The sequence below is a fragment of the Mesoplodon densirostris genome, chromosome 2, assembly GCF_025265405.1.
Source record: "Mesoplodon densirostris isolate mMesDen1 chromosome 2, mMesDen1 primary haplotype, whole genome shotgun sequence".
In the NCBI taxonomy this organism is placed as follows: domain Eukaryota; kingdom Metazoa; phylum Chordata; class Mammalia; order Artiodactyla; family Ziphiidae; genus Mesoplodon; species Mesoplodon densirostris.
In genome coordinates, this window is record NC_082662.1 from 122,044,767 (window position 1) to 122,116,855 (window position 72,089).

At 38.3% G+C, this 72,089-nt stretch overlaps 1 protein-coding gene across 1 annotated transcript; it reads left to right on the top strand.

The window, feature by feature from the left end:
* Window positions 1-27,549: 27,549 nt before the first annotated feature.
* On the top strand, window positions 27,550-34,672 carry RGS4 (regulator of G protein signaling 4). The gene is made up of 5 exons (XM_060090852.1): window positions 27,550-27,699; window positions 30,836-30,940; window positions 31,250-31,311; window positions 31,849-32,015; window positions 32,433-34,672. The coding sequence occupies exons 1-5, from the start codon at window positions 27,656-27,658 to the stop codon at window positions 32,670-32,672; spliced, it is 618 nt and encodes a 205-aa protein (XP_059946835.1). The 5' UTR covers window positions 27,550-27,655; the 3' UTR covers window positions 32,673-34,672.
* Window positions 34,673-72,089: the final 37,417 nt, after the last annotated feature.

The window sequence follows — 72,089 nt, forward strand, 5'->3', positions numbered from 1 at the left end:
CTTTTTATGGCTGAGTAATATTCCATTGTATATATGTGCCACATCTTCTTTACCCATTCATCCGATGATGGACACTTAGGTTGTTTCCATCTCCGGGCTATTGTAAATAGGGCTGCTATGAACATTTTGGTACATGTCTCTTTTTGAATTACGGTTTTCTCAGGGTATATGCCCAGTAGTGGGATTGCTGGGTCATATGGTAGTTCTATTTGTAGTTTTTTAAGGAACCTCCATACCGTTCTCCATAGTGGCTGTACCAATTCACATTCCCACCAGCAGTGCAAGAGTGTTCCCTTTTTTCCACACCCTCTCCAGCATTTATTGTTTCTAGATTTTTTGATGATAGCCATTCTGACTGGTGTGAGATGATATCTCATTGTAGTTTTGATTTGCATTTCTCTAATGAGTAAAGATGTTGAGCATCCTTTCATGTGTTTGTTGGCAGTCTGTATATCTTCTGTGGAGAAATGTCTATTTAGGTCTTCTGCCCATTTTTGGATTGGGTTGTTTGTTTTTTTGCTATTGAGCTGCATGAGCTGCTTATAAATTTTGGAGATTAATCCTTTGTCAGTTGCTTCATTTGCAAATATTTTCTCCCATTCTGAGGGTTGTCTTTTCGTCTTGTTTATGGTTTCCTTTGCTGTGCAAAAGCTTTGAAGTTTCATTAGGTCCCATGTGTTTATTTTTGTCTTTATTTCCATTTCTCTAGGAGGTGGGTCAAAAAAGATCTTGCTATGATTTATGTCATAGAGTGTTCTGCCTATGTTTTCCTCTAGGAGTTTGATAGTGTCTGGCCTTACATTTAGGTCTTTAATCCATTTTGAGCTTATTTTTGTGTATGGTGTTAGGGAGTGATCTAATCTCATACTTTTACATGTCCCTGTCCAGTTTTCCCAGCACCACTTATTGAAGAGACTGTCCTTTCTCCACTGTACATTCCTGCCTCCTTTATCAAAGATAAGGTGACCATATGTCCGTGGGTTTATCTCTGAGCTTTCTATCCTGTTCCATTGATCTATATTTCTGTTTTTGTGCCAGTACCATACTGTCTTGATTACTGTAGCTTTGTAGTATAGTCTGAAGTCAGGGAGCCTGATTCCTCCAGCTCCGTTTTTCATTTTCAAGATTGCTTTGGCTATTCGGGGTCTTTTGTGTTTCCATACAAATTGTGAAATTTTTTGTTCCAGTTCTGTGAAAAATGCCATTGGTAGTTTGATAGGGATTGCATTGAATCTGTAGATTGCTTTGGGTAGTAGAGTCATTTTCACAATGTTGATTCTTCCAATCCAAGAACATGGTACATCTCTCCATCTATTTGTATCATCTTTAATTTCTTTCATCAGTGTCTTATAATTTTCTGCATACAGGTCTTTTGTCTCCTTAGGTAGGTTTATTCCTAGATATTTTATTCTTTTTGTTGCAATGGTAAATGGGAGTGTTTCCTTGATTTCACTTTCAGATTTTTCATCATTAGTATATAGGAATGCCAGAGATTTCTGTGCATTAATTTTGTATCCTGCAACTTTACCAAATTCATTGATTAGCTCTAGTAGTTTTCTGGTAGCATCTTTAGGATTCTCTATGTATAGTATCATGTCATCTGCAAACAGTGACAGCTTTACTTCTTCTTTTCCCATTTGGATTCCTTTTATTTCCTTTTCTTCTCTGATTGCTGTGGCTAAAACTTCCAAAACTATGTTGAATAAGAGTGGTGAGAGTGGGCAACCTTGTCTTGTTCCTGATCTTAGTGGAAATGGTTTCAGTTTTTCACCATTGAGGACGATGCTGGCTGTGGGTTTGTCATATATGGCCTTTATTATGTTGAGGAAAGTTCCCTCTATGCCTACTTTCTGCAGGGTTTTTATCATAAATGGGTGTTGAATTTTGTCAAAAGCTTTCTCTGCATCTATTGAGATGATCATATGGTTTTTCTCCTTCAGTTTGTTAATATGGTGTATCACGTTGATTGATTTGCGTATATTGAAGAATCCTTGCATTCCTGGAATAAACCCCACTTGATCATGGTGTATGATCCTTTTAATGTGCTGTTGGATTCTGTTTGCTAGTATTTTGTTGAGGATTTTTGCATCTATGTTCATCAGTGATATTGGCCTGTAGTTTTCTTTCTTTGTGACATCCTTGTCTGGTTTTGGTATCAAGGTGATGGTGGCCTCGTAGAATGAGTTTGGGAGTGTTCCTCCCTCTGCTATATTTTGGAAGAGTTTCAGAAGGATAGGTGTTAGCTCTTCTCTAAATGCTTGATAGAATTCGCCTGTGAAGCCATCTGGTCCTGGGCTTTTGTTTGTTGGAAGATTTTTTATCACAGTTTCAATTTCAGTGCTTGTGATTGGTCTATTCATATTTTCTATTTCTTCCTGATTCAGTCTTGGCAGGTTGTGCATTTCTAAGAATTTGTCCATTTCTTCCAGGTTGTCCATTTTATTGGCATAGAGTTGCTTATAGTAATCTCTCATGATCTTTTGTATTTCTGCAGTGTCAGTTGTTACTTCTCCTTTTTCATTTCTAATTCTATTGATTTGAGTCTTCTCCCTTTTTTTCTTGATGAGTCTGGTTAATGGTTTATCAATTTTGTTTATCTTCTCAAAGAACCAGCTTTTAGTTTTATTGATCTTTGCTATCGCTTCCTTCATTTCTTTTTCATTTATTTCTGATCTGATTTTTATGATTTCTTTCCTTCTGCTAACTTTGGGATGTTTTTGTTCTTCTTTCTCTAATTGCTTTAGGTGCAAAGTTAGGTTGTTTATTCGAGATGTTTCCTGTTTCTTAAGGTGGGATTGTATTGCCATAAACTTCCCTCTTAGAACTGCTTTTGCCGCATCCCATAGGTTTTGGGTCGTCGTGTCTCCATTGTTTCTAGGTATTTTTTAATTTCCTCTTTGATTTCTTCAGTGATCACTTCGTTATTAAGTAGTGTATTGTTTAGCCCCCATGTGTTTGTATGTTTTACAGCTCTTTTCCTGTAATTGATATCTAGTCTCATAGCATTGTGGTCGGAAAAGATACTTGATACAATTTCAATTTTCTTAAATTTACCAAGGCTTGATTTGTGACCCAAGATATGATCTATCCTGGAGAATGTTCCATGAGCACTTGAGAAAAATGTGTATTCTGTTGTTTTTGGATGGAATGTCCTATAAATATCAATTAAGTCCATCTTGTTTAATGTATCATTTAAAGCTTGTGTTTCCTTATTTATTTTCATTTTGGATGACCTGTCCATTGGTGAAAGTGGGGTGTTAAAGTCCCCTACTATGATTGTGTTACTGTCGATTTCTCCTTTTATGGCTGTTAATACTTCCCTTATGTATTGGGGTGCTCCTATGTTTGGTGCATAAATATTTACAATTGTTATATCTTCTTCTTGGATTGATCCCTTGATCATTATGTAGTGTCCTTCTTTGTCTCTTCTAGTAGTCTTTATTTTAAAGTGTATTTTGTCTGATATGAGAATTGCTACTCCAGCTTTCTTTTGGTTTCCATTTGCATGGAATATCTTTTTCCATCCCCTTACTTTCAGTCTGTATGTGTCTCTAGGTCTGAAGTGGGTCTCTTGTAGACAGCATATATATGGGTCTTGTTTTTGTATCCATTCAGCCAGTCTGTGTCTTTTGGTGGGAGCATTTAGTCCATTTACATTTAAGGTAATTATTGATATGTATGTTCCTATTCCCATTTTCTTAATTGTTTTGGGTTCGTTATTGTAGTTCTTTTCCTTCTGTTGTGTTTCTTGCCTAGAGAAGTTCCTTTAGCATTTGTTGTAAAACTGGTTTGGTGGTGCTGAACTCTCTCAGCTTTTGCTTGTCTGTAAAGGTTTTAATTTCTCCATCAAATCTGAATGAGATCCTTGCTGGGTAGAGTAATCTTGGTTGCAGGTTTTTCTCCTTCATCACTTTAATTATGTCCTGCCACTCCCTTCTGGCTTGTAGAGTTTCTGCTGAGAGATCAGCTGTTATCCTGATGGGGATTCCCTTGTGTGTTATTTGTTGTTTTTGCCTTGCTGCTTTTAATATGATTTCTTTGTGTTTAATTTTTGACAGTTTGATTAATATGTGTCTTGGTGTATTTCTCCTTGGATTTATTCTGTATGGGACTCTCTGTGCCTCCTGGACTTGATTAACTATTTCCTTTCCCATATTAGGGAAGTTTTCAACTATAATCTCTTCAAATATTTTCTCAGTCCCTTTCTTTTTCTCTTCTTCTTCTGGAACCCCTATAATTCGAATGTTGGTGCGTTTCATGTTGTCCCAGAGGTCTCTGAGACTGTCCTCTGTTCTTTTCATTCTTTTTTCTTTATTTTGCTCTGCAGCAGTTATTTCCACTATTTTATCTTCCACCTCACTTATCCGTTCTTCTGCCTCAGTTATTCTGCTATTGATCCCATCTAGAGTATTTTTTATTTCATTTATTGTGTTTTTAATCGATGCTTGATTCATCTTTAGTTCTTCTAGGTCCTTGTTAACTGTTTCTTGCATTTTGTCTATTCTATTTCCAAGATTTTGGATCATCTTTACCATCATTATTCTGAATTCTTTTTCAGGTAGACTGCCTATTACCTCTTCATTTGTTAGGTCTGGTGGGTTTTTATCTTGCTCCTTCTCCTGCTGTGTGTTTTTCTGTCTTCTCATTTTGCTTATGTTACTGTGTTTGGGGTCTCCTTTTTGCAGGCTGCAGGTTCGTAGTTCCCGTTGTTTTTGGTGTCTGTCCCCAATGGCTAAGGTTGGTTTAGTGGGTTGTGTAGGCTTCTTGGTGGAGGGGACTACTGCCTGTGTTCTGGTGGATGAAGCTGGATCTTGTCTTTCTGGTGGGCAGGTCCACGTCTGGTGGTGTGTTTTGGGGTGTCTGCGGACTTTTTATGATTTTAGGCCACCTCTCTGCTAATGGGTGGTGTTGTGTTCCTGTCTTGCTAGTTGTTTGGCATAGGGTGTCCAGCACTGTAGCTTGCTGGTCGTTGAGTGAAGCTGGGTGCTGGTGTTGAGATGGAGATCTCTGGAGGATTTTCGCCGTTTGATATTATGTGGAGCTGGGAGGTCTCTTGTGGACCAGTGTCCTGAAGTTGGCTCTCCCACCTCAGAGGCACAGCACTGACTCCTGGCTCCTCAATTTGGGATGATTTGTTGTCTGTTCATGTATTCCACAGATGCAGGGTACATCAAGTTGATTGTGGAGCTTTAATCCGCTGCTTCTGAGGCTGCTGGGAGAGGTTTCCCTTTCTCTTCTGTGTTCTCACAGCTCCTGGGTCTCAGCTTTGGATTTGGCCCCGCCTCTGCATGTAGGTCGCCGGAGGGCGTCTGTTCTTCGCTCAGACAGGACAGGGTTAAAGGAGCAGCCTCTTCGGGGGCTGTGGCTCACTCAGGCCGGGCGGGAGGGAGGGGCACGGAGTGCGGGGCGAGCCTGCAGCGGCAGAGGTCGGCGTGACGTTGCACCAGCCCGAGGCGCGCCGTGCGTTCTCTCAGGGAAGCTGCCCCTGGATCCCGGGACCCCGGCAGTGGCAGGCTGTACAGGCTCCCGGAAGGGCGGTGTGGACAGTGACCTGCGCTCGCACACAGGCTTCTTGGCGGCGGCAGCAGCAGCCCCAGCGTCCCACGCCCGTCTCTGGGCTCGGCGCTTTCAGCCGCGACTCGCGCCCGTCTCTGGAGCTCCTTTACGCGGCGCTCTTAATCCCCTCTCCTCGCGCACCAGGAAACCAAGAGGGAAGAAAAAGTCTCCTGCCTCTTCGGCAGCTCCAGAGTTTTCCCGGACTCCCTCCCGGCTAGCTGTGGCACATTAGCCCCCTTCAGGTTGAGTTCTCGCCGCCAGCCCCAGTCCTCTCGCTGCGCTCTGACCGAAGCCCGAGCCTCAGCTCCAGCGCCGCCCTCCACGGCGGGGGAGCAGACAAGCCTCTCGGGCTGGTGAGTGCCGCTCGGCACCGCTCCTCTGTGCGGGAATCTCTCCGCTTTGCCCTACCCGGTATGTGGGGAGTTTCTTGCCTTTTGGGAGGTCTGGGGTCTTCTGCCAGCGTTCAGTAGATGTTCTGTAGGAGTTGTTCCACGTGTAGCTGTATTTCTGGTGTATCTGTGGGGAGGAAGGTGATCTCCGCGTCTTACTCTTCCGCCATCTTACCCGGAAGTCCTCTCGCTTCCCTTCTATCTCATCATTTGTATGAATCTATTTTGATACCGGAAGCCCTGTCTTCTTTGTCTTTGCATCAGCCATGATAGTTAGCACTACTCTTTTCAATGAGAATTAGGTCCAAAATGTAGTTAATAATCATCATGTCCTCATTTCCCAATTATCTGAAATTTAAGAGGAAAAACATCTCAGATTCAAGACTTATTACTAAAAATCTTTCTAAAGTGCACGAATCCATTTTCTGCCTTAAGGGAGAATGTGTGAGGAGCATAAATGAATCTCTGGTGACTCAGTGGCTTGTAGGAACACGAGCATGACCATTAATTCTTATTTATCAATGCAATAGGATCCTCGGGAGGGAGAGGAGGGGCCCAGAGAAAGAGCTTGGGCCAACTGTATGCTGGTTTTAGATCCTACTCTGGAAGCTTTTGAAAATAGATTTTTAATGTAAATATTTCCCCCTGTAACCTGACTTTTCCTCCTAAAAGTTGAATGCAGCTTCAACAGTACAACAGAGCATTAAGGTGTGTGGAATTCAGCAAATCGATTTTACCTGCCTTCCTTCCTTTTCCAATTCAGTGAGTACAGTCACTCCTCTTGCATCTAAATAATGCAGTCCTTACATCTCACACTATAGCACCTACTGGGACCATGGAAGACAAATCTACACAGTATATCCTGAGACATACTGCCAGTCTTTCTCTGTTCATACTATACCCACTGAGCTTCCAATTAATTTTCCTAGAACACAGGCCTCCATGCTGTTCACTCTATTTTCTCAGAACAAGGATGACACTTTTTTTTTAAACATCATTATTGAGGTATAATTGCTTTACATTGTTGTGTTAGTTGCTGCTATATAACAAAGTGAATTAGCTATACCTATACCTATATCTCCATATACTCTCCCTCTTGCGTCTCCCCCCCAAACACATGAGAGGATGCTCAATATCACTAATCATTAGAAAAATGCAAATCAAAACTCCAATGAGGTATCATCTCACATCGGTCAGAATGGCCATCGTCAAAAAATCTAGAAACAATACATGCTGGAGAGGGTGTGGAGAAAAGGGAACCCTCTTGCACTGTTGGTGGGAATGTAAAAGGATGACACTTTTTAACAGGTGAGCTATCCCATCTTTCCCTCCTCCAAAGTCAACCCTTGAAAAAGAGTTCTGTCCCAGCTACTGTAGTTCTCAGGCTTTCATGAGGCAAAACCAGATACCAAGTGTGTCAACTGCCAAAGTAGGTGGAAAAGGAGGGAAGGAGAGACCAAGTCTCCCGAGACAGCTGAATTTCTGGGAGAGGGTGTAAGTGGAATAGAGGAAGAATCCAAAGCTGCTGAAGATGTCAGATAATAGAGTAGGAGAGGAAGGAGGAATTTAATAAGTGCAGCTCTTGGTTATGAATTGATAATATTTAAGATTAGAATTAATTTTCAATAAGTTTTGCTTGATTTTCTGTGGATGTTTGAATGTGGCACTAAGAGAGACCCTGGGATTAATTCAAGTTATGCTATATTTCTTGAAATCCTAGTTATACTTCAAGGCCTACTTCAAATGACACATCTTCAATGAAATCCTTCCTGTTTTTCCTAAATTAATATGATCTTAATCTCTCTCTCTCTTCCTCCTGTGAATCCCGTTGGCATTTTGTACCTCTCTCATGCCAGTCATCTGACACTATTTTGCATTATGTTATGTTTATGTTTAATTTCTTCCTGTTATAAGACTGTAAAGTGCCTTAGAGGAGAGATTGTAATTTTCTCATCTGTACAGGCTGCACTTTAAAACTATTGAATGGAACTTAGTTAAAAAGACCAAAGGTAAATTCTGATGCAAACAGGCTATAGGATGTGGTTTGTAGACCCCTGCTCTACTCAGCCACCCAACCCCTCACGAAGACCACTGCATAACCTTCTATGTGGTGTCCCCAGCTTTACATTAGTCTGCAATTCATGTTCCAGAATAATGTTTTTTTTTTTTTTTTTTTTTCTTTTTGCGGTATGTGGGCCTCTCACTGCCGCGGCCTTTCCCGTTGCGGAGCACAGGCTCCGGATGCGCAGGCCCAGCGGCCATGGCTCACGGGCCCAGCCGCTCCGCGGCATATGGGATCCTCCCAGATCGGGGCACGAACCCGTATCCCCTGCATCGGCAGGTGGACTCTCAACCACTGCGCCACCAGGGAGGCCCCAGAATAATGTTTTAAAGAACGCAAATCTGACCCCTTTCCTCCTTGCTTAAAGTCTTATGATGGCTTTTTTACTCTTTTAGGGAAAGTTGAAAATCTGTAGCATGGCCAACCAGGCTGTTCAGAACTGCCTTCTTCCTCCATCTCTGTCAACATTAATCATCACTTGCCCCTTCCTTGACTCAGACATTCTCCCTCTTGCTTCCTGGCCTTTGAATGTGATATTTCGTTCACCTGGAACATTCTTATCCCTTTGCCTGTTGACTTTACTATTATTTTAAACCTCAATGTACTGTCATATTATTAGTTAGGTTCTCTTTATTGCATGCTCCCACTGAGCCCTTGTCTTACACTGAATTCCCAGGAAGCAGATCCTGGATGAGGGTCCATGTACAAGTGCTCACAGGAGAAACCATAAAGAAATTGGGGGATGAAGGAAAGTATAGGGGAACACAGCATGTTTGTTCAGATGCTCCGAGAAACAGATTTCAAGATGGGATTAACCATTTGACGGTTTTATTGGGGAAACACCTAGATGAGGAAATGGGCAGGGGGGAGTCAGGACAGGATGGGAGAGACACAAGGCTGTGATGCAGATCTGACCCCACGTCAAGGAGAAAGGTAAGGAAGGTTGGCAGGAGAGTCCTAGATAATTTCCAGTCTAAGGAAAAACTGTCACTCCTTGACCAAAATCATCTGTCAGAGGAGTCCCATGTCTCTCACTCTTGTGTCCCACTCACAGTCACAGGCTGGGAGCAGCCTGCGGGGAGTGTTGCCTTGGCAGAAACTCAGTCATGGACTTCAGAGGCAGCAGCTGGGTCCATTGGTCAGTTATGCTCTTTACAGTCATAGGACTGTGAGGTGCATTCTCATGGCCACGACATCCAGCAAGCATACAATTTCATCAAGGGCCCAGCCTCAGCCCAATCAGGGGAACTCTGTATTGGGAATGATGCCTCTGACTCCTGGAAGGCAAGAGAGCTCGGCTTTCAGACTCTCCTACCAGCCATTGGGTAAGGGCCCTTAAACTCCTAGGAAACTCTCACTTTCTTTCTTTCTTTCCTTTTTTTTTTAACATCTTTATTGGAGTATAATTGCTTCACATTGTTGTATTAATCTCTGCTGTATAAAAAGGTGAATCAGCTATATGTATACATATATCCCCATATCCCCTCCCTCTTGCATCTCCCTCCCTCCCAACCTCCCTACCCCACCCCTCTAGGTGGTCACACAACACCAAGCTGATCTCCCTGTGCTATGCAGCTGCTTCCCACTACCTATCTATTTTATATTCAGTAGTGTATATATGTCAGTGCCACTCTCCCACTTCGTCCCAGATTACCCTTCCCCCTCCCTGTGTCCTCAAGTCCATTCTCTATGTCAGTGTCTTTATTCCTGTTCTGCTCCTAGGTTTATCAGAACCATTTTTTTTTTTTAGATTCCATATATATGTGTTAGAATATGGTATTTGTTTTTCTCTTTCTGACTTACTTCACTCTGTATGACAGACTCTATGTCCGTCCACCTCATTACAAATAACTCAATTTTGTTTCTTTTTATGGCTGAGTAATATTCCATTGTATATATGTGCCACATCTTCTTTATCCATTCATCTGTCAATGGACACTTAGGTTGCTTCCATGTCTCAGCTATTGTAAATAGAGCTGCAATGAACATTCTGGTACATGACGCTTTTTGAATTATGGTTTTCTCAGGGTATATGCCCAGTAGTGGGATTGCTGGGTCATATGGTAGTTCTATTTTTAGTTTTTTAAGGAACCTCCATACTGTTCTCCATAATGGCTGTATCAATTTACATTCCCACCAACAGTGCAAGAGGGTTCCCTTTTCTCCACACCCTCTCCAGCATTTATTGTTTCTAGATTTTTTGGTGATGGCCATTCTGACTAGTGTGAGGTGAAACCTCATTGTAGGTTTGATTTGCATTTCTTTAATGATTAGTGATGTTGAGCATCCTTTCATCTGTTTGTTGGCAATCTGTATATCTTCTTTGGAGAAATGTCTATTTAGATCTTCTGCCCACTTTTGGATTGTGTTGTTTGTTATTTTGATATTGAGCTGCATGAGCTACTTGTAAATTTTGGGGATTAAACCTTTGTCAGTTGCTTCATTTGCAAATATTTTCTCCCATTCTGAGGGTTGTCTTTTTGTCTTGTTTATGGTTTCCTTTGCTGTGCAAAAGATTTTAAGTTTCATTTGGTCACATTTGTTTATTTTTGTTTCTATTTCCATTTCTCTAGGAGGTGGGTCAAAAAGTATCTTGCTATAATTTATGTCATAGAGTGTTCTGCCTATGTTTTCCTCTAAGGGTTTTATAATGTCTGGCCTTACATTTAGGTCTTTGATCCATTTTGAGTTTATTTTTGTGCATGCTGTTAGGGAGTGTTCTAATTTCATTCTTTTACATGTAGCCCTCCACTTTTCCCAGCACAACTTATTGAAGAGGCTGTCTTTTCTCCATTGTATATTCTTGCCTCCTTTATCAAACATAAGTTGACCATAGGTGTGAGGGTTTATCTCTGTGTTCTCTATCCTGTTCCATTAAACTATATTTCTGTTTTTGTGCCAGTACCAGATTGTTTTGATTACTGTAGCTTTGTAGTATAGTCTGAAGTCAGGGAGCCTTATTCCTCCAGCTCTGTTTTTCTTTCTCAAGATTGCTATGGCTATTCAGGGTCTTTTGTGTTTCCACACAAACTGTGAATTTTTTTGTTCTAGTTCTGTGAAAAATGCCATTGGTAATTTGATAAGGAGTGCATTGAATCTGTAGATTGCTTTGGGTAGTATAGTCATCTTCACAATATTGATTCTTCCAACCCAAGAACATGGTACATCTCTCCATCTCTTTCTATCATCTTTAATTTCTTTCATCAGTGTCTTATAGTTTTCTGCATACAGGTCTTTTGTCTCCTTAGGTAGGTTTATACCTAGGTATTTTATTCTTTTTGTTGCAATGGTAAATGGGAGTGTTTCCTTAATTTCCCTTTCACAGTTTTCATCATTAGTGTATAGGAATGCAAGAGATTTCTGTGCACTAATTTTGTATCCTGCAAATTTACCAAATTCATTGATTAGCTGTAGTAGTTTTCTGGTAGCATCTTTAGGATTCTCTCTATATAATATCATGCCATCTGCAAATAGTGACAGTTTTACTTCTTTTCTGATTTGGATTCCTTTTATTTCTTGTTTGTCTCTGATTGTTGTGGCTAAAACTTCCAAAACTGTGTTGAATAATAGTGGTGAGAATGAACAATCTTGTCTTGTTCCTGATCTTAATGGAAATGATTTCAGTTTTTCACTACTGAGAACGATGTTGGCTGTGGGTTTATCATATATGGCCTTTATTATGTTGAAGTAAGTTCCCTCTATGCCTACTTTCTGGAAAATTTTTATCATAATAAATAGGTGTTGAATTTTTTTGAAAGCTTCTTCTGCATCTATTGAGATTATCACATCATTTCTATCCTTCAATTTGTTAATATGGTGTATCACATTGATTAATTTGCATATATTGAAGAATCCTTATATTCCTGGGATAAACCCCACTTGATCATGGTGTGTGATCCTTTTAATGTGCTGCTGGATTCTGTTTGCTAGTATTTTGTTGAGGATTTTTGCATCTATGTTCATCAGTGATATTGGCCTATAGTCTTCTTTTTTTGTGACATCTTTGTCTGGTTTTGGTATCCGGGTGTTTGTGGCCTCGTAGAATGAGTTTGGGAGTGTTCCTCCCTCTGCTATATTTTGGAAGCGTTTGAGAAGGATAGGTATTAGCTCTTCTCTAAATGTTTTTTAGAATTCACCTGTGATTCCTTCTGGTCCTGGGCTTTTGTTTGTTGAAAGATTTTTAATCACAGTCTCAATTTCAGTGCTTGTGATAGGTCTGTTTACATTTTCTCTTTCTTCCTGGTTCAGTCTTGGAAGGTTGTGCTTTTCTAAGAATGTGTCCATTTCTTCCAAGTTGTCCCTTTTCTTGGAATATAGTTGCATGTAGTAATCTCTAATGATCCTTTGTATTTATGCAGTGTCAGTTGTTGCTCCTCGTTTTTCATTTCTAATTCTGCTGATATGAATCTTCTCCCTTTTTTTCTTGATGAGTCAGGCTAATGGTTTATCAATTTTGTTTATCTTCTCGAACAACCTTTTAATTTTACTGAGCTCTGCTATTGTTTCCTTCATTTCTTTTTCATTTATTTCTGATCTGATCTTTATGATTTCTTTCCTTCTGCTAACTTTGGGTGTTTTTTTGTTCTTGTTTCTGTAATTGCTTTAGGTGTAAGGTTAGGTTGTTTATTTGAGATTTTTCTTGTTTCTTGAGGTAGGATTGTACTGCTATAAAACTCCCTCTTAAGGCTTCCCTGGTGGTGTGGTGGTTGAGAGTCCGCCTGCCGATGCAGGGGACAGGGGCTCGTGCCCCGGTCCGGGAAGATTCCACATGCCACGGAGCAGCTGGGCCCGTGAGCCATGGCTGCTGAGCCTGCACGTCTGGAGCCTGTGCTCCACAACAGGAGAGGCCACAACAGTGAGAGGCCCACGTACCACAAAAAAAAGAAAAAAAAGTCCCTCTTAGAACTGCTTTTGCTGTATCCCACTGGTTTTGGGCCATTGTGTTTTCATTGTCATTTGTTTCTAGGTATTTTTTGATTTCCTTTTTGGTTTCTTCAGTGATCTCTTGGTTATTTAGTAGCATATTGTTTAACCTTCATGTGTTTGTATTTTTTACAGTTTTTTTTCCTGTAATAGATATCTAGTCTCATAGCGTTGTGGTCAGAAAAAATTCTTGATACAATTTCAATTTTCTTAAATTTACCAAGGCTTGGTTTGTGACCCAAGATAAGATCTATCCTGGAGAATGTTCCATGAGCACTTGAGAAGAAAGTGCATTCTGTGTTTTTGGATGGAATGTCCTATAAATATCAATTAAGTCCATCTTTTTAAATGTGTCATTTAAAGCTTGTGTTTCCTTATTTATTTTAATTTTGGTTGATCCATTGGTGAAAGTGGGGTGTTAAAGTCCCCTACTATTATTCTGTTACTGTCAATTTCCCCTTTTATGGCTGTTAGCATTTGGCTTATGTATTGAGGCGTTCCTATGCATAAATATTTACAATTGTATCTTCTTCTTGGATTGATCCCTTGATCATTATGTAGTGTCCTTCTTTGTCTCTTATAATAGTCTTTATTTTAAAGTCTATTTTGTCTGATATGAGAATTGCTACTCCAGCTTTCTTTTGATTTCCATTTGCATGGAATATCTTTTTCCATTCCCTCATTTCAGTCTGTATGTTTGCCTAGGTCTGAAGTGGGTCTCTTGTAGACAATGTATATATGGGTCTTGTTTTTTGTATCCATTCAGCCAGTCTATGTCTTTTGGTTGGAGCATTTAGTCTGTTTACAGGTAAGGTAATTATTGACATGTATGTTCTTATTACCATTTTCTTAATTGTTTTGGGTTTGTTATTGTAAGTCTTTTCCTTCTCTTGTGTTTCCTGCCTAGAGAAGTTCCTTTAGCATTTGTTGTAAAGCTCATTTGATGGTGCTGAATTCTTTTAGCTTTTACTTGTCTATAAAGGAAACTCTCACTTTCTGTACTTGCTGCCAAAGCTGCTCCAGTATTCTGAAAGCAGTCCCCAAAGAAGAGGGTCAGGTTCAGGCAGTTAGAAGTGAATGCTCTCAGAATCTTGGGGGAGAAACTCAAAGGAACAGTGAAAGGGACTTGGGAGAATCCTGTCTGGACACCAATAGTGTCTACTACAGCCCTGGTCTTCCCCTTTTTTCCTCAACACTCCTGTAATGATGTGTTACATAATGTATGCATTTTGTACTAGATTATAATCTCCATGAAACCAGGAACTATATCTATCTTGTTCCCTTGTCCTAGCATCGTGCCTGGAACATAGTAGAAGCCAATAAACTGTTTGTTGAATTCTCCATAGAAATGAACAGAAATTTGCTCTGCTTATATAAACCAAATTTAAATAATTGGAAGACAAATTTAAAGAGACATCAATGAGCAAAGTCACCCTGATCCTTATAAATGTCCCTCTAACACTTGTGCTGTCAGGTTTCCCCTGGTCTTTTCATTCTTGAGTGCTGGTAATGGTATTTAAAGTGCAGGTAATGCAGTTGAAGATTTTTCCATTTACTGCATTCTCATTGTTTCCAGCATCCTCTTAAGGCAATCAACAATAATAGAAGCTGTCACTTCCTGTATTTCCATCTATGGCCACTACTGATTCTCCAATAGTGATATGCTAAAAGAACTAACTTAAAGACATGACTGATCTCATTTGTTCTCTGCCCCTTCAAAGGTTCTTAGCTGGTGGGTCAGTTCAAGTGGTTAAAACATAGTTGCTTCTATAGGCACTGCTTTATTCCCTCTGATTATTTGCTTTATGACAAAATGAAAAGGAAGACTGCATTTATAAATGAAATGACTTCCTTTCAAGTGCTTATTCTGTCACTTGCTAGTTGTGTCATTTGGGACAAATCATTCAACCTCCTTGTGGTAGACTTTGTTATTGTTCAAAAAATATTTGCTGCCCCTCCTAGGGGGAAGATTATCCTGACCTGCCCCTTTGACATCAAGCTTAGCTAAATGATTTGCTTGAGCCAATGAAATATAAACAGAATTAATCTGTATCCTTTCTAAGCAAAAGCTTTCAAAAATAGTGTATACTTTGCTATGTTTTCTCCTTTCTCTCCACCATGAATACCAGCAATATTCCAGACAGAGGCTGTTCCAAGGCAAGACAACAGCCTATAGTCCTGGAGTGAAGACAATAGTGAACACAGCCACACTTGATGTAAAAGGACATGTACGAGCAAGAAATAGGGTCCTGTTCTTTCAAATGCATTTGGATTTGATGGGGGGGTGGGGGCTGTATGTTACTGTCGCATACTCTAATTTATCCTGATTGACACATATCTTATGTCTTAGTTTACTCATATGTAAAATGTATGTTACAATAGTTTTTACTCCACAGGATTACAGGTTTATTCATTCAGCAACTCTTTAGCTTAAGCTTGTTAAATGCAAGATACATGTTAGGTACCAATAGGTTCTGCAATCAGAAAATATAGTCAGCCTCTTATCATCAATGACTTTATGAGATAATAAAGAACACACACACACACACACACATATATCTTGACTCACAATGGGTTTATGTTCCAATAAACCCATCATAAGTTGAAAATATCGTTGTCAAAATGCATGTAATACACCTAAACTACCAAAAATCGTAACTTATCTTGCCTGCTTTAAATGTGCTCAGAACACTTATTAGCCTTTAGTTGGGCAAAATCATCTAACACAAAGCCTATTTTACAATAAAGCGTGGAATATCTCATGTAATTTATTGAATATTGCACTGAAAGTGAAAACGAATGGTTGTAAGTGTACTGGTTGTTTACACTCATGATTGTGTGGCTGGCTGGGAGCTGTGGCTGCTGCTGCCCAGTATCATGAGAGAGGATCATACCACATACCGCTAGCCCAGGAAAAGACCAAAAGTCAAAGTATCGTTTCTACTGAATGTAGTATCACTTTCGTATCATTGTAAAGTCGAAAAACAGTAAGTCAAATCATCGTAAGCCAGGGACTGTCTGTGATTAGAATTTATGACAGAAATTGCTCAGTGCCATACTAGGTAGTGATAAAAGTACTTTGGGAAATTGAAAGGAGGTCCCTTTTTTTTTTCATGATTATGATCATTTATTAAGTGGAAGTGAAGGGAAGAGGTTTTTTTTTAAAAAAGGAGATGTATTTTTTAAAATCTACTTGGTGATTTTAACGTGCAGCCAGGGTTAGAACTAATCTAAATAGAAGTGACTAATCTTCTTTAATTTTCTTTTTTTTTAAATGAAGGATGTTATGGGGGTGGTCAAGATTTTCTCCTGGCCTTTGGAAGAATGCACAGGCCTTGTCTGTAGTGAGGTCTGTTTCCCATGCTGTGACCTGAATATGCATTTTCCCTTTCTCAGCCTCAGGTTTCCCATCTTTCACGTCCAGGGTTCTTTATTGCCTTCTCATTATCCTTAAGTGACAATAAAATGAGACCCTACATATTATCATCTTCACTCCAGCCTCATTAAAGGACGTCCCTTTTAACTGTGAGCTCAAAAGACTCTTCCTTCTCTGGTAGGTCTGTGTCTTTATTCCTGTCTTACCCCTAGGTTCTTCATGACTTTTTTTTCTTAAATTCCATATATATGTGTTAGCATACAGTATTTGTCTTTCCCTTTCTGACTTACTTCACTTTGTATGAATGGACTTGAGGATATGGGGAGGGGGAAGGGTAAGCTGTGACAAAGCGAGAGAGTGGCATGGACATATATACACTACCAAACGTAAAATAGATAGCTAGTGGGAAGCAGCCACATAGCGCAGGGAGATCAGCTCAGTGCTTTGTGACCACCTGAGGGGTGGGATAGGGAGGGTGGGAGGGAGGGAGACGCAAGAGGGAAGAGATATGGGAACATATGTATATGTATAATTGATTCACTTTGTTATAAAGCAGAAACTAACACACCATTGTAAAGCAATTATACTCCAATAAAGATGTAAAAAAAAAAAAAGAAGACTCTTCCTGAGGGAGTACTGAGTTTGAAGATTGGGTAGCTAAAAGCAAGGAGTCTTCTTCCAGATAAAAATGACTTGGGTGTAAGAAAGCATGGACCACTTAGAGATGAAAACATATTTCAGAGTGTTTATGAAGGGATTAATTAACGTGAAGGGAAATTAGTGTAGGAAAGGTACTTGGAAGTACTGTTTCGAGAAGTCTTGGTTAAGAAATTTGAACTTTATTTTGTAGAAAATTAGTAGTATTAAGTTTTTGAGGCAAGTATGACAGTTTATTAGATGAATTAGAGAGAGAAGAGTTAATATGGAAGTCCATTTAGCATATTATTGCTCTAGTGTAAGCTAGCACTCAACATATTTTTAAAAAATATTTTTCTGTACAGGCCAGATAGTAAATATTTTAGTCTTCGTGAGCCATATAGTCTGTATTGCAGCTACTCAACTGAGCCGCTGTAGCATGAATGCAGACATAGGCAGCAAAACAAATGGATGGACATGGCTATGTTCCAATAAGACCTTAGGGCTTTCAGGGGATATTCCAAACAGGTGGAAATCTCTTCTTCATTCCTTCACCAGCTGCTGCATGTCACTCTGCTCTATATACTAATGTTCTGCCTAAAGACTTTGAAACAGGAGCACTCCTACTTGTAAAAAAAATGAAGACGTCTGTTCCAGAGGACAGGCAAGGAGGGTCTGAACTAGGGCAATGAGACATGGAGAGGAAGAGCAGAGTGAAAAACAGTGTAGGAGTGGATTGACGGGAATAAAGAACACTGAAGGCAGTGTAGCTTTGAGAGGGGAAATTATTTCAATTTTAGATATGTTGAGTTTGATGTGAAAGGCAAATGAGATAATGTAGGAAAGAGTGCTTCACAAACTGTGAAGTGTTATAGAAATGGAAGGGTTATTTTAAGAGGAAATGGCTGAGACCATTTTATGACTCAACATAAACCCATCAACACTCTTGCAAAAACAATGAACTGTATATTGTGGGACACCCTATCCTGTTTCTAGGTCAACAACTCAGCATTATGAGACCTTTTCAATCATTGTGATTTCCTTTGAAATGGAGGGCAGCTGTTCCTATAGTTTGATATAGGTGAATATGATATTTAACTGGGTGACGCTGAGCTCAGAAGCAAGGGGCAGAACCTGATAGGTACTCCTCAGATAGGTCTTCTTTTTAGGATTTTGTTGCAGTGTTTCTTCAAAACCTGACCTTTCTAGAAACAGATACAATTACTGAGTCATACCTTAATTGTCAAGTCAAATGATTAATTATAAGTTAAAAAACATGTAGCTTTAAAATTAAGTTTTACACTCAGAGGAATTCATCCTGGAAGGAACTACCACATGAATTTACAAGATTTCTAGAATTGTTCTTTCCTTCTTATCTTGCCTTCACTTAGATTCTGTAATTGTATCAGTGCCAGTTGAAGAGTGAAGATTGAAGTCATTAAATTCAAAGTGGACATGGACTTCCCTGGAGGTCCAGTAGTTAACACTCCGCACTTCCAATGAAGGGAACACGGGTTCAATCCCTGGTTGGGGAGCTAAGATCCCACATGCTGTGTAGTGCTGCCAAAATATTTAAAAAAAAAAGGTGGACATGGGAAGATTAATTCACTGACATGATCCACATTGACTCTATCATTCTGGTTCCCTGAAAGAAAGGAAGCAATGCACACATGCTAAATATCATTAGAACAAGCAAGCACATGACATAAAGAACTCGTGGTAGCTTTTTATGGCCAGCAGAGAAGCACGACCCACAGGAAGAGCAGTGTTGCATAGGGATTATGAGCATGGCCTCTGGAGCCAAGGGTCCTGAGCTTCAGTCTTGTTCAATTATTTCCTAACTGGGTAACTGTTGAACAACTTACTTGGCTTCTTTGTGCCTCAGATCCCTCAATTGTAAAATAAGAGAATAATGATATCTATCCTTTCAGGTAGTTATGAAGGTAATATTTTAATACATGTGAAGAGCTCCATTAGGATTAGCTGTTACTATGAGTTACTGAGAGCAACAGAGCAGTATAAACCTAGAGCCCAAGATTGAAATGAAAGAGCATGGCCAAGACCCCCAAACTTGTTTTTTGTGGCAGGGACAGGGTGGAAGACATGTCCAGATTAAGACATTGCAGTAAGTGTGAGGAACACTGAAATCAGAGCCAGGAAAATGCAAAACCCAGAGTTGATGACAAAAGGAAGGAGACACCTTAAGGAAGATACAAAGTATAGAGTGGGTCCAGAGTACAGAACTGTTCAAGCCAGTACTTTTCTGAAGGCCCAGCTCCCTTCTCTCTTAGAGATCCCTCATCTCTCATGGAGTCAGATTTTTAAGGTCAGCTTCTGAAATCATCTTGGTTTTCTTCTGTTAGCTGGATTTTAGTGCGCTATCTATGCATAAAGAAGAAGTAAAACAAGACTTTGAGGAGGAAAAGAACTTAGATATTCAACCTAACTTTTTTTTTTTTTTTTGCCAGCCAAAGATAGACAGAACCCAGATCTCCTGTCAGGTGTCATCATTTCTCATTGTAATGGATTTTGTTGTTGTCATTTTTCATCAGAAGTTTCCAAAACTCTTCTTGTATAATGAAAATATAATTCACAAGCATCATAAAACTTATGGGGTCTGACAAATTAAAAAAATTAAACGGTTTTATAACAGAGATTGTAGAGGCAGCTGCATGTAAAAAGGGTGACACACCTCAAATTAGCTACCAAGGGAGGTTGCAGGCCCACTTAAGTGATGCCACCACTGTTACAAATTCCCCAAGCCAATTAATATTGAGAACCTACTAGGAGCTCAACATTGTGCAAAAGCAGCAGGAAGCACTTAAAGAATTCACAGGTTTGTTCAAATGATGCAACTGGAAAACATAAATCAAAGTGGTATATTGTCTAAATTGGCAGAGATTACAATTGCAGGAAGGAAAAGTTGACTTTTAACTGGAATGTTCAGGGTAGGCTTATGGAAAGAGAAGGTCTTAAGCTGGGCTTTAATGAATCTGTCAGTGCTTTGGAAGTTGGTGGGTTGGGTGGGGAGCACCAAAGTTCAGGTATGTGTGACTTGCTCAAGTCTCCATTCTGTTTCCATGCCCTCTTTTCAGTGTCCTATCTTGTTATTCCATCATCTACTTCCCAGGATCCAAATCAATATGCTGCTTCCTGGCTATCTCACCTACTTCTCTATCCCAGTGTGGAATCATCCCTGGGCAGTTCCTATGCTTGGGAGCCATCATCAAAATTTTCCTGGTGTTTGGATCCTTGCTTTACTCTTAAGATGCAGATGATGAGGGACCAACACCAGGGCAGTGTAGAGGTTATTGTAGTGGGAGTGAGGGTCTCATAACACACAACATCTGCTACACCAGACTCAGCATATTTCCAAGACTCACTTCACATTTGTGAGGATCTCCTGCTATTTTCTCCCTCCTGCTCTCCTAGCATCCATTATCTCTATTTTTTTTTTTTTTTTTTTTTTTTTTGCGGTATGCGGGCCTCTCACTGTTGTGGCCTCCCCCGTTGCGGAGCACAGGCTCCGGACGCGCAGGCTCCGGACGCGCAGGCTCGGCGGCCATGGCTCACGGGCCCAGCCGCTCCACGGCATATGGGATCCTCCCAGACCGGGGCACGAACCCGTATCCCCTGCATCGGCAGGCGGACTCTCAACCACTTGCGCCACCAGGGAGGCCCCATTATCTCTATTTTTGAGTGTTTGACATTTTGCTGAAATTAATGGTTTAATGACTATCTCCACTACCAGAACACAAGCTCTTCAGTCTTAGGGATGGGATCTTATTCATCTCTTTGGTGTGAGCCTCCACCATTCCTTATCTAGACAATTTCCATAGTTTCCTACATAACCTCTTGACTCCCTAAAGTCTATTTCTCATAAAACAGCTAGAGAACCTTGAAATGTAAGTCACAAAACAGACATGCCATGCCCTCTGATTATAGGTGAAATAAACTTCAGCCCCCTTACCAGGGTTCCTATTAAATTCCTTAACCTTATGCTATTCCTGCTTCTACTCACTACGTTCTAGCCATTGTGGTTTTTCTATGCATCAAATGTTTTCTACACAACATTGTAAATCAACTATACTTCAATTAAAAAAAAAATTCTGGCCTCGGGACATGTGCACAGGCTTCCTTCTCCCTGGGAGGCCCCATTATTTGCATAGCTAGCACCTTTTCCAACTTTTAAGTCTTAGCTTAAATCTTACCTCCTTAGAGAAGCTTGACTTCTTCATCTAATATAAAGTAAGACTACTTACACTGTTATTTCTTAAGTTATCCCTGTTTTTTTTTTCTTAAAAGCACGTATTACAATTTATAATTGTTTTATTGATGTGCTTATATTCTTGATTTTTGTCGTCCATCTGCCTACCAGAATGTAAGATCAAAGAACACAGGGTCTGGTTCTATCCCTAGTGCCTAGCAGAGTACCTACCACACAGAGTGTGTCAGTATGTATTTGTTAGATTAATTTCTCCAGAGTGAGCACCTTTTCAGACATATAGAAGATGCTCAACATAAATGTTTACATAAACCTTACTAGCAAAGGTAACACAGTCAGGTTTAAGGAGGAGTTAAATAGAGGTCAGGTTCAAGCACTCTACTGGGAGAGTACAAAAGAGGTAGTGATTGATTAACATTGGGGGCAGAATTTGATAGGCAGGGAATTGTGAGGGCATTCCAGGTTGATGGCATAGCATCAGCCTTGGCACAGAGTGGGGAAACTACACAGGTATATGGGGGAATACTCAGTAGTCTGGGAGGACTGCAGGGTAGATTATGATAAAGAATAAAGTAGAAGTCAAAGTATGAATATACTGGGGTGTCATGATAAGGAGTTTAAATTTTCATTTGAGGGCAAATGGGAGTCCAAGGTTGATTTTTAAAGAGATAAATAATGATCATGATGCTAATCAATATAAAATTGTGTAATATATTCCATATAATAAAAGTTATAAGTTTTGAGTTTCCCAAGTGTTCCTGATAACTTTGGCATACACTGTGTCATATAATCTTAACAACATTCATTCAACAAATACTACTGAGCACCTGCCATTAGATAATTTACTATTATCCCATTTTTCACATTAAGAAGCTGGAAGTCACAAAGATTATCCCAACTTTCAGGCCCACTCCAGTATATGGAGTAGCTAGAATTAAAATCCAAGTCTGCCTGACTATAAAGTTCAAGCACCTGCCATGACATCATGTCATCTCTTTCTACTGGCATGAGGTAAGTGAACTCTTATGAAACTACAGTTTCTATCTTGGGCTAAGTTCTGTTAAGAAAGATTTAATCTTTGAGACAGAGATATTTTTGTTCTTCACTTACTTCTGGGGAAACAAAGATTTTCCCCTCCAGTTAATTAAATGTCAAGTGTCAGGGTGAGAGGCGCTGATTTACCGCATGTGCTCACAAAGCTGGATGTAGAGAGCAGGACACATTTCCCAAACATAAGACAAACTGGGAAAGTCCCTGTTCATCTTCCTGGTATACAGCATCCTCCAGCTGGGTATGTTTGCTTTTTAGCTTGAAAAATCAATAACTGTGAACTCTCAATGATATCCAGGCCATTGTAGTATACAATACGGGGGAAGGAGGCTTCTAACAGCTGAGAGGAAATTGTAGATGGTGTGAATGCCACCTAAGGCTGAGCCCAGGCCCACATCTGCCCTAGTGGAGAGAGGTGCCCCTTTCTAAAACCTGGTGGAAGCAAATAATCGGAAGCCTGCCACAACAGCTTATTTCCTTGTATTAGATTCCCTCAGAACTTGAGCAATGCTTTCCTTTGTTCTCCCTGAGCTAAAGGTGAGGAAATTAGAAACTTACCTAGAAATTAGAAACTTACCAGCTTATATTCTACTGTGGCTTACTCTCCCCCAGTAAGAAACAGCACTTCTTTATCCTTTTTGTCAACAATACCTTCCAGATGTTCAGCATTTTACAGTTTAAGGAACACTTTTATATGTATTACCTCATGTGATTCTTGCAACTATCTTGTGCAGTATTATTTTTTATGATTATCATCTTTCACTTGGACTATTGCAATAGTCTTCAAACTTTTTGCCAGTTTCTCTCATGTCCAATCTATTTCCCTGCAGTGCTGCCCAAGTGCTACTTCTAGAACATTAATATTATCTGCTTATATACATTGGCTAGCCCCCAACCACTACAGGGTAAAATCTAGTCTTCAAGGTGACCAGAAACACCCTTTGGTCTCAGAGTACTCATCTATCTTCATTGCACTCTCCCTCTCCCACAAAGCTATAATCACACTAGACATCTCTATGGTCTCCAAAAAATATGCTTTCTTTCAACCTTTATGGTCATGGCAACATAGAGGTCAATGGTATAGGGGTTAATAATAGAACCATCAATGTTATAGGGGTTAATAATAGAGCTGAACACCTCTCACCACCACTTAAATATGTAACCTCAGGTAAGTTACTTAAACTCTCTATGTCTCATCTGTAAGATGGGGTTCATTGCAGGACCTTATTTCAGGATGAATTATGAGAAATAACTGAGTTATTAACATAAAGTGCTGAAAATGCTGTGCTGCACTATTAGTGCCCAATAAAATAAGCTGTTATTATTTGCCCTCTATTGTAATGCTCTTCTCTTCTTTATACACCTGCTAAGTCTCTATTCATCCTTTAACAGACTCTTTTGTGAAAACCACTCCAAATTTCAGAGCTTGCGTTTATTCTGCATCTTCTGTTCTTTCCTCAAACTTTATGTAAACAAGTTTATAATAATGGCACTCAACATAGCATTTTCCAGTTATTTAAAGATCCTTCCCATGAGAGTGTGAGTTCCTAAAAGGTACAGACCATTTCCGATTTATGTTCAGGTCACTAAGACCTAGCAGAATGTCTAGCACAAAGATTCTAGAAAATATTTGTGAAGTAAATATCCATTTTGCAATGTAGAAACTCATGAGCTAGGATCCAAACTGCTAATTCTGCTAACTGGTCAACCTGCTTCCATGCTCCTGCTCAATCCATACTTCCAGATAGCCAGAATGATCATATCATGCCCATCACCTGCTTCAATCCCTTCAGTAGATTTCCATGGCATGTTGATAAGGTCCAGCCTCCAGACCATGGCCTACAAATCTGTGCAAGACCTGGCCTCTACTTTCCCATCTCTACTTCATGCTATTCTCTCCTTGTTCTCAATTCTCTATCCATGCTGGCCCCTTTTTGCCCTTTCCCAATTATATAAAGAACATTTCATTTGCTCTTACCTGTAATTGGTATATATTTTCTAGGCTTCTCTCATCTCTCATTCTTTCTGATCCATCAAATCTCATTTCAGATATCATCTGTTCAAGAAGGCCTTTCCTGGCCACCTTGGCTAAATGAGCCCTTTGCTATCCAGTTTCTTTCATATCACTTGCCTATTTTTTCATGACATGGGTGAATCTAGAATTACTTATTTATTTCCTGACTCTTTCTACTGGGATGAAAACTCCATTAGGGTGTGGACCCTGTTTTCTTATTCACCATAGTAACAGCAATTCTTCAAACAGTACCTGTCACAGAGTAGGAGCTCAAAAGATATGTCTTAAATAAATGAGTAAATAAAAATTAAATCATTTTAGAATAAAGCTCTTCCACATCATCAGAATCATCCAGAAATGACAGTCATAGAATAATAGAATTTAATGCTTTGTGTATGTCGGAGAAAGAGGGCGGAAAATTGTCAAGGTATCATGATGTACCAGTCCTCGCCTCCCAAATGAAAAATAAGTTAATTTATGAAAAGCTTTTCCAAACACTCTTTAAAATATTAAAACTCCTAAGAAAGCGAGAAATCATAAAGAAGTGAATAAATACAAAATGCTCTCACAGATTAATGGACTAGTCATAAATTTAAAAAGACCTAGTTTTAATGGAAAACCAGAGCCATGAGGTTTGCAGCAACTTCTGCAGTTATGGAGCAAGAGAAAATTGGGCAGGGTGAGTTTTCCTTGAATGAAGTGTATAAAATTAATATTACATTTTGTTATCTACTGTGTATAATGTAAATTAAAAAATATTTGCGTAGCACTTTACAATTTAGAAATACCTCTGTTTACATAGTTTATCTCATTAGATAAGACAATTGAGTGATAGGTTAGCAGTAGAAAAGCCACATAATCTAGCGTCAAGAAACCAGCTCTATTAGTAAGAAGGCAAGTCACTTTCCCTCTCTGTTTCCTTTTTGATAAAATTAAGGTGTTAGTCTAGATTGTCTTAAATCCCATTCAGCTCATCTGTTGAAGCTATTTATATTTAACTCATGACAAACCAGGCTTCTCTTTGATCTAGGTCCAAGATATCAAGTTCCCATCAGGTCTTCATTCATGTTCCCAAAATCAGGTTATTTAAGTGATCACTATCTTGGATGCCCAGGTAAGCAAAGAAGGCCCTGGTCCATCTTTGGGTGACCATCTCTCTCTTTTAATTAGTCCCTCCTCTTTGATGCCATTTCTGACTAGTTTATCTCCCTGGGTCTACCTTCCTTGGCCTCTTGCATTTTGCATTAGGTGGTAGTCCCTTCCACAACACCACTGAGGATGGCTGCCAACTTCCCAAAGAAATTCATTTGTTCTATGTTATACCTCAAAGAAAAGTTGCCTAGTAGCTAATCTAATACATTTTTTCTACCTTCATGGGAGAAGACCAGAGATTTTTTCCTGTAATTTAAATGCATCTTCTGGAGATTATGGTCTCACTACGCTTTTAGATTTCTCAGCCATCTCCTTGTTCTGCTAGCCATAGACAGGGGCTAGCAGTGAGGGATGTTCAGGGTCATGTATGTGGTAGGGGCCTTGCTCTTTACCACTTTCCATTCTATATTCTTGGGTGCCTTTGCATCTCACTAGAACCCATCTATTTTTCATCTTCTTTGCCTAATCCCTTAGAGTCCTCAGCTTCTTATAATAGAAGTACAGTTCCCTATATCTATTTTTTTTTTTTTTTTTTTGCGGTACGTTGGCCTCTCACTGTTGTGGCCCCTCCCGTTGTGGAGCACAGGCTCCGGACGTGCAGGCTCAGTGGCCATGGCTCACAGGCCTAGCCGCTCCGCGGCATGCGGGATCTTCCCAGACCGGGGCACGAACCCGTGTCCCCTGCATCAGCAGGCGCACTCTCCACCACTGTGCCACCAGGGAAGCCCCAGTTCCCTGTATCTTATGATCAAGAACCTTTCTGCTTTCAAAATGAAAGCTGTTCAATTCTGACATAGAAATTACTTTTCTCCTTCCACTCATAGCCTTCCTAGATGGAGATCCCTCTGTAACTTTGATGTGAGTATTTGAGCTACGACTACAAGATGTGAAACACCTGCATGATTCTTTGAAGTATTCAATCCATCATATTGTGTACCAAAGATACTAATTACCCAGGTTGGTTCAGAAGCACCTGCAGGGTTAGATATTCTTAGGTTCACTGTGACCCTGGTAACATGCAAAGCAAACTACATATTTGTCTTCTCTCCCTGTCTCGCTGTTTCTCAATATTTTGAAATACTACTTTGGATACCTAGAATTTCAAAGACATAGTAAGATATAAATCCACTTATAAATAAGAACAGGTGTCTATATTTGTTCATTTGTTCCCTCCTCTTGTCTTTCGGCTGCTTTTTTTTTCTTTTTTTTTTTTTTTTTTGCGGTACGCGGGCCTCTCACTGTTGTGGCCTCTCCCGTTGCAGAGCACAGGCTCTGGACGCGCAGGCTCAGCGGCCATGGCTCACGGGCCCAGCTGCTCCGCGGCATGTGGGATCTTCCCGGATGGGGGCACGAACCGTGTCCCCTGCTTCGGCAGGTGGACTCTCAACCACTGTGCCACCAGGGAAGCCCCCAGCTGCTGTTTTGAAGCATTTTGCTGGAGGCAGGCATGTACCAAAGAGATTGTCAATGCTTGGATGAGTTCTGTTCTTAGTAAGAGTTCTAGAAAAGTATTCCAAAGTTAGGCTGATTACAGATGTAGCTAATCTTTTTGCCTCAGCTACTTTTCTGTGCTGCCAGGTGTATAACTGTCTGTGTTCCAGCTATTCCTCCCACACATCCCTGTGTGAATGTGGCAACAGAGAAAGCAACTTCTGCAAATCCCTGCCTGGAAACGATGGATTCTGCCCACTCCCTTTTGGAGACAGTGAGGATCAGATTTTAGACCATGTATGAAATAATATTTCTAATCCAAAGGAGGAAGTACATTGAGAGTCAGCCCCAAAGTAAGCCCATGAACTCCTGCTAGCCCCTTTCCTTCCAGGAGGCAAGTTCCCTTGACATTGTTTTTACAGACAATGAATAAACCCCATGTTTTGTAGCATTGTAAACTTATTTCTTCCTTTTCTGGACATTCAAAACCTCAGACATCCGTAGAGAACTGAGCAAGTTTATATTTTCTGTATGTCTACTTTGCAGGAGGATTTTTCTGCCTGTTCACTTTGCATTGTTGCGTCAGCCCTTTCTTCCTTATCTCTTCCAGAGGCTGGAGACGCAGAAGGAGGCTGAGAGGAGATGGTATTACAGAGCTGCCATCTGATTGGCTGGACGGTCTTGGCTGGGCTATAAATGAGACCCCTACAGGCTTGGGAGGGAGAAGCTCAGAGGATTCTGACAGTATCCTTACCGGAGAAAAGGCAAAGTGCGCTCAGAACAGAAGCCACAGCTCTTCCTGCTGCATTTCTTTCCTAACGTGAATCCCACACTACACAAGATGTGCAAAGGACTTGCAGGTCTGCCGGCTTCTTGCTTGAGGAGGTAAGACTATTTTCAGCCACTAAACCAGATAGTGTTATACTTTCAGATAGACTTTTTAAGTTATTTGCATATCCTACTTACTAACCTGGTTCTTTGGAATTAGAAACAATGTGGTGAGGAGAGCATCAGCCTCCTAGCTTTCCTTCAAGACTAGCTAGAAATTGTGACTTGGGAAGTGTTCACTCCAAATTTTGGCATCCCATATGTTGCTTTCTATGACCTCGGTCTTGAGGACTGTTCTGATCCTCTGACTAAGCTAGTTCTAATTAAGAAGTGATATGAGGTTTTTGGACTATATACAGTGGTCTGTAATGTCTCTACCTGTGTTACTCTTATTTGAATATCACTGAAGTATGTAGAATCATGGGTCTGGGCTTTCTGATTGTATACTAGATCTCGTTTTGAGGAGGATACCTCAGAATGAAGTTTGGCTACATCACCAGAAAGGCACTATGCTGTCTGTGTGATGCTGCAGTATCTTTCACTCTGTGTCCTTATAAGCAAATGCTACAATAAAATAAGAGTTTCAAAACTAGATCTCCCTTATCTCTCTGCCCCTACCTCTAGTTCTTGAAATGCCATGTGTGATTGGTGGTTAAGAAGTATTGATCATAACAAATCAGCTAAGGGCTCTGTGGAAGATCTCATCTTAAAGACATTATTTTGTCAATGTACTGTCTCTTGATTAAAAAAAAACTTAAAGATATGCAGCTACTCATATGTCTTTGCCTTTTTAAAAAATATATAAATAAATGCTTTCATAGAATGCTCATATATTAGTTGAAAAAATACAAAACTAGTGCATATTACATTACTTAATCTTATAAAGTAAAAAGTCAATTTGTACATGTACCACCCCCTCTCTTGTTCCTCTGAAAACCTTAAATTTGCAGGTGAAGTCACCTTAAATTTCAGTTCAGAATTATCTCAGAAAGCACAGTCTTTTGTGTAATCCTAAGGAGTTTACCTCCTGTCATTCAGGAGTATGAAAAAATAATCTGACTTTTTTTTCATTCTTTCATGGCTACTTTAAAATGAATCAGGAGAGTCTGGCAGAGAGTACTTATGAAAACAGTGGCCCTGACCTCCACCATTAATTTCCTGAACTGAATGGAACAAATCAATCCAAGCTTCAGTTAACTCATCTATAAAATTAATCATACAAACTACAGGAGTGTCAGGAGAAGGTTATGATCTGGTAAATATTTTAGGAGGCAGGTGAGTAATTGCTCAGAGCTTTGCCTTCCAGGAGCTAAGAGGCTAACCTGGGGAGGTAAACTCTATATCAACAGGGTCAACTGCTCTTCCCTTTCCTCACTGGTGAACTGTGAATCATCTTGTCCAGCACCTTCATTCTCACATTGGTGCCTGAGGCTCCAGAGGGAACGTGAAATGCTCAAGGTCATGTAGGTGGTGGGTGGCAGAGTGCAGGTCAAATCCAGGTTTCTTACTTCAGAGGTCAGTGGAGTCATCTTGGTTTTCATTTCTATGGTTGTATTGTGTTATTAGGACAAGTGTAATGTATTTGCTAAGAGTACTTTCAAGTCTTCATGAAAAGATTCTGTGTTGGTCAATAACTGTCAGATCTCAGCTGGACCTGGCATATGGGAACATGAGATGATTTCTATTTTGACCCAATCACAATATACTTACATTATCACCTTAGAATCACTGCAGGCTTCATGATTAGATCTTGCTATCTTTAAGGAAGATTTTGTATCCCGTGACCACTTGGGGAAACAGAGGAAGGAGAACAGTCTTGTGAGGGAAAGAAGATACTGTTTTAGGGGCAGCACAAGAATATAATGGATTTTAAACTTTCTGGAGAAATGCACATAGATAAGACATTATTATATCAGTAGCCATCCTAAAATGTCCTTTTGTCCTTGTGGCTTCATTTTCCTCCCTCTAAACAGGAACAACTCGTCATTCATTTAGTCTTTCATTTCCTTCAAAACAACATTTCTCTTTTAAAACTATGTCTCAGCTTTTATAAGAAAAGAGATCCAAGCAAAAGAATAAATAACAAAAAGTGAGGAGGTTGAGCTCAAAGCTTATTAAAAGGTCCTCCTTTTGGAGTAAGTCATGTGCCCTGCCGTACCCTAGCTACCTATTAAACAGTGACCATAAGCTGGAAGCTCTGCTCCAATTAAACAGTCACGAGCTTCAGTGATGACTCTTGCCTGCTTCTCCTTATTATTGTTTTTAAGCCTCAAGTGTCCTTTATAGTGTAAATATCCCTATAGTGTAGATGTTAAAAAGGAAAGTAGTAGCAATAGCAGGAAAGCTTGCTTTCTTTAGAAGCAAACCTGCAGGAGCTCAGGTTTCAGCCTGAACATTTGGGTTTACCCCACTCCTCTCTGCTGGAGCTGTACACCTCCATAATGTGACTTGCTCACCACATCCAGGCTGGAATTGAACAAACCTTGACTTCCTCAGGTTCTTCTCCATTGCTCTGCTAGCAGTGAGGCAGATGGAAGTAGCAACTACCCTCCAGAAGGTGGCGCACAACAAGCAAGTGCTATATTTCACCATTGACTGCTTGCTCTCCAATACCTAAAACTTACTCAGAGAATAGTCAAGTTTTGAATGTGTTTCTGCTGAAGATACCTAAGTGTTCCTTTGGTCAAAATGATAGGTTTGGGCTTCCTTGGTGGCGCAGTGGTTGAGGGTCCGCCTGCCAATGCAGGGGACACAGGATCGTGCCCTGGTCCGGGAAGACCCCACATGACGCGGAGCGGCCCCGTGAGCCATGGCCGCTGAGCCTGCGCGTCCGGAGCCTGTGCTCCGCAACGGGAGAGGCCACAACAGTGAGAGGCCCGCGTACCAAAAAAAAAAAAAAAAAGACAGGTTTACAGAAGAGGCTCCTCAGGTAGACTGAAGGGTCAGAATTCCAGTTACTGATGAAGGAGGCTGTGCTCCAGGTTTTGCAGTAAGCCATAGGCAGAAGCAGAAGTGGAATCTCATTTTCCTGAGAGTTCATACCAGCTTCAACTCCTATATCCTAAATAAACTACCCCTGCCCCTTTACTAGTGATGAGCCCTTTGAACTGTACCATTAGGGTATCTTCTAAAGAGAGCTGAGTATCATTATTCTTTTTCTTTTCTTTCTTTCTTTTTTCCCTCTTCTGTGTAGTGCAAAAGATATGAAACATCGGCTCGGTTTCCTGCTGCAGAAGTCTGATTCCTGTGAACATAATTCTTCCCACAGCAAGAGGGACAAAGTGGTGATTTGTCAGAGGTAAGAGAAAAGGCCTTTGCAAAGAGCCACTGCGTATTAACTATCTGATGACAGAGATGTTCTGTAAGGAGAAAAGGAAGTTATGTCCCTAGGTAACCTAGATTTGGATCATGATGGCCTCCATTTCCATGGAGATCATGCTTGCATTTGAAATTTCCATACATCTAGTGGAAAGATGGCCTTATTCAATGACAGGTCTCAGCCTAATGATGGAAAATAAAATCTCTGGGTTTTATTCAGGACCTTAAATGTTTTGCCCCCATTTTGTATCCTAGCATTCAGGTTATTCTTTCTCTGTAATGTCTCTAGGGTGAGCCAAGAGGAAGTCAAAAAATGGGCTGAATCACTGGAAAACCTGATTAATCATGAATGTAAGTATGACAGCTTCTCCCCCAACCTCCATTCCCTGGGATGAAGATAAAGCACACTAGATAGAAAAGTTATCTCATATTATGCCTGATCTCATAGGAATTACAGAAAACCTTGGATTTCTTCTGCCTTTCAGACTCAAGAAAATCAGTCTGCTTAAAATTTTACCATATCCTAGAGCTTTGTGATATACTATAGAAAGCTCATACACAATCCATGTGGAAAACCATCTCTTTCATCACATAGAAAAAGGGTAGAGGAAAACCCCCAAATACTGAGGTTTCTTGCAGAATCAACCTCAGTTTCTCTTTCCCAAACTCACTTTGGCAATAGAGGGCAGCATAGGCATTTCAGAAACGTAACACTTTCTTGAAAGAGACTTCAAACATCTGACCTCCAGCGACCTCCCAAAAGGAGGAAATAGGGCACTGTTTGAACGGATGCCTTGTTCCCTCAAGCACCCCAGCTTTATCTGCAATACAGTGCCCACCAGGGCAGTCACTGTGATGACAACTGTGGTTCTTTCTCTTCTGTCACAGGTGGACTGGCAGCTTTCAAAGCTTTCTTGAAGTCTGAATACAGTGAGGAGAACCTTGACTTCTGGATCAGCTGTGAAGAGTACAAGAAAATCAAATCACCCTCTAAACTAAGTCCCAAGGCCAAAAAGATCTATAATGAATTCATCTCAGTCCAGGCAACCAAAGAGGTAGGTCTGCATGGCAAAGAACTGTCTGCATCCTAGTGAAATTTTCTAGACATTCAATGGCATGGATCCTTAGACGATGTGAATTAAAGGTACAACAGTGAAGCAGGTTATTACAATCTTGACAACCCCACATAAATAAGTTAAGTAAAAAGCTCTTTCATCCAGATGACTCAGATGATCTCCCGTCATGAATTGTTTTGGAGGAATATCCCAAGTTTGTGAGAAATCATTGAAGTTATTGCCCTACCCACCCTGAAGCAGTTGAACATTTTATGTTCTCTCACATGTGCCAGGGTGGAGCCGAATGTCCTTTTTTTCACTTCTGGTGTATAGAGAGTGCACACTTAGTACAAAGCATGCAGCCTCCCATCCTTATGGGGTAAAATGTCTAATGAAGCCTTGGACTCTGCCCCTTAGGTAAACCTGGACTCTTGCACCAGGGAGGAGACAAGTCGTAACATGCTGGAGCCTACGATAACCTGCTTTGATGAGGCTCAGAAGAAGATTTTCAACCTGATGGAAAAGGATTCATACCGCCGCTTCCTCAAGTCCCGATTCTATCTTGATTTGGCCAACCTTTCCAGCTGTGGGTCAGAGAAACAGAAAGGAGCCAAGAGTTCTACAGACTGTCCTTCCCTGGTGCCCCAGTGTGCCTAATTCTTGCTCAGTGGTGGAGGCTGAAATGCCAAGACTCTATGCCTGGAAAACCTGAGGCCAAATATTGATCTGTATTAAGCATCAGTGCTTTCTTCACATTGTAGCCTAGTGTTCATGTTGCTGGCTATGTGTGGGTGTCTCCCATACAAAAACTATATTTTGTTTTGGTGTTTTGGTGTTCATCAGGGCAGGACCTCATTCCAGTCCAATTTTCCCAAATTTCTTTTAGGGTGCCATGTGAGCAAGTATCCAAATAATGGCCTTGTGGGTCTGGATTTTCTCTCCTGCCAACAGTGTGACCTCAGGTTGGTTGGTTGGTGGTTGGGACACTTCCTGTGACATCCACAGGCACATGTGTTCTGTTAACCAGCACTTTCTCCAAACTCGAGATGTTTAGATGAGGTTGATCTATTTTATGTACGTGTGTGTGTCTGTGTGTATATATACATGTATATATGTACATACACACATTCTGTATATATGTATGTATATATACATACATATATATTTTTGCAAGAATGGCAGGAAAGACCCTAGGTGCTCATAACTAGAGTGTGTGTACATACATACATGTGTGTTCTGATCCCCAGTCTTTCACTCTGCAACAGAACAGGGCAAACTAAACCAGCTGCCCTGCAGGCTAAGAAATGAATGCTAACCTGTGGAAAGTTGATTCTGTAAAACTCCATGAGTTTTGCTGGAGAAACATCCCAGGGATTTCATGCTTAGTTTAACCACCGACAGCCTCCAAGTTGGACAGTATTCTAAGGAGCAAACATAAAGAATCTTATGCCTGCCTGACACAGGACTGTCTTTAGCTGGTTATCGCTAATAGCACTTTTGAGTCCCCAAGCTGCTGGCCTCCCCTTCCTTGCTTGGGTGCTTGGTGCATAATAGTGGCAGCCAGATTGGTATGGAGTTGGAGATGAGGTGCTTGAACAGAATGAAGAAACTTAGGGAGGGCCTCGCCAGCTCTACCTACTATAAGATGCTGGCTGAGTAAGGACACAGGATTTAAAGGTTAATATTCTTATCCCCTACTCTTTTTTCCTTACTTGATTAAGGTGCTCTTCTCATTTTGTTTTTCCCTGAGAACTTTAGCCATCAGATGAAGCTCCTTAGTTCACTGTGGTTGTTTGTTTCCCCATAATGGCTCTAAGCTATTTGCCTATTCCTTATAAACCAGCATCAGGGGAGAGATTCTATTTTATAAGGGGGGAACATGTTTTCACAAACTGAAAAGCCCTCATAAGTTTTTCTTTTGAAGGTAGAATCTGGTTCATTCCATCCCAAACATCAGGACTAACAGAGACTGAAGGCATTTCTTTCTAGGCTCTGAGATGAAATGAGAGAGAAAAGAAAAAAAAAAAGGAAAAAGGGATACCAATTTTTAGAACTACTGTTTAGAACTTTTCTCAAGGCACATGAAATACTTGAAAATGTCTCCTTTATGTTATTTATGATGTTTTGTACAATGTTTTTATTACTGTATCGTTTTATAAATGGAGGTGCAGGATATCACCTGAATTATTAATGAATGGCCAGGAAGTCATTTTCTTCTCATTCTTTTAAAACTACTGCCTTTGAAGTGCACACACATGCATACCTGAACACTGAAAGGATTTTTCCAGTATAAATTACATGCATGGGCACCTTTGTGGCTTTTAAACCAATAGACTGGGCTACAAAATGAAGACACCAGAGTGTGTGTATACAAATCTCATTGTATTAAATGTATAGGTTTCCTCAGCTGTACACTTTTTGTCTCTCTGGAAGTCTTGCTTTCAATGTCCCCAGAGTTCCTCCTCAGCGCCCCTTTCTGTTATATGCAGTTTCACACTTTGTCTCTAATTAACTCCAGAATCCAAACGTGGTAACTCTATTGGTCTTGCCCTATTAGAACTGTCATGACTTGCAGATTGTATCTGTACTCACAGACTGCTGTCTCACCAATAGGTCTGGAAAGTCATTCTGAATGAGAAGTAAATTATTTTATGTAATACTTTTCTCAGGTGTGTTTTTCCATTGTATTTCCCCCTTATTTCGTCACTATTTGGCATGCTGAGCTTACCTGCTTGTGGTCCATGGACAGAATACTCCTTCCATATGCATGCCTATTTTTATCATCATGTGCTTTAAAGGTCTCAGAGCAGATGCTTCCAGTGAAACACAAGCATCTTAATAATAAGGGTCAATAAATGCTTCATAAAAACTATCTGCTTGTAAACACATTAATCATCCACAGAGACATGTTATGAGAAATAGCAGGGTGTGGAGTGATTATAGAAAATGACTCAGACCCAATTTTTATCTCTCCCATGCCAGCTCTGGGAAAGAAAGCAGAAAAAGAATATTGTATATTCTTTGGTTCCTGCCACTGCTCTGCCTGCCTTTAGTCACAGAACCAAGGCAGTCTTCGGAGACTTTGCTGAACAGATTTGGTGGGTTACTTGCAGGTCCTTAGTAAGTTTTCAAGGGATAGGGTTCATCTTCCAGAGCAGCGCTTCTTCTACTTCCAATTACCTGCCTGACTGAGAGAAGATGGGAACAGTAGGAGACTGAGGAGGAGGAAGGGAGGTACAGATGGCTGAGAGACAGATCCCTGCCAAAGCCTCTCAGAATCCTTTTTCCTTTTACAAATTCTTTTCCCTAGAAAAGATGTCATAGAACATTCACATTCACAGTCATGGGTACTATGTCTATTATGTCATGAGACACCCACTTCTGTCATGTTTACAAGGTGTTAGGAACAGAGTGTCTTAAACTATTTTGAGGAACAGATCCTCTTAAGAATCTGATGAAAACTGTGGACCATTTCCTGAGAAAAATACACAAAGAAATCCAAATTCTTCATAAATATTTAAAAGAAACTCTTACAACTCCACCTCAAAATGCATAAAACTATCATGTCTCTCACACACTATAGGTGTGTCAGACTCTCACAGAGAATGTGCTGTTGCAGCTCATACAACTCAACATCAAAAAATAACAAACAACCCAGTTAAATAATGGGCAGAGGATCTGAACAGACATTTTTCCAAGGAAGACATACAGATGGCCAACAGACCCATGAAAAGATGTTCAACATCACTCATGATCATGGAGATGCAAATCAAAACCATGAGATATCACTTCTCACCTGTCAAAATGGCTATTATCAAAAAGATAACAAGTGTTAGTGAGGATGTGGAGAAAAGGAAACCCTCGTGCACTGTTGGTGGGAATGCAAATTGGTGCATCCAAAGTGGAAAACAGTATGGAGGTTCCTCAAAGAATTAAAAATAGAACTATCATACAATCCATCAACTCCACTTACGGGTATTTTTCTAAAGAAAAAAACCCCATTAATTCAAATATATATATGAACCCCTATGTTCATTGTAGCATTATTAACACTAGCCAAATATGGAAGCAACCTAAGTGCCCATTAATAAATTGATGGATAAAGAAGATGTGGTATATACATATAAAATGGAATGTTACTCAGCCATAAAAAAGAATGAAATCTTGGCATTTACAACAACATGGATGGACCTAGAGGGTACTACGTTAAGTGAAATATATCAGACAGAAAAATACAATTTCACTTATATGTAGAATCTAAAAAACAAAACAAATGAACAAACATAACAAAACAGAAACAGAGCCATAGTTGCAGAGAACAAACAGGTGGTTGTCAGAGGAGAGGGTTGTGGGGAAATGAGTGAAATAGGTGAGGGAAATTAAGAGGTACCAACTTCCAGTTACAAAATGAATGAGTAATGAGTCAGTCATGGGGATGAAATGTACAGTGTGGGGAATATAGTCTAGAATAATGTAACATTTTTGTATGGTGACAAAGGTGGTCAAAAGGTACAAACTTTCCTTTATAAGATAAATAAGTACCAGAGACATAATGTACGACATGATTAATATAAGGAACACTGCTGTATGTTACATATGAAAGTTGGTGAGAGTAAATCCTGAGTTCTCAACACAAGAAAAAATTTTTTTTTAATTTTGTATCTATATAAGATGATGGATATTCACTAAACTTATTGTGGTAATCATTTCATGATGTATGTAAATTAATCCTTATGCTGTACACCTTAAACTTAAAACAGTGCTGTATGTCATTTATATCTCAATAAAACTGGAAGAATAAAATACATGATCATATATGTATATGTATGTAAGTATTGGTAATTTCAATTGTTCACTTAAAAAATGTCATGAACATTTTCCCAAGGGTATACCTATCTACCAATTATTTTTAATATAGCTTCATTACATTCCATATTTTGAATATACCATATTTGATTCAAGAAGTTTTTACTGACTTGTAATTGATAAAAATACATTTTTAACAATTAACTTATATTAACAATATATGTTATCAATAGTAGACATCCTTGTACTCTATCCTTATGTATTGGTATTTTCTGGTATGGATTCCCAGAAGAAGGATAGGATCACTGAGATAAAGAGTAAGTACATTTTAGGTGCTAAAAATTCACATTCTTATGAACAGTATAAAAGAATGTCAATTACCCCATATCCTTACTAGCTTTAGATAAGTCTTTTCAGGTTTACCAATCTGATGGGGTAAAGATGACATCTTAATGTTTTCACTTGTGCTATCCTGACCAATCATGAAGTTGAGCATATTTATAAATTTTCACTGGCCATATCTCCATTTTACCTACTGTTCATATTCTTTCCAAATTGTCTGTTTTTTCTTTTTATTAATATGCTAAAGCACTTTACATGAAAATTATATTAGTTTTCCGTCTACCATATTTTTGAAATTTTTTTTTGCTTCTGTTTACTATGTGTTTTGCACATGAGAATGTTTTACTTTCTTTAAAACAATCTGTCAATCTTTGTTTTATGGATAAAGTTTCTTACCAAGATTACAAAGACCAATTCATCAGGGTATTTTACTAATATTCTTCTATGTTTTATCCTAATATTTTAAAATTAGATTGTTTTAGTTTTATGTATGTTCATATATTTGGAATTTTAAAACAAATTATTGAAGTATAGTTGATTTACAATGTTGTGTTAGTTTCAGGTGTACAGCAAAGTGAATCAGTTATACATACACTATATCCACTCTTTTTTAGATTTATATTTCCCATATAGGCCATTAAAGAGGCCTTTAAACTACGTGATGACCAACTAAATTGTTCATCATCAAAGCCTGTTGTTGTAATATGTATTGCTTTGCTTCTCTGATGTCTAGATGTTATATAAAAATATGGCATGAGAAAAGAAAATACTGGGTTTTGTCCTTTCTGTAATATAGAAAAGAGGAAAATGTGAGTGAAATGACTCAGGAAGGGTTCACCTAGAAAAAGAGTCCAGTGTTTTAGAGTTTGTATGCAAAATGATAATAAGAGAGCTGGGGCCAGGGACTTCTTAGTCACATCAGTGGAGGTAAACAATGCCTGGAGAAAGAACTGGGTCTCCAAAAGAAACCTAAAATTTAATAGTAACATCTTACATTATGGAACACTTATTAATTGCCAAGTCTATGCTGAGTGTTTCACATGATCTCATTTAACCCTTAGAACAAAACTCTGAAGTAGATGTGCTTAGTATCTTTCCAATGCGGATGGGGAAAATGTGATATAGGAAAGTCCAGAAATTTACCCATGATCATATACCAAAGAAGTGGCAGACTTCACACTATTTGGAGATGACATGATACTATACATAGAGAATCCTAAAAATGCCACCAGAAAACTACTAGAGCTCATCAATGAATTTGGTAAAGTTGCAGGATACAAAATTAATGCACAGAAATCTCTTGCATTCCTATAAAGTAATGATGCAAAATCTGAAAGAGAATTTAAGGAAACACTCCCATTTACCATTGCAACAAAAAGAATAAAACACCTAGGAATAAACATACCTAGGGAGACAAAACACCTTTATGCAGAAAAGTATAAGACACTGATGAAAGAAATTAAAGATGATACCAACAGATAGAGAGATATACCATGTTCTTGGATTGGAAGAATCAATATTGTGAAAATGACTAAACTACCAAAAGCAATCTACAGATTCAATGAAATCCCTATCAAATTATCAATGGCATTTTTCACAGAACTAGAACAAAAAATCTTAAAATTTGTATGGAGACACAAAAGACCCCTAATAGCCAAAGCAGTATTGAGGGAATAAGACGGAGCTGGAGGAATCAGACTCCCTGACTTCTGACTATATTACAAAGCTGCAGTAATCAAGACAATATGGTACTGGCACAAAAACAGAAATATAGATCAATGGAAGAGGATAGAAAGCCCAGAGATAAACCCACACACCTATGGTCAATGACATGACGCACCTTAATCTATGACAAAAGAGACAAGGATATACAATGGAGAAAGGACAGTTTCTTCAATAAGTGGTGATGGGAAAACTGGACAGCTACATGTAAAAGAATGAAATTAGAACACTCCTTAACACCATACACAAAAATAAACTCAAAATGGATTAGGGACCTAAATGTAAGACCAGACACTATAAAACTCTTAGAGGAAAACATAGGAAGAACACTCTTTGACATAAATCACAACAAGATCTTTTTTGATCCACCTCTTAGAGTAATGGAAATAAAAACAAAAATAGACAAATGGGGCCTAATGAAACTTCAAAGCTTTTGCACAGCAAAGGAAACCATAAACAAGACGAAAAGACAAACCTCAGAATGGGAGAAAATATTTGCAAATGAATCAATGGACAAAGGGTTAATTTCCAAAATATATAAACAGCTCATGCAGCTCAATATTTAAAAAAAAACCCAATCCAAAAATGGGCAGAAGAGCTAAACAGACATTTCTCTAAAGAAGACATGCAGATGGCCAAGAAGCATATGAAAAGTTGCTCAACATCACTAATTATTAGAGAAATGCAAATCAAAGCTAAAATGAGGTATCACCTCACACCAGTCAGAATGGGCATCATCAGAAAACCTACAAACAACAAATGCTGGAGAGGGTGTGGAGAAAAGGGAACCCTCTTGCACTGTTGGTGAGTATGTAAATTGATACAGCCACTATGGAGAACAGTATGGAGGTTCCTTAAAAAACTAAAAATAGAATTACCATATGACCCAGCAATGCCACTACTGGGTATATACCCAGAGAAAACCATAATTCAAAAAGACATGCACCCCAGTGTTCATTGCAGCACTATTTACAATAGCCAGGTCATGGAAGCAACCTAAATGCCCAGTGACAGATGAATGGATAAAGAAGATTTGATACATATATACAATGGAATATTACTCAGCCATATAAAGGAATAAAATTGGGTCATTTGTAGAGACATGGATGAATCTAGAGACTGTCATACAGAATGAAGTAAGTCAGAAAGACAAAAACAAATTTTATATTATTGCATATATGTGGAACCTAGAAAAATGGTACAGACAAACTGGTTTGCAGGACAGAAATTGAGACACAGAAGTAGAGAACAAACGTATTGACACCAAGCAGGCAAAGCGGTGGGTGGGGTGGTGTTGGGATGAATTGGGAAATTGGGATTGACATATATACACTAATATGTATAAGATGGATAACTAATAAGAACTTGCTGTATATAAAAATAAATAGAATGAAATTCAAAAATTCCAAAAACAAAACAAAGAAGTGGTAGACTTCTGTCAAACCCAGGAATCTGTTTGAAGTCCACATGTTTAATTAGACTAGTCAAGAAGAAGAGAAAAGAGGGAAGGTAAGGAAGGAGGAATCAAAGCAAGCAAGGGAAGAATGACAGAAAGAAATATAAATGGAGAGAAGAGGTAAAAATATTAAAAGAGTGGAGAAAGGAAAGGAAGGAGAGAAGGGAAAGATGGGAAAGAAATGTGAAAGAAATGAATATGAAAGATATAGTAGAAGAAAAGGAAATAAAGCTACACATTGTGAAGGACAAAATGCCAGACACTCACCGGTCCTCATATTTGGTTTTCTACCCTCACCCTACAGCATTGTGCTGCTACTGGGTTGTCTCATACCCTGCCTGAGTTGGGGCAGGCGGAATATCTATCTGGGACTAGTAAAAAGTGAGTTTGGGAAGCAAGTGATAAATACTAGCTGAGTTTTCTCATTAAGAATAATTTCTCCATTTCCTTTTATTTCTTTCTCTAAATTTGCCAGATCCTGAACCATTCTCCAGAGCAAGTCTTTGTTTGTTTTTTAAATACCTGAAGGAAGAAGAAAAGAGGATACAAGAACAGCTCAACTCTCCTTTGGTTTCAGCTCACCTCTGCTTTGGGGTGACACTGCACAGGAAATCCCAATCATTCAGCCCCTGTTGGAGTCACCCACAGCCAGGACCCCAGATAGAAACAGGCATTTAACATGAGGTCCTGGTCACATTGCTCCTGCACCCCACCCTACCCCACAAAGATCTTGTTGTGAGGGAAGCCAGTGATGACCACAGAATCTAGGTTAAAGGGAACCAACCCTCACATGAGTCTGATCAAGGCAACAGCCTGTGCAAATCAGCAGAGTTAGACTGTGGGAATTAGTGAGCTGTGAACTCTTGAGAGTGACCTTCCAGGGTTGATTTTGGGGGAATTGCTTCTAAAGAAAGTAAAATAAGAGTCTTGTTGATTTATAAAAGTACTAGTTGTAAAATTCCCAGATTATTCCACTAATCCATCTGGCCTTTCTGTAGCTGTCTTCTCCTAGGACAGTATAACCCTGAGATATCTTTTCCGTAGCAACAACAAATCCTGCTCATTTTTTTTCTCTCACCACCATGCCTGTAAGCTCTGCCTTCCTCCTCCTCTTCTCATTTCTTCTCTGTAGGACATGTTATTTTTGATATCCTTGCCTTGTTGCTAATAATTACAAACCTCTGAAGTGTTAGGAAGGCCACCCGTGAGAGCAGTTTGCAAATTCCAGATCAATTTCTCTTCCAATTCCTCTATTGGAGATAACCTTACCTTACCTGGAGTCCCTTAAACTAGAAACTGCAGAATCATCCCTCTGCAATTCTTTCTCACTCACTCCAAACACCCAGTAGTTACCCAGTTCTGCAGAATTCCTCTGGGTGAGGTCTCTCAAAGCCCATTGCTCCATGTCTACTGGCATGGCCATAGCAGACCCTCGTCACTTGTGGCCTGGTTTATTACCTTGGCCTTACTCTTAGTCTCTCTACCTCTAGTCTGATACCCTCTACTTCACTCCAAATAACTGCCAGTCTGCTTTAAAATGCATATTTGCTCTCTCACCCTCCTGCTTAAAATTTGCAAAACTCCCATCTCTAGGCTAGTACTCAAGATTCTTTATAGTTTTGAATTCTTTCTATCTTTCTGGTCTCATCCCTTACAACTCCTCCTTTGATCCAGCTATAACTATTCATAGTTCCTAATGTGGCATGTTGCTAACTGCCTCTGTTATCATTCAAGTCAGTCTTCCATCCCTGTCCTTTATCTAGCTAAACTCCAACTCTTTTATTTTTAAACTCAGATCAAGACCTACCCACATTGAGAAGTCTTCTCTTAATTTCTGGAATGATTCAAAAATTCCCTTCATATTCTTTCATGTTTTTATTATTACTAGCACATTGTCCTGTAATCATTGATTTATAAGTGTGTCTTCCAAACTGTACTGCCTGTTCCTCGAGGTTGCCAACCATGTCTTGTTTGCTTTTATAACTCCTGCACCAGTACGGAGCCTAATACATAGAAGGTGATTATTTGTTGACTGAGTGATTGACTTCTGTTTTACGTACTCCTGGATCCATCCAGCTCTTCCTATTTCTTGAGTGCTTACTGTGTACTAAGTACTTACATGACCTAATACTCTCAGAGAATACTGTACTCTTGCCATTTTCCTCGTGGAGAATGCAAGGATATTTCTCCCAGGCTTGTGCTGGGTGCTGGGGGTGAAATAACCAGAGTAAGGAAGAGTTGGTTGGAGCCACTTTACAGAGAAAAGAAGATTTAAAAAAAGAAGTCACAAGAGTGCAAGCAGTGTGTTCCTATACTATTTTATACATACAATTAAAGCTTACATATACTTTATGTAATTTTATATATAATTAAAATCGGTGTGTTCCTTTATATGCACAACTTTCTTGTTTATATCCATGGCATAAAATAGCTAACATTTATTGTTTACTTTCTGCTAATACCTATGTATATTAATTTATTTAATGCATGTAACAACCTTATCATGAAGAAGCACTAAAATTTATCACCTTCCTTTTATAGATGATAAATGAAGTCAAGGAAAGGCAGGTACCTCCCCCAAGATCATGCAGCTCAGAAGAAGAGGAGCCAGGAGTTGGGCCCAGGGCCTGGGGTCCAGAACCCATGCTGTCTGCTACACTGTCTCTCACATAATCCTGGAGTTCTGTCTACCTGGTGATCACTCAAAAAAAACTAGCTTAATTGACCACTCTGCCCTCAAAAATTGTTTCCTTGAAAGTTTCTTCTGCTAATCTTGTATCACACTCATTTCTTGGTATGCCCCTGTTTCTGCTTGTCTCACCTGTTTCTTGTAAAAAAAAATTAACAGCTTGCTTCTGACTGTGTCTTCTAACATTCTACCCGATGTTTACTTCAAATCCTTCTCCCATGACCTATACAAGATATTCCTGTCCTTGGAGTGATAGTCAAGACTGCTAAAACCAAACTAAATCTAGACCAGTGCTGTCCTGGCATGCCCAACATAACCAGCTCACTCAGCTGCCTCCCTAATTTCTACATCCCCATTGACATTTGGACTCAGTCTGTGGAATAATTATAGACTGAATAATTATAGACACCGCCCCCCACCCCTGCCGGTGGGGCAGCCTCCACACCTGCCTCTGATTCTATTCCCTGATTGATGCCTCTTCAGCACACTGATAATTGAGAAATAAGTTGAGCATTCTGTGACCTCAACACTAAAAATAAATGCTCAAAATAGGCTCTCAGCATTATTAATTTCTTAGGATGAAACCTTACAGAAAATTTGAGTCAGATGAATAACCTTAAGTATAAACAGAAAGACCAATGCAAAGCAAAGGAAATAATTAAAGCAAATGGGGAAATAAAGGTAAATGTTTAAGTCCATATTTTAAAAGTAATAATAATTTTCACTTACTCAGGGCTCATGAATGGATAAAGAAGATGTGGTATACACACACAATGGAATATTACTCAGCCATAAAAAAGAATGAAATAATGTAATTTTAAGCAACATGGATGGACCTAGAGATTATCATATTAAGTGAAGTAGACAGAGAAAGACAAATATATGGTATCACTTATATGTAGAATCTTTAAAAATGATACAAATGAACTTATTTATAAAACAGAAACAGACTCACAGACATAGAAAACAAATGTATGGTTACCAAAGGTGATAGAAGGGGCAGGGGAGAGATAAATTAAGAGTTTGGGATTAACATATATACACTACTGTATATAAAATAAACAATAATGACCTACTGTATATCACAGGGAACTATACTCAATATCTTGTAATAACCTATAATGGAAAAGAATGTGGAAAAGCATATATTATGTATCTATCACCTATCTATCTATATTTTAATAAGTGGTGGTGTTACAACTGGCTACTTATTCTGCAATTCATATTACAGTCAAAATGAAAACACCAGGGTTTAACAATGTTCTCCAAAAACAAGTCAGTTTCAATACTTGGTGATATTTCTCTGAATTCACACTATCATTGGCTTTTAAGATTTCATTTTTTATGCCAACCTTCTGATGCATTTTGTAGGATTTATTTTCTATATTATTCAGCACTTGTTATTGTTCCTATGGAATATTTGTTTAGTATATCCGGTCCACCATAGGAGAATACACCCATGGCTTTTTATTCAGGCTCGTGGTCTTAAGAATGTGTGATGCAACAACAGTTAAAGAAACTGACATAAAGCAGTGTTTTTGCAGCAAAGAGCACTCATGCAGGAGAAACTGTAGAGGTTTTTCTTTATTAAATGTTCATATAATTTATCTACTAGCACAAAGATTAAGATAAAGATGGCTGTAGAGTTTGAGTTCATCAACACCAGTTGAATATGCTCAGCATATCAATGAGTAAAGCTATAAATACATGTTAAGAATATATAAATGAGTCTTTGATATGAATAAAGATTAGTAAATGTTACTTATTATAGTGAAAGGGTTGAAAAACTACTCTAAAATTTAAATCCAGAAAGACCCAGATGTAGAAAGAGATAAAAAACTGGAAGAAAAATCATTGTTTTCTTGTTATCCTGTTCCCCCTTCTCAACCTGGTTACACCCTCTTTCATCTTCCTTTTTCAAATTCCTAAATTCCTATCTGCATTTTCTAAGCCAAGTGAGGTCTCACTCTTCAAGGAAGATATTAATGACCTCCATGTTCTCAGTGATTCACTTCTTTATGCACAACATGCACAGCTTCAATAAAAGTCAATTTTATGTTGCCTTGCCAGTCTTTGATGTTTTCCTAAATTCTTGTTCATTTTCTCTAAAACAAACAAACAAAACAAAACAAAACAAAAAAATGAGTAAGGCTTTTGAAAGCATATCCCACATGAAGATGTCTTCTGTATATCCCAGAGCTCTAGAACAGTGGTAGGCATATAGACTAGTGTTCAGAAATGCTTTGGTGATATTTATAGTGACATTTATTCACAAATAGATAATTTAAAAATATGACGTTAATTAAGGTGTATTTCATGCAAGCACCAGAACATATCTGAGACATATTCCCTGCACTGCAAGACTCTTTAAACTCTTGGAGCTCAGTTATAGTCTTCTCTGGAAAACCTAACACAGGATCAGAGTAGGTGTTCAATACATGGTTGATTGCCAAACAAAGGGAAATTGAATGCAAAACAAAAACAAAAACAAAAACAAGAATAACCAAAGAGAGGGAGAGAGAGAGAAAGAAAAAGAGATATAAAGAAAAAGAAAGAGAGAGAGAAAAAGAAAGAAAGAAAGAAAGAAAAAGAAAGAAAGAAGAAAAAGAAAGAAGAAAGAAAAAGGAAGAAAGAAAGAAAGAAAGCTCAGTTGATTTAATCCCTTATAGATTTGTGAAAATAGAATTTCAGAGAAAAAAGGCAAATTAGGGAATAAGAAAGCTAATATTAAAAAAGAGGAAAAATAAGGAGGGTATGTTCGAGTCAGAAACATTATGTTCTTCTTAATCATTTGGTACTCAAATGAACATTCTGATTGCCCTATTGGTTAAATAAACATTAAAGATGTTCATTAAGAGATGTTGTCAGATAGCCTGCTTACTGGAAAAGGTGAGTTGGTCATCTGAATTTCACTTTCTCAGATCACTGGAAAAAAAGTTGTTCCAATAGTTCCAATCAAACAGATGCTCCTTTGTGTACACGATTCTCTCTTGCATTTAGTTAGTCTTTACCTGAATTAACTTATTCCAGGAACTGGACTATTCCAAATAATTTTAAGGCACATTGGGCAGTTACATTGATTATTTTAGGTGACAGATTGTCCTTTAATCAGTTCTTTTTCTCACTGAGGTCTGCTGACTTCAAAGTGGGGAAAAACCCACTCTGGAACATTGTCTTTATCAGCAAAAAAGCTTGCGGAATTCATTCTGATGGTTTTTCACCACCCATCAGCAGATGGCAATGATGAAGCCAGTGTTGCTACCTTAAAGACCTAGGTATGTCTATTACTCAAGATGGTTCTCTTTAAGACCTTGAGACATTAAAATGAAGTTTTCCTCCCTATCCATCAGTGTTCAAAATGAAATGAGAGTCAGAGAAACAAAATTGAGAGAAGTGGAGCTTATTACCTTTACAAGCTGAAATTGTAACTATAATAAATCCATTTTATTGTTTATAGTTCATCAGTTTTAATTTGGAATGGAATGGGGCAAGTGATGGAATAAAGATAAGCAGAACTTGTTTAATCTCCAATGAGTCATGTGTATGAAAATTTTTGCTACCTGGATCATGTAGTCATGGCCAAATTATCATCCATTCTTGCTAGAAACATTTCTTCACTTCTTTAAATAGGCACAGAATGTTCTTTGAAATTCATACCCACAAATTAAAGTGAAGACAATGTTATAGAGGCCAAAGGTGGATATTTATATCCTTGTCCTAAGACTATAAAGAACCCCTTACCTGCAGCCTGAGAAAACAGGAAGAAAAGATAATAGATAACACAATCCATACTTTCCAGATACTAGTCACAATTTATTAAGAAAAAGATTAGAGGGGTTTCCCTGGTGGCGCAGTGGTTAAGAATCTGCTTGCCAATGCAGGAGACACGAGTTCGAGCCCTGGTCCGAGAAGATCCCACATGCCACAGAGCACCTAAGCCCATGTGCTACAAATACTGAACCTGTGCTCTAGAACCTGTGAGCCACAACTACTGAGCCCGTATGCCACAACTACTGAAGCCCACGTGCCTAGAGCCCATGCTCCACAACAAGAGAAGCCAACACAGTGAGTAGCCTGCACCCCGCAATGAAGAGTAACCCCCACTTGCTGCAACTAGAGAAAGAGCGCATGCAGCAACAAACACCCAATGCAAGCATAAATAAGTAAATTACAAAAAAATGATTAGAGATGGGCAGGGAAAATAGTTTTAAGGAATTTTTCAAAAATAGTCATCTATACTGGAATCAAAGAAGGCAAGCTGGAACTCAGTGGGATTCCCTGCGAACTAAAATATTTATTGGGCATGAAACCCTTGAAAAGTATTGGGTTATATACTTACGTAAGGTGCTATTGATAAGCCTATAAGGAATGGATACAGTACTGGATGACCTCAAGTAAAGATGCTATGAAGTCTAAGTATAAAATCCCGTGTTATTTCTGGACTAGACACTAAAAACATTCAAAACACAATGAATTTATGTAGTCCTAGGTCATCTTTCACTATGATTAAAAAATTGCCCCCCCCCAAAAAAAATCAGGCAACTCCTGATTTGATGCAACTCTGATGCAAGTTGGAACATGATGCTATGTCTTAATATTCAGATCCTTGGGTAACTTGCTAATGGAAAATATTGACAATAAGAGAATAAGAATTTATCAAGGCCATTCAGTTGTGAGAAGACTGTTAATGATCAATTATCCTTCTCTATTCCATGTGTTCCTAATGGGGTTATCAGTCATAATAACATGGCCCCTTCTCCCCTCCATGCAATTGGACACATGAAATAAACAGGGCTAATCAGGCTCTGTTACTTGAAATTTGAACATGAAAATGTCCATGAATTCCTGCTGCTAGGATCTGTCAATCTTCCCTGGTCCTGAACTTTTCAAAGCTTGATTATTCAGCTTTTCTTTCAATTCTGTAAACCATATAACACTTTTGATACATTCTCTTTGAGTCTCCTTAAGTTTGTCAAAGGTGTTTTCTAATCTTTAAAACCAAAGGCCACTACTGGTGATAATATTGTCACTGGCAGAAATGTGTTCTGGCAGGTGGAAATCTTATATAAAACTTTCAGACTCTCTTTGTTTACATTTTTGTATGTGTACTTCAAGCAAACTCTGATTACCAATTTAGTTTCCTCGTTTCTTGAACCAGGGAGGCAGTTCTCCAGAATGTTTAGAATGCTCATTTATTTCTACATCAGTTAACTTTTTCTGCATAACAAACCACTTCAATATTTGAAACTCAATGACTTAAAACAACAATTACAGGCATACCTTGTTCTATTGTTCTTTACTGCGTTTCACTGATATTGAATTTTTTTACAAACTGGAGGTTTGTAGCAACCCTGCATCAAGCAAGTCTATCAGAGCCATTTTTCCAACAACTTTTTCTCACTTCATGTCACATTTTAGTAGTTCTCACAATATTTCAAACTTTTTAATTATTAATATATTTGTTATGGTGATTTGCGATCAGTGATCTTTAATGATACTACTACTACTCTCTGAAGGCTGAGATGATGGTTAGCCTTTTTAGCAATGAAAATAATTTAAATTAAGGTGTTTACATCTTTTAGACATAATGCTGTTGCACACTTTGTAGACTATAGGGTAGTGTAAACATAACTTTTATAATGCACTGGGAAACCAAAAATTTGTGTGACTCTTTTATCATAATATTTGCTTTACTGCAGTGGTCTGGAAACAAACCCACAATACCTCCATGGTCTGCCTGTACTTATTCTAACTTGGGTGCCTGTGGAAGTGCTGAGGTTCCTCTAGTCTAAACCAGGCACAGTTAGACTTGTCCTTAGCTTGCATGTTGTATCTAGGTCTTCTCCACATAGTTTCCTCCTATCCTTCTTGGCCAGTAGGCAATCCACATGATGTTCTACTCATGGAGATGGCAGAAGTGCCAAGACCCACTTTATAAATATATTTCATGTCTTTCCCAACATCTTATCCACTAACATCACATTGGCCAAAAAGTCACATGGCCAAAGCCATGTCAGGAAGCCATTCTGGGAACTATACTTTGCCCATGTAGAAGAGAGAAGGAAATGAATATTTGTTGTGAAACAATCTAAATTATCACATGACACCTTTTATTAATATTTTAATATGCCTTCCACACATAAAATATGCTCACTCCATCGTAAGACACTTAAAAGTCTTATGCAATTCTAGCCTCAATCTTGAAGTTCAGAATCTCTTGATCTACTTCATGTTCAGATAAGGTTCATCTTATTCCATAGGTCTATACATTTACAAGAAGATCTGCCCTCCATACACATCAATATAAAATGGGATACAGACATAACTATAATAAATACTCCTATTTGGAAAGAGAAAGAATAAAAGGCCATAGTAGTCACTGGTCAGGAGAAATTCTGAAATCATGCTGAGCAAATATGGCCACGTCTCTCTCCACTGAGGGTAGAAAAGGTCATTTATTAGATACGATGTCATTGTCTTCCACAGCTCTTAGGAACAGCCTCTGAGAGTTTTTTCCCTTTTCCATCATGCTCCTTGGCTATTTCTAAAGAAGGTATCAGTAAATCTACTACCCTCTTTGTCACTGAGCAGCTTTCTCTGACTGCTTTTCACCTGTAGCAAGTTGGGAACATGGAAGACTTTTTACATACTAAACAGTATCAACATGGTTATCATCTAAGTTAGCAACACTTTTACCAGTACAAATCTATTAAAACTTTATGGGTTTGGTACTGAGGGACTGGTTATGACGAAGGGGTGGGACAGAGGCTGCCTGGGGCTGTTGGCTGTGAAGAGGGGGCTGTGGCTGAGAAACATCCGCAGGAGTCTGCGTTAAACAATAAGTGACTATCAGAAGACTGGGAAGTCCAAGATCAAGGTGTCAGCAGATTTGGCATCTGGACTGATTTTGAAACTGTATTAAGAGCCACCAGATTCTGTCATCACTTGGACAGTGACTTATAAACAGTTATCAACTGACCAGCAAAGAACTGCTTGTTTTATGGATGGCAGTTGTAAGCAGGACTTCTCAAACTTTCATGTTTATATGAATAACCCCAATCAGCAGGGGATCTTGTTAAAATGCAAATTCTGATTTGATAGTGGAGTAGAAGGACGTGCTCTCACTCCTTCTTGTGAGAACACCAGAATCACAACTAACAGCTGTACAGTCATCGACAGGAACACACTGGAACTCACCAAAAAGGATATCCCACATCAAAAGACAAAGGAGAAGCCACAATGAGATGGTAGGAGGGGGACAATCACAATAAAGTCAAATCCCATAACTGCTGGGTGGGTGACCCACAAACTGGAGAACACTTATACCGCAGAAGTACACCCACTGGAGTGAAATTTCTGATCCATATGTCAGGCTTCCCAACCTGAGGGTCCAGCAACAGGAGGAGGAATATCTAGAGAATCAGACTTTGAAGGCTAGTGGGATTTGATTGCAGGACTTCAAAAGGACTGGGGGAAACAGAGACTCCACTCTTGGAGGACACACACAAAGTAGTGTGCACATCAGGAACAAGGGGAAAGAACAGTGACCCCATAGGAGACTGAACCAGACCTACCTGCTAGTGTTGGTCGGGCTCCTGCAGAGGTAGGGTGTGACTGTTTCACACCGTGAGCACAAAGACAGTGGCAGCAGAAGTTTTGGGAAGTACCACTTGGTGTGAGCCCTACCACAGTCCACCATTAGCCTCACCAAAGAGCCTGGGAAGGCTCTAGTGTTGGTTCGCCTTAGGCCAAACAATCAACAGGGAGGGAACCCAGGCCCACCCATCAGCAGATAAGTGGATTAAAGTTTTACTGAGCTCTGCTCACCAGAGCAACAGCCAGCTCTACCCACTACCAGTCCCTCCCATCAGGAAACTTGCACAAGCCTCTTAGATATCCTTATCCACCAGAGGGAAGACAGCAGAAGCAAGAAGAACTACAACCCTGCAGCCTGTGGAACAAAAACCATATTCACAGAAAGATAGACAAGATGAAAAGGCAGAGGGCTATGTACCAGATGAAGGAACAAGATAACCCCCAGAAAAACAACTAAATGAAGTGGAGATAGGCAACCTTCCAGAAGAAGAATTCAGAATAATGACAGGGAAAATGATCCAGGACCTCAGACAAATGATGGAGGCAAAGATTGAGAGCATGCAAGAAATGTTTAACAAAAATCTAGAAGAATTAAAGAACAAACAGAGATGAACAATACAATAACTGAACTGAAAAATACACCAGAAGGAATCAATAGCAGAATAACTGAGGCAGAAAAACGGCTAAGTGACCTGGAAGACAGAATGGTGGAATTCACTGGGGCAGAACATAAAAAAGAAAAAAGAATGAAAGATAGGAAGACAGCCTAAGAGACCTCTGGGACAACATTAAAAACAACAACATTCACATTATAGAGGTCCCAGAAGGAGAAGAGAGAGAGAAAGGACCCGAGAAAATATTTGAAGACATTATAGTCGAAAAATTCCCCAACATGGGAAAGGAAATAGCCACCCAAGTCCAGGAAACACAGAGAGTCCCATACAGGATAAACCAAGGAGAAACACGCCAAGACGTATCGTAATCAAATTGGCAAAAATTAAAGACAAAGAAAAATTATTGAAAGCATCAAGGGAAAAATGACAAATAACATACAAGGGAACTCCCATAAGGTTAACAGCTGATTTCTCAGCAGAAACTCTACAAGTCAGACGGGAGTGGCATGATATACTTAAAGTGATGAAAGGAAAGAACCTACAACCAAGATTACTCTACCCGGCAAGGATCTCATTCAGATTTGATGGAGAAATCAAAAGCTTTACAGACAAGCAAAAGCTAGGAGAATTCAGCACCACCAAACCAGCTCTACAAAAAATGCTAAAGGAACTTCTCTCAGTGGGAAACACAAGAGACAAAAGGACCTACAAAAGCAAATCCCAAACAATTAAGAAAATGGTAATAGGAACATACATATCGATGATTACCTTAAATGTGAATGGATTAAATGCACCAACCAAAAGACACAGGCTTGCTGAATAGATACAAAAACATGACCCATGTATATGCTGTCTACAAGAGACCCACTTCAGACCTAGGGACACATACAGACAGAAAGTGAGGGGATGGAAAAATATATTCCTTGAAAATGGAAATCAAAAGAAAGCTAGTGTAGCAATATTCATATCAGGTAAAATAAACTTTCAAATAAAGAATGTTACAAGAGACAAGGAAGGACACTACACAATGATCAAGGGATCAATCCAAGAAGAAAATATAACAATTATAAATATATATGCACCAGACATAGGAGCACCTCAATACATAAGGCAGCTGTTAACAGCTCTAAAAGAGGAAATTGACAGTAACACAATAATAGTGGGGGACTTTAGCACGTCACTTACACCAATGGACAGATCATCCAAACAGAAAATTAATAAGGAAACACAAGTTTTAAATGACACAATAGACAAGATTGATTTAATTGATATTTATAGGACATTCCATCCAAAAACAGCAGATTACACTTTCTTCTCAAGTGCGCATGGAACATTCTCCAGGATAGATCATATCTTGGAACACAAATTCAGCCTCAGTAAATTTAAGAAAACTGAAATCATATCAAGCATCTCTTCTGACCACAACGCTATGAGATTAGAAATCAGTTACAGGGAAAAAAATGTAAAAAACAGAACCACACTGAGGATAAACAATACATTACTAAATAACCAAGAAATCACTGAAGAAATCAAAGAGGAAATAAAAAAATACCTAGAGACATATGAGAATGAAAACACAATGATCCAAAACCTATGGGATGAAGCAAAAGCAGTTTTAAGAGGGAAGTTTATAGCTATACAAGACTACCTCAGGAAACAAGAAAAATCTCAAATAAACAATCTAACCTTACACCTAAAGGAACAAAAGAAAGAAGAACAAACAAAACCCAAGTTAGCAGAAGGAGAGAAATCATAAAGATCAGAGCAGAAATAAATGAAATTGAAACAAAGAAAACAATAGAAAAAATCAATAAAACTAAAAGCTGGTTCTTTCAGAAGATAAACAAAATTGATAAACCATTAGCCAGACTGATCAAGAAACAGAGGGAGATGACTCAAATCAATAAAATTAGAAATGAAAAAGGACAATTTACACAAAAATACACAACAGAAATACAAAGCATCTTAAGAGAATACTACAAGCAATTCTATGCCAATACAGTGGACAACCTGGAAGAAATGGACAAATTCTTAGAAAGGTATAACCTTCCAAGACTGAACAGGAAGAAATAGAAAATATGAACAGACAAATTACAAGTAATGAAATTGAAACTGTGATTAAAAATCTTCCAACAAACAAAAGTCCAGGACCAGTTGGCTTCACAGGTGAACTCTATCAAACCTTTAGAGAAGAGCTAACACCCATCCTTCTCAAAGTCTTCCAAAAAATTTCTGAGGAAGGAACACTCCCAAACTCATTCTATAAGGCCACCATCACCCTGATACCAAAACCAGACAACGATACTACAAAAAAAGAAAATTATAGACCAATATCACTGATGGTATAGATGCCAAAATCTTCAACAAAATACTAGCAAACAGAATCCAACAACACATTAAAAGGATCATACACCATGATCAAGTGGGGTTTATCCCAGGGATGCAAGGATTCTTCAATATACACAAATCAATCAATGTGATACACCATATTAACAAATAGAAGAAAAAAATCATATGGTCATTTCAATAGGTGCAGAGAAAGCTTTGGACAAAATTCAACACCTATTTATGATAAAGACTCTCCAGAAAGTGGGCATAGAGGGAACCTAACTCAACATAATAAAAGCCATATATGACAAACCCACAGCAAACATCATTCTCAATGGTGAAAAATTGAAAGCATTTCCTCTAAGATCAAGAACAAGACAAAGTTGCCCACTCTCACCACTATTATTCAACATAGTTTTGGAAGTCTTAGCCATGGCAATCAGAGAAGAAAAAGAAATAAAAGGAATACAAATTGGAAAGAAGAGGTAAAACTGTCACTGTTTGCAGAGGACATGACACCATACACAGAGAATCCTAAAGATGTCACCAGAAAACTACTAGAGCTAATCAATGAATTAGTTAGAGTGGCAGGATACAAAATTAATGCACAGAAATCTCATGCATTCCTATAAACTAATGATTAAAAATCTGAAAGAGAAATTAAGGAAACACTCCCATTTACCATTGCAACACAAATAATAAAATACCTAGGAATAAACCTACCTAAGGAGACAAAAGGCCTGTATGCAGAAAACTATAAGACACTGATGAAAGAAATTAAAGATGATACCAACAGATGGAGAGATATACCATGTTCTTGGACTGGAAGAATCAATATGGTGATAATGAGTATACTACCCAAAGCAATCTACAGATTCAATACAATCCCTATCAAATTACCAATGGCATTTTTTATGGGACTAGAACAAAAAATCTTAAAATCTGTATGGAGACACAAAAGACCCCTAATAGCCAAAGTAGTCTTGAGGGAAAAAAAACAGAGCTGGAGGAATTGGACTCCCTGAATTCAGAATATACTACAAAGCTACAGTAATCAAGACAACATGGTACTGGCACAAAATCAGAAATATAAATCAATGGAACAGGATAGAAAGCCCAGGGATAAAACAGCACACCTATGGTCAATGACATCATGCACCTTGATCTATGACAAAGGAGGCAAGGGTATACAATGGAGAAAAGGCAGTTTCTTCAATAAGTGGTGCTGGGAAAACTGGACAGCTACATGTAAAAGAATGAAATTAAAACACTCCCTAACACCATACACAAAAATAAACTCAAAATGGATTAGAGACCTAAATGTAAGACCAGACACTATAAAACTCTTAGAGGAAAACATAGGAAGAACACTCTTTGACATAAATCACAGCAAGATCTTTTTTGATCCACTTCCTAGAGTAATGGAAATAAAAACAAAAATAAACAAATGGGACTTAATGAAACTTCAAAGCTTTTGCACAGCAAAGGAAACCATAAACAAGATGAAAACACAACCCTCAGAATGGGAGAAAATATTTGCAAATGAATCAATGGACAAAGGATTAATTTCCAAAATATATAAACAGCTCATGCAGTTCAATATTAAAAAAATAAACAACCCAATCCAAAATGGCAGAAGACCTAAATAAACTTTTCTCTACAGATGGCCAAGAAGCACATGAAAACCTGCTCAACATCACTAATTATTAGAGAAATGCAAATCAATACTAAAATTAGGTATCACCTCATACCAGTCAGAATGGGCATCATCAGAAAATCTACAAACAACAAATGCTGGAGAGGGTGTGGAGAAAAGGGAACCCTCTTGCACTGTTGGTGGGAATGTAAATTGATACAGCCACTATGGAGAACAGTATGGAGGTTCCTTAAAAAACTAAAAATAGAATTATCATATGACCCAGCAATCCCACTACTGGGCATATACCCAGAGAAAACCATAATTCAAAAAGACATGCACCTTAATGTTCATTGCAGCACTATTTATAATAGCCAGGTCATGGAAGCAACCTAAATGCCCATCAACAGATGAATGGATAAAGAAGATTTGGTACATATATAGAATGGAATATTACTCAGTGATAAAAAGGGATGAAATTGGGTCATTTGTAGAAATGTGTTGGGATCTAGAGACTGTCATACAGAGTGCAGTAAGTCAGAAAGAGAAAAACATATATCATATATATATATATATATATATATATATATATATATATATATATATATATTTCACATATATGTGAAATCTAGAAAAATGGTACAGATGAACCGGTTTGCAGGGCAGAAGTTGAGACATAGATGTAGAGAACAAACGTATAGACTCCAAAGGGGGGCAAGCAGTGGGGGTGGCGGTGTGATGAATTGGGAGATTGTGATTGACATGTATACACTGTTGTGTATAAAATGGATGACTAATAAGAACCTGTTGTATAAAAAAATAAATTAAATTAAATTAAAAAAATATACCCCAAAAAACAAAAAACTTTATGGGTTTTCTATGCATTTGTTTCCAGACAACTCCATGATGCCAAAAGCATACCCAGTACTAGTTTTTAGATATGCCCCATCGCTAGGCCAAATTACTGCTACTTTAAGCACTTCAAACTGCTGTGGTACGATGTCATTAAGCTTTCTATCACCCATTTTTTTCAATGATGGAGTCCTAATTTCTAGATTTTTAGGGACAATAATAAAAATCCACAAGTAAATATATACAACAGTGTATGCCACACAGTACATGCTCCATAAATATTATTTAGAAGTCCATTCTTATTTCATATGGTTTTTAAGTCCATATCTTGAAGTTGCTTTAAAGTTAACAGGCATGCCCCAAGTAAAAAATTGCTTACTGTCTAGTCATCCAAAGAGAATCAATAAAAATGAAAATTTTATATCTGCAGAGCTGAGAACTAGGCCACTATTACAGAAGTGCACCAAGATGCCACCTTTACAGGAGGAACGTTCCAAACTACCTTTCTCATACTTTACAACACTGTTAAAAGTCAGCAAGACATTTATGGAGGAGTTTCATAAGTTTACATTTTTATACCCTCTCTGGTTTTACATTTAGAGAATAACATCATTATCTGCCATTTAACTCTAAAGTATTCAACCCTGAACAAAACAATGGTTGCTGATTTGTGCAACTGAAAATAGGATGCTGATAAACTCCAGAAAGAAGGCACAAGAGTCTCTCATTGGAGACTCATTTATGACTAGTGTCAAATCACTTTCTGAGCCTTTGTTTCTTCACCAATTCAGTGGGCATAATGGTACCTATCTTACAGTAGTTTTGCAAAGATTGAATAAGGTTATGCACTAACACGTGCCTAACGTACGATGCATAATTGTCAGCAACAGTTCTTATCCCCTTGAAACTTACCTTCCAGTCTTGATAGCTTGGAAAGCTAAAGAACTACATTTCTCAATTCCCTTTGCAGTAAAGTTTCTGAATGTGATTTGGGCTCCACCAGTGAGATGGATTTATATGAGTCTTTGATACAGAATGGAGTTACATAGAGAGACAGTATATAGAGCAGTCACGTTGCTGGCAAAGATCATGGTAGTGGTGGTAAAATTCTGGATCTAGGACCCCTGGTATGACTTTCCTGATTCAGCAGCTTTCTGTTCATAGCAAAGGTAGTCTTGCCTTGAATCTAGAAGCCATGGCAACTAATTTCATGCTTCTGCAGTTCCTTGAAAGTGGGAGAGGTAGCAGCTGCTCCTTGGCAGGCCAGTTCTTTGGTGTGGGATTGGTAGTCATTTTTGGAAGCTCAGCTCAAGCTTGTCTCTTCAGCTCTGCCAATGATTCTGTAAACTATTTGTGACCATTTGCAAGTTCATTTTTACTTAAACCAGTTATAGTGGATTTTGTCTCTACATTTTGGAACCCTGATAAACATACTGCACATAATAATGTTAGTTATATCTGAAGATATGTTCTCATGGAAAGCATCCTTTTAGGGAATAAAGTTTGGTATAATGGAACAATCATGGATTTAGGAGACATTGTATACTCAAATCCAGATGACTTATGAGTCATGGAATAGCCAACAAATTATTTTATGTGTCTGAAATTCAGGCTACTCATCTGTAAAACGTTTCTAATAATGTCAGTATAAAAGGTTTTCCATTATTCAAGATATATTATTAACCATTTATTAAATATCAACTGTTTTATACACTTTATTTGAAAAAAAAATAGGCTAATGCCTTCTCTTATAGTTGTTTAGGCTATAGTGGAAAGATAGATACAATTAAGATCTTAGCAAACAAAAATATATAATAAGTGGAAATAAGTGCTTAGAGAAGAAAAATAAGTCAGAGTAGTGTTTGGCGTATGATGGGGGAAGAGCAGGTGGACCTTGTTTTATAGAGTGTGATCAGGGAAGGCTTCTTTGAGCTAACACCTAAAGAATGTGAGGAAGAGAGAATAAGGTTATCTGAAGTAAGAGTGTTCTGGCAGAGAGAAACATTCTTTGCACATTTAAGGACGAGCTAGAAGGCCAATCTGACTGGAGTGTAATGAATGATGGGAAGAATGGTTGGCAATGAAGTAGAGGCAATGGTTGGCTACCAGATTGGTAGCAGGGGGCCAGATCACAGTTCCCAGGCCATTGAAAGGCTTTTATTTTACTGGTATTGAATCAGATATCAGATATAAAACGTACATCCCCTGGCCTGGCACATTAGAGTTCCTTTTTCTTTCCTCCACAAAGTAGGTTAGTTAAATCTCTATGAAGTAAGGCCAACCTAGTAGGACTTCCAGGTTTGATGGCAGGATTTTTTTTTTCTTTCTCTGTATTCTTCTCCTCTCTCTCAGAAGCTATTAAAAAAGTTACTCATCTTCATAGACTACCAATCCTTTGTTGTTAGAACAGACCATTCTTTAATAACTGAATGAATATGAGTTAATTTAAAGAGAAAGAAAAGTAGAGGAAATCAACTTGCAAAAAATTAAAAGAAGAAGTTGATGTCATGCTCTGGGCTTACAACAAGCATGCTGACACTTCATAGAAGAAGAGCCTTGACGAATATTTGTAGCATGAGAGAAAAGTGATTTAAATCAGCCTCTCAGCTAAAATCAACAAATTTCTCTGAACTGCATCTCTGACATGGAGCAGAACCAGCTGTCTCCTTGCCTTCCCTTTCCTGCTGGACCTCTCTGTGAAACCATTCTGTAGCCCATGCTGTTCCTTCTGTCTGGACTGAACAAAGCCTTTTTATCTGACAAAGCCTTTACCTTTTATTTTTTTAACTTATTATGATCTAACTTCAGTGGCTCCTCTGTGAAACCTCTTCTGATTCCCCAGGGAAGAGTTGATTAATCCTTCTATCTGTGCTCATAGCATTTCCTTTGTATCTTTATTTAAACACTTAATAGTCTTTCGTGTCTCTCACATGAGGCTGTGAGCTCCTCATGACAAGTTTATGTCTCATTCTTATGTATTTCCCTGTCATTTAGTCCAGTGTTTGACAAATATGTTTGTTGACAGATGGAAGGAAGGAAGGAAGGAAGGAAAGAAAGACAAAATATTATATTTTTGTTGCATGCTTCTCCAACATTTTTGAAAGAGGCAGAATATATAAAACTTTAATACAACACAAAATGCTCAGAAAACTATAAACATAAGTGGGCATTTTGATGATGATGAAGTGTTGGAGACTTAGAAAATTCTAAATAGGAATCACATTTTTATAAGAAGTAATATTTATTTTGGAAAATCTTAACATTTTTAATTCACTCCACCTGAACTTATGCTAAATTCCCTAAGATGGAAATGAATAGCATATCTGCATGTTTTCTTTATGATAAGCAGGAATTTTTTTACTTATCCTTATTCAAATAAAACATTGATTTGAGGGATCTGATTTGCCTATTGAGAAATTGAGTCCTGGTTTATCTAATCATTTGATATACTGGCAAAGGTAATAGAAACAATTTCTACTGAAGTACAGTTTTCTTTTTTCAAGTTTGTTTTGTCTGTTCTGAGCTTTATTTCAACTAAACTGAACGAAAGATCTGCAGAGAGCCAGAACATTGCTAATAATAACAGAGCTCACATTTATATAGACTTCTTCCTGGAAGATTAGTAGATCAGATAGTATTATCCTGCCATTTTTTGAAAAGAGGAACGTGGTTCAGAAAGGTTATTTTACTTGTCTAAATTATATAGAATAATTCTATTCTAGAACACTGCAGTTATGCATTTGTAGATCATTACTATGCACCTAAAATTTTCCTTGCGTTTTTAAAATTTTCCATTGACTTTTAACTGTTAGTTTTATAGTAATACATCCCTCATTTTAAACATACTATTTTTAGCTACACGTTTTATTGATCTGTAGATATTAGGTACAGTTTAAGCTGGCAAGAGGGGAACTCTGGTGACAGTCTTTTTGTTTGTTTGTTTGGTTTTTTTTTGTGGTACGTGGGCCTCTCACTGTTGTGGCCTCTCCCATTGCAGAGCACAGGCTCACGGTCCCAGCCGCTCCGCGGCATGTGGGATCTTCCCAGACCGGGGCACGAACCCGTGTCCCCTGCATCGGCAGGCGGACTCTCAACCACTGCGCCACCAGGGAAGCCCTGGTGACAGTCTTTAAGAAAAAAGACTGCATAAGAGTGAAGGAAAATGTAGGTACAGTCAGGCAGCCCAACTTTTTGAAAATGAAAATGACTCAAAAGAGATGGGAAGTTCTAAAAATGAGTGCTAACAATGTGGAAGTTTAACAATATTAGACACATGACAGAGTTTTCTAAGAAAGAATGACTAAATTCTAAAAAGTTTCATATGACTAAAATCTAAAAGGTTCCATATGGTGGCATTTGTCATGGTAAATTCAACATAATTTAAGTAGCTTAAACCCTGTGTAATATCTGGAAATCAATAAGATGTCACTCTAAAACTAACAGCTCTACTTTTTCCAGCCCCTTCTGGCTTGCTGATACACATAACCGAGTGTGAATGTCGGTCAACCATTTTCTATAGCCTCATCCTTTACAAATTGTTAAATGGAAGGATACAATTTTTCCATTTAGGACACTTATGACTCCCACTAATGTAATTAATGGGCTATGAGATTTTTGTGGAGAACTAACCTGTTATTTGAACCAAGAGTCATAAAGGCAGAGGAGAAATTGGCAGAGAGGTGTCATTCAGTGAGCAGCAAGGATAGTAATTTCTCATTTTGCCTTGGTAGCAATCCCACTGCAGAGAAAAATGCTATCCAGAAGCTAAGAAAGAGTTGGTGGTGATAAATTCCTAAGTGATAAGATGAGCTGGAATGACTTTAAGCAGTTATTATGTACCTACAGAAGTGCTAAGCACTTTGGCAAGTATGATATGGTTTAACTATTGCTGTCCTAATGAGGTTATTATTATTTTCTCCACTTTATAGAAATTCAAACTGAGGTTCGGAAAGACTAAATAACTTGACTGAGGTCCCAGGAAAGGGGGCAACCCTGGGCATAGCCAGATATGTAGTGTATACTTGAGGAGAGATCATTAAATATACTCCAAAGGAAAAGTTGGTAAGATTTGATAACCCCAATTTTTTTCATGGAAAATGACTCAAAAGAGAAAGGAAGCAAATGAAAGATAGCAGTGTAGAAGTTTAATACCATAAGGCATATGAGAGTGTTCTCTAGGAAAGAATGACTGAACAGTAAGAGGTTACATGGAGAATTCAATAAGATTCAGGAGATGAACCTCAGTTTTATATACAATAAATTCTGAGAAGACTGGTCAATGACCTCAGAGAGTTCAAGTCATAAAAAGGTAACTCAGGGCTTCCCTGGTGGCTCAGTGTTTGAGAGTCCACCTGCCGATGCAGGGGACGCGGGTCCGTGCCCCGGTCCGGGAAGATCCCACATGCCGCGGAGCGGCTGGGCCCGTGAGCCATGGCCGCTGAGCCTGCGCGTCCGGAGCCTGTGCTCCGCAACGGGAGAGGCCACAGCGGTGAGAGGCCTGCGTACTGCCAAAAAAAAAAAAAAAAAAAAATATGTAACTCACATTAATAGAATTAACATGAGGTTTACGTTTATAAATTGAACGCCTACTAACATTTACAATGCTTATTAGAATAAGGCATTTATGCTGGCCTGATTGGAGCATTCTCCTCTCAAAGACAAGAAAAATAAAAATATCATGAAACCCAAATAGCAGCTCAAATCTTCTGTTACCCTTACCTCCACTTTTCTGTGTATTCTAAGGGGCTTATAGTTTATAGTCAGTTTTGTCTCATAGTTTATTCTTTCAATAGTTAATTACATACTGCTTTTGCAGCATTCTCTGGTACACCCCAGCCAGAAGGGAACACAATCTCTTGTTCCTGAATTCTACAAAATCAAAGTGAAACAAAAACATAAATAAGTCTAAAGGACATAAATGTGTATTTGAGATTTTCTGAAGGCTTGAGGAGGCAGATGGGGTTTTCAATTCAAGAATACATAAAACTTAAAATTCTATGTTAGGTATCCCTGTACTAAAAGTCCTTTGGCTACTCTGCTAAACTACCCAATAATCTCTCTCCTCTACTGTCCTCTCTTCCCTGACTTCCCCAGTAATTAAATTTTAGTTCTTTGTTTTTGTTAATGCTAATCTTTAATAATTTTTAATTACACAGATTATACACTAATATGTTCATCCTTAAAAACCACAACAGAGAACATTAGCAATAAAAATACTCACACCCCAAATCATTTTCTGTTTCTTTTTTTAAAATGTGCATACTTTTTTCTTCTTTGCCAGTGAGTTTTATCCTTTCATAGGTCTTCATATTACTAATTAACATCCTTTCATTTCAGCTTGAAGAACTCCCTTTAACTTTTCTTGTAGGGCCAGACTAGTGGTGATGAAGACAAAAGTCTTAACATTTGTTTGTCTGGAGAACTCTATTTCTCCTTCAATTATTATTATTATTTTTTAACATCTTTACTGGAGTATAATTGCTTTACAGTTGTGTGTTAGGTGTGTTAGTTTGTGCTTTATAACAAAGTGAATCAGCTATACATATACATGTATCCCCGTATCTCCTCCCTCTTGCATCTCGCTCCCACCCTCCTTATCCCACTCCTCTAGGTGGTCACAAAGCACCAAGCTGATCTTCCTGTGCTATGTGGCTGCTTCCCACTAGCTATCTATTTTACATTTGGTAGTGTATATATGTACATGTCACTCTCTCACTTCATCCCGGCTTACCCTTCCCACTACCTGTGTCCCCAAGTACATTTTCTATGTCTGTGTCTTTATTCCTGTCCTGCCACTAGGTTCTTCAGAACTTTTTTTTTTCTTAGATTCCATATATATGTGTTAGCATATGGCATTTGTTTTTCTCTTTCTGACTTACTTCACTCTGTATGACAGACTAGGTCCATCCACCTCACTACAAACAACTTAATTTCATTTCTTTTTATGGCTGAGTAATATTCCATTGTATATATGTGCCACATCTTCTTTATCCATTCATCTGTGGATGGATGGACAACTTTACCAGGTAGAGTATTCTTGGTTGGCAGTTTTTGTTTTTTTTTCTTTCAATACTTTGAATATATCTTTCCACACCCTTCTGACTTGCAATGTTTCTGCTGAAAAATCTGCCAGTTGTCTTATGGGGGTTCCCTTATAAGTAACAAGTTGCTTTTTCTTGCTGCTTTTAAGATTCTTTGTCTTGAGCTTTTGACAGTTTAATTATAATGTGTCTCTGTGTGGGTCTCTTTAAATTCATCTTGTTTGGTACTTTTTGGATTCCTGTACCTGAATGTCTGTTTCTTTCCCAAGGTTAGGGAAGTTTTCAGCCATTATGTTACTTAATAAGCTTTCTGCCCCTTTATCTCTCTTTTCTCCTTCTAGGATCTCTATAATGTGTATATTGATCCATTTGATGATGTCCCATAATTCCTTGAAGCAATCTTCACTGTTTTTTTTTTTCATTTCTTTCTCTTTTTGTTTCTCTGACTGAATGAATCCCCCTGCCCTGTCGTGGAATTCACTGATCCATTCTTCTCATTCTTCTAGTCTGCTGTTGAAGCCCTTCTATTGAATTTTTCAGTTCAGTTATTGTATTCTTCAGCTCTGTGATTTTTGTTTGCTACTTTAAAAATATTTTCTGTCTCTTTGTTTATGTATTGTTCTCCTGACCTCAGTGAGTATCTTTAAGACTATTATTTTGAACTCTCTATTGGGTAAATCAATTATCTCCATGTTATTAAGATCAGTTTCTTAAGATTTATCTTGTTCTTTTGTTTGGAACACATCTCTCTGTTTCATTTTCCTTGACTCTTGGTGCTGGTTTCTGAGCATTAAGTAAAAAGCCACCTCTCCCAGACTTGACAGACTGGCCTTGTTTAGGAGATGAAACTTGGCAATCAGCCTGGCCCAAGCTCCTGGTGGCCTCTCAAAACTTAGAGATTGTCCATGCCATTATCCTTCTTAGTGGCTTCCAGTGGTTGAAGGTGGCTGTGACCTGTCAGTATCACAGAAGGGAAGATCATAGTCAGCACCTAGATGTAGGCCAATTAGAAGCCAGGTTTTCAGGCAGCAGCTGGGAAAGTATGCATTTAAGCCCCTTCCATGAAAAAACTGGGAGATGAATGTTTTTGCCTGCTCCCTCTGTTATCAGGAGTATAGCCACAGGGAATGTTCTTGTAGAGAAAAGAGAGAAAAGATATGTAAAAGATGAGTCTAAGGTTTTGGTGTAAGTAAAGGGGTAAGTAGTGATATCACTCATTAAAATGGGAACACTTAAGCAGGTGAGTTTGAGAACAAAATGTCTGACTATGATTTTGGTTTTATTTATTTTAAGACATCAGTTTTGTATATGTAAAAACAGCATCTCCAATCTGTAGAAGAAAGTTGATTATTGAATAATTACTTGGGGGACAATCAAGCCATATGGCAAAAAATAAAGTCTATCTTGGAGCTTATGCCAGGATAAAATCCAAATGAATCAGAGTTTTAAGCAACAAGAATGAAATCATAAAAGCATGAGAAGAAATGATTGGGCAATTAGATCATAATTTTAAGTTAGAAAATATTCTTTCTAAATGTGAGAGATTTTATTTTTAAATTCCCAACACTACCAAAATCTCTGCTTTAGCAGATGCATTCAACTTGTCTTCTTAGCCTCCATTCCGTGCATGTGCAGCATAGGAATCAATCACTGACACAGGAAAAATTACATTCAAAATTTTAGGCTCGTTTTGCTGAAGTCTTTTTCCCTCTTCAGTGATATTGGTCCCCTCAGGTCCTTGCTACCTCGAATTTTTATCCCTCAGCTCAGTGATAATGGCTGAAAGCCCTAGCCTACAACTCTGTTTTCAGGATTTATGCTTCATGCCAGAAATCAGCAAATTCTATGCCGGGCGGTGGGGGTGGGGGAGGCGGAAGCACTTCTCAAATTCTATGGGGGGTAGAAAAACAAATTCTCTGCAAGGATTGGGGGGACATAGGACTTACCTCAATACATTTTCTTTCACTCCAAATTTTACCCTTCAATTTCTGACTGTTTTGGGTGCTCTTTGATGATATAATACAACTATTTTTATTCCTCCCACATTTTATAATTATTTTCAGAATGAAGGTTGGTATAATACAATTTACTCTGTCATGCATGGTCCATCTCTAAGGAATTAATTAATCAAACAAACAACAAATAAGTAAAGATTTAGAATTTAAATAGCACACTTTAAACATTTGAACACTTATAAACTTAGAATATTAAAACCAAAACTTACAGAATACATATTCTTTTTAAGCCATCTTAGAAAATTGCAAAAATGTACTGTGTGCTAAGATATAAAATGAATCCAAACAGATTTCAATGAATTATTTTTATGAAGACTACAACCATGGAGTATAACTTTTGGACCCACTTGACCAGGGAGCCCAAACAATGACCCCAGGCAGCCTGGGAGCTCAGTTCATGGAACTCCTGGGCCGTGTAACTTAGTCTACAGCCCTGCTCAGTAACTGGATAGTCACAAGCAAAAGAATGAACCTGGACTTCTATTATTTTACAACACTCACAAAAAATTAACTCAAAATAAATTAAAATCTTAAATGTAAGACCTGTAACCATAAAACTCCTAGAAGAAAACAGGGGAAAATCTCCTTGGCAATGGTCTTGTCAATAATTTTTTTGGATATGATACCAAATGCACAAGCAACAAAAGCAAAATAAAGAAAAACATCAAACTAAAATGTTTCTACACGGTAAAGGAAATCATTAACAAAAAGAAAAGGCAACTTTTTCTTCTAATAAAGCATTAATATACATACTAAAATATCCTCAAACTCAATAATACACAAGTATTATTAAAACCACAAGTAACATTTCCTACCCTAAAGATTAACCAAACATTAGCAATGATTGTCAAGGAGAAAAGGAACACATACATTGCTTATGGGAGTATAAACTAGGACAACCACTTCAGAAAATAATTTTGCATTATTTATTAAATTTTAACATTCACATAACCAAGCCACTGGTTATACACTTCCAGGTCCAAACTTTGGCAAGTTGCCGTGCATGTACACCAAGATGTGTAAACAAGTGTTACTCTAGCATTATTCATAGCAGCAAAATAAGTAAATGCACAGATAGATAAGAGAAAAAACTCAAATGTTTAAATTCAAATGGGTAAACAAATTACAGTACTTTCCATGTAATGTAATATATAGCAATGAAAATCAATAAACTAATGCTACATGCATCAGCATAATCTCTAAAGTAACATTTGAGCAATTGCAAAGCAAAACACATATTATTCCATTTATATAAATTTCAGTAACAGATAAAACTAAACAATATTCCATTTATGGATGCATACGTGATAAACTTGTAAAGAAAAGCAAAAGAGTAAGTCACAAAATTTAGAGTTATGATTGTTTTCTTTGGGACTTATTTCTGTTCCAATTATGTTCTTTCAGATCAATTTCCAGTTTTGAAAAAATTTTCTGTAAGTTTAACTTAGTATGTAATGGGGTTATGTTATAAACTAAATAAGGTTTATCTGTGACCCCCTCCTTCATGAGAAACAACCTATTAGCATTTTTGATTCTTTCTACTTTACTTTGTTTCCTATTATTTCCTGTTCTAAAGTTCATTTTACTTACTTCCATCTACTTTCATTATTTCTTTTTTTTTTTTTTTTTTTTTTTTTGCGGTACGCAGGCCTCTCCCTGCTGTGGCCTCTCCCGTTGCGGAGCACAGGCTCGGGACGCGCAGGCTCAGCAGCCATGGCTCATGGACCCAGCTGCTCCGTGGCATGTGGGATCCTTCCAGACCAGGGCACGAACCTGTGTCCCCTGCATCAGCAGGCGGACTCTCAACCACTGCGCCACAAGGGAAGCCCTTACTTTCATTAGTTTTGCTATGCTTTTCTACTTCTTTCTTTTTAAGATATCTGCTTAGACCACTGTTTTTTTGTTTTTTGCTTTTCAGAAACTTTTTCATTCTTCCATTCTAATATAAGCATCTTAAGCGGTCAATTATTCTGTCAGCACAGACTGGCTACATTCCACAAATTTTATATGTCATAGTTTTGTAATTATTCATTTAAAAATTCTTTCTAATTTTCACTTGACTCCTTTTTTGACATGTGGGTTATTTAGAAGTGAATTCTTTAACTTCCCAACAACTGGGAATTTCCTAGTTATCATTACTGACTGCTAAATTAATTCCTTATAACTATATGATTTTAATATGTTGAGGCTTGATTTATGTCCCAGCATATATTCAATTTTACTAAATGTTCCATGGACACTTAAAAAAAAGATATATATATACGCAGCAGTTTGGAGGCATAGCTCCTATATGTGATGATTAATCCAAGTTTGTTAAATAAGTATTCAGGGCAAATAAGCAAATGAAAAGATGTGGTAAGTCCAAATTAAAACAAGGAAATTTTCTAAATTGCAGTTAAGAAAAGTAGAATCAAAACAGAATGCAGTGATTTTGCTAGTTGGAAGTAAAAGAGAAACTAGAGTTTGAGATGTCTACGGAGGCTAGAATATACAGGTCAGGGTGCGCAAGAGGTGAGACTTGTACAAAGAAGGAGCTCAAGAAATCTGTGAAGGAGTTTTCTTGATTTCTAGTCAAATTTGAAGCCTGTCTTATACAAGGAGACACTGTGTAAGACTGATAGAGGAAAGCCACTGGGGAGCTATGGTTTGAACAGTTATTGTGGAGATCACACAGTGCTGGGGTTGCTAGAGTTCTGATCACTTTAAAAAAATCCTAGCAGGACCTGTGAGATACATAGGCAAGACCACAGAAGGGCCACACTTTAGGAATGTGCCTAATCCAGCTCAAAAGGGACACTATTTCTTAGGCCTTAACAAAGTGTTAAACAAGCCTCAACAAAAGAACGTCAATCTGCCAGCAAATTAGCTGCCTGCCAGTAAAATCTCAACACTTTTGAAAAGAAGACAACATAATTCAGAGTTCAAAAATGTAGTATTCACAATGATAAGCAAACACCTAGGCTACAAGTTAATGATAAAAAGGGGAAAAAAAAGATAAAGCAATACCATTTGTCCATTTACAGTTTTGCTTGATTAGATAGATTTTTGTATGTTGTGTTCTTTTTTTCTATACCTTAGCAAATGATGTGCATAGTCTATTTTGTTCCAAGGGTTATTGTGCACTGTTGTTACTTAATTTCTAAGTAGGTAAGACTATGTTGGTAAGGTTTTCATAATTTATTTCCAATTTCATTTGTTTAATGATAAAAGCATAATGTATCAATATATTTCTTTCTCTTGAATATGTATCATATGTGTGTGTATTCAGGAAAAGATACTTTATGTACAGGAGAACAAAAATAAGATTGACTGTTGTTTTCTTATAAGAAGTTAAGTAACCAAAAGTCAATGCAAAAAATAATTACAACCTACAGTTCTCTTTCAAGAGAAAATACTTATCAAAAATAAAGCTTTAGGTCTTCCCTGGTGGCGCAGTGGTTGAGAGTCCGCCTGCCGATGCGGGGGACGCAGGTTCGTGCCCTGGTGCGGGAAGATCCCACATGCCGCGGAGCGGCTGGGCCCGTGAGCCATGGCCGCTGAGCCTACGCGTCTGGAGCCTGTGCTCCACAACAGGAGAGGCCACAACAGTGAGAGGCCCGCGTATCGCAAAATAAATAAATTAAATAAATAAATAAATAAATAAAGGTTTAATAGCCATTTTGACCGGTGGCTATTATAACCTTTATTTTTGATAGGTATTTTCTCTTGAAAGAGAACTCTAGGTTGAAATTTTTTTTTGCATTGACTTTTGGTTACTTAATTTCTTATAAGAAAACAACAGTCAACCTTATCTTTGTTCTCCTACACACACACACACTCACACACATACACATAGAAAGTTTAATAAAAGACATTTTAAAACAAAAGCTGACAGACATTATTAGCAAATACTTACTACAAGAAATGTAAAAGGAATTCCTTGGATAACTTCTAAATAAAGGAATAAAGAACACCAAAAATGATAAATATGTGAGCAAATATAAAAGTGACAGGAGGAAATAGAAAACAAAATGCAAACCCTAATCATAAGAAAGCTGGAGTGGATATGATACAAAGCATATTTCAAGACAAAGAATATTAGTAGCTATAAAGAGGGACATTTCATAATGATATAAAGGTCAAGTGTTCAAGAAGACATAACAATCCTAAATATGTGTACACCTAATAATAAAGATTCAAATCATGAAGCAAACAATAACAGACCAAAAGGTAGACAAATATAGTTTAATACTCATCACTCAGTGATTAGAATAAGTAGAAAAAATGTCTGTAAAGGTATAGAAAGTTTGGACAATATTATCAATTAAAATTTTCTTCTCAGAAAAATATATTGTCAATGAAATAAAAGTGCAAGCTATACCCCAGGAGAAAATATTTGAAATAAATATAACTGACAAATGACTTATGTATAGAATATATAAAGAACTCCTACATTTCAATAATAAAAAGCAAACAACTCAATAAAAACAAGCAAAAGATGGACAGACATGGTGCCAAGGAATATATGCAAATGGCTAATAATTACATGAAAAAAGTGCTCATCATTATTAGTCATCAGCTAAATACGTAAAATCACAATACATCCATTAGAATGGCTAAAATTTAAAAATAATAATACTAATTATTGCTGAGAATCTGGAGGAATGGATTCTCTCATACATTGCTGATGCACATCTTAGAACATTTTAGTGAAAGTAAGGATTATTATGGGGTTAGATTTTTGCTTTTAACTACTGTGCAAGAGAACCTGGGAGAAGAAAATGATGAGCTCAGGGTTTTGAATTCCTAGCTAAATATTCATATGCAAGATCTAAAAATTATGACTTCCCTGAAAGAGACCTTTACCTCCTATAGTCACAGGACCCAGAACTCTGAAAATCAAACCTAACCTAACACTGCAGCTGCTTGAATTACAATGCAAATTGAACTTTCAACTTCACAAGTCTTTGTTGTTAAAGCTAAGGCACTTATTGGGAAGGAATGGGATTCTGAGAATTGGGATTGGAATATGAGCAGATCCTGATGAAGCCACAGATGCTGAGCATCAAAATTTCCCTGAGCCTTCTTGCTAGTAGAAACAGCTCTTCCACCCCTGCTTGAAGAATTTGGTCTCTCTCACTTAAAGAAACTGTAATTAATTATTACCTTTTAAAAGCCCATTACAAGTGGTAATAAAAATATATTTTTAAGCCTTCTTTTAGTGGTGACCTAGTGTCAAGACCTAAAAAGCCCAAAAGGAATATTTTTAATTGAAGTAGAGTTGATGTATAGTATTATATTACAGGTGTACAATACAGTGATTCACAATTTTTAAAGGGAATACTCTTTTTATAGTTACTATAAAATATTTGCTATATTCCCCATGGTGTACAATATAGCCTTGTAGCTTATTTTATGCCTAATAGCTTGTATCTCTTAATTCTCTAATCCTATATTGTCCCTTCTCCTTCCCCTCTTCCCACTGGTAACAACTAGTTTCTTCTCTATATCTGTGAGTCTGCTTCTTTTTTGTTATATTCACTAGTTGGTTGTATTTTTTAGTGTCATCAACAGATGAATGGATAAAGAAGCTGTGATTTATATATATATATATATATATATATATATATATATATATATATATATATATATATGTATATATGAATGCTAACAATGATCTCATGTTTATTTCTTGAGGTTACTATGATAATGGACAGAAAGCTGTCTAGCAATTAATTATTTTATTATTATTAATATTTTTGAAAGGAAGTGCTAAGCAAAAGGAGTTCATCTTACTTTGTAAGGGGTGTGGTCATAATATCTCCATTAATAATTGACCCTCAAGCTGAGTCTTTTAAAAATGGCTCAGTTGGGTAAAGATGGAGAAAGGTCATGCAGGTAAAGAGAAGACATACCACTAGGAGTGAAGAGGATGGATGTGGTTGTCTGCAGTGTAGCACCTGTTTGATTACCTCATTCAGGTAGGAGATAAAAGATGCCGACAGTGTGCTGTGAATATTCACCCCCTGTGCTCTACCATACAAAGGTAGAGTCTCCTTCCTCTAGGATTCTACATTCATGAGCTATATCATGTCACTTGTCACCTCCTTTGGGCACTCTGTGTATGCATATATCCCCCCAACTAGATCCCAGGCCCTTTGGAGGGCAGGGGCTGGGTTTAATTCACATTTTTTTTTCTGAGTGTACAACTCAGACCCATTTCCTGAGTTTTGAGTGGGGTCCAGGGATGGGCTGGCTCTGCAGTGGGCTCAGGCTGCAGTACAAATGGCTCCATCACTTGGGCCTTTTATGATCTAACCATAGAAGCCCTGATAAAGAGTCACAGCACACGCACGTAAGCTCTTGGAGGAATTCCATGCTATTCTGCAGAGAACTACTTTTCCTTTCGATTTAGCTGCAAGCTTGCTTCTAGGACCTGGTAGAGACCGAATGTTTGGCCATGGGCCTTCAAGTGGCCATGTGATCTGGCAGTTTGTATTCCTAACTAGCATATTACCTGACACATAAAATTCAATAAATAAGTGTATATTAAACAACTGTAGTGAGTGCTGTAATCGAGTTCAGAACAATGTTAATGTGCAGAAAGCAGGGAGCCACTGACTCTGCTGAGAGTGCTGCCAAAGGCTTCATAAACAGGAATGTCCATAAGGATTTTACCAGGATTTTTGTGTTTTTGCTACTAGATCACCATTTTCAAAGAGAATGTTTCTTAGACAGTATGTTACTTTTTTCAGTGATCCCTCAGGATCTGGAAATTTTAACTATTGGTCCTTCAAAATTTAGGAATGAATGTTTCGACAGCTGCTGATTTATTAATGTTACTAAGGTTATACAAACCTGGTCTGTCTGGGCTGAATTGCAGCTTATCTGGACTAAATATATTTTCTAACCCCAAAACCAGAACAATTAGTCTGACAAGTATACTTTTGGGAAAAACAGAATAAGGTATTTGAAATGGCAACTGTCTTGGAAAATCTC

Excerpts from the sequence above, each read along its gene's own strand:
- RGS4 (XM_060090852.1), top strand. The coding sequence starts at position 27,656 with ATGTGCAAAGGACTTGCAGGTCTGCCGGCTTCTTGCTTGAGGAG. Across the intron at positions 30,941-31,249 it reads AAAGTGGTGATTTGTCAGAG|GGTGAGCCAAGAGGAAGTCA; the intron begins GTAAGAGAAAAG and ends TAATGTCTCTAG. Across the intron at positions 32,016-32,432 it reads CAGTCCAGGCAACCAAAGAG|GTAAACCTGGACTCTTGCAC; the intron begins GTAGGTCTGCAT and ends TCTGCCCCTTAG.